The sequence below is a fragment of the Alosa pseudoharengus genome, unplaced genomic scaffold (genome assembly GCF_046254945.1).
Source record: "Alosa pseudoharengus isolate Yale_2024_CS ecotype anadromous, Long Island Sound unplaced genomic scaffold, YU_APseudo_1.1 YU_APseudo_1.1_scf_15, whole genome shotgun sequence".
NCBI classification, from domain to species: domain Eukaryota; kingdom Metazoa; phylum Chordata; class Actinopteri; order Clupeiformes; family Clupeidae; genus Alosa; species Alosa pseudoharengus.
Genome location: NW_027468620.1, coordinates 26,631,535 through 26,702,587, shown reverse-complemented (window position 1 = coordinate 26,702,587; position 71,053 = coordinate 26,631,535). Strand labels below are relative to the sequence as shown.

Here is a 71,053-nt window from a genome sequence, read left to right as displayed (position 1 = left end):
AATTGTGAAAAATGTAGATTGTGTAATTATCTTTAAATGGTTTAGACTATTAACAGACATATGTAAGTGTATTGTATAAAAAATGGTTTGTCTAATCCAAACCGTCTCTGAGTAACAGAACCAAATGCAAAAAGTGTTGCAACTGTCCCCGGTCTCCCCTATGTGGTCGTCACGTTATCTGTCATTGATTTTGGCTACAGCGTAAAACTTTATCTAGCTTCATCTAACTAGTTTATCAGGTGACCAGTCGGCAAAAATGCTTGTTTGGTGCTGAATGAGACATTTTACTGCACAACAAAATTATTACATGTTGGGCTTAGAGGGCAAACTGTAAGATTTTGCTTGATCTGTATGTTACCTGGCTGATGGGGCACGAGAGAAGCAGCCTGTCAGCGACCAAAGTATTAAGGTATTTTGCCTTGGTATGACCGATTGTCATTTTGTGGGCAATACTAAGGCAGAATACAGTAACTTCCGAAAAAGGGTCAAAGTCAAATTTGAGTTTGTAGATAGATTAATACAGGTATACACTACAAAATGTGAAATTTACAATATTATACCTATAACTCAATTGTCAGGACATTAATATAACATTTTTCTCAGTTTCACACTGGTGAGTTAAGGTCTTTTGCCTTAGTAGGGTAGAGTAAGCCTAGTGCTGCAACTTTGGACCACTGCAGTGGACCTTTCTAACCAGAAGGGGGAGCTGATACCTGTGCTGCTACTCCATCCTGTTGAGGTGGTGGTGAGATTGGCTAATCACAGGAAAACGATTCACAACCATCCATCACAGAATAGGAAAAACAGACAAAAGACAAAACACAGTGAGAAACCTTGCAGTGAAGGATTTGGACTACACAATGGTCAGAACTGCTATCTATGAGTGCATGATCACCCAGGCTGATCTTGTATTCAGTTTAGACATGATCTATCTCTGATGAGACACACAGCGTCGGCGTCATGAGTGGGCCAAAACTGGCCAATGTGCCCCCACCCCCACCCCACCCCCAACTGAGTTAAAAAAAAACATCTAAATATTACTACGGCTATGATTGAAATTAAATGTATATTGAACACTGATGTTGAACACTTAGCCTTCTCAAAATAAAGCATAGCCTAAATAACACGCACTGTGTGAACTACTGTTGATAGTGTTGTGATGAAGTGAGACTGTGCACACTCGGACACCGTTTCAGCGAGTGCCACCGACACATTTACCACCACTGCAGTCTCCAGCAATGTCAAATGAGCATAAATCTCGACAGTAGGGTTTGACACTGCTGTATTAAGAACTGCAGTAGCAGGTCTCTCACGATAGATCTGTGAAGATAATGGAAAATACAAGGTTTCTGGGTTTCTGACCGCAAGATGACCCAAGCTGTCAGATTAGGCTTACTGAGGCGCTGTGAATGCTTAAGATGATAAATAAATTACAAAAATCGTAGGCTAAATAAAGGCATAAATGGCATGTCGCATTTCCTATATTTCTAATATATTCCAACACCCCATAGAGGCTCGCGGTCCACTGGACGACAGTATGCATGAAGTGCATGGACAAGCTTCCCAAAGGGGAGAGCAGTGTGACGGAGTATCATCACTACAGTTGAGAATGTTGTGGTCAAGCTGCAGGATTAGTGCCCTGGAGATCACATATTTAAGTGGACATAACACAAACATATAGTTTTATTAACTACTAATTAAAATTATATGAGAGACCCAGAACTGTTCTGAAATTACTTTAATATGAAAATATTGCACAACCTTACAACAGACCTATAACAAAGAGAGAAATTAATATAATAAATAACATAAATAATACATTGATAACATGAAAAATATTCTGTTAAAACAGATACAAAGTAGGCCTACCCCCCCCCCCCCCCCTCCCAAAAAAAACCCCTGTCTGTTGTTCCTTTCATCTGAAGGGTTCCTTCCGTGGTTTCCCTGGAAGGATGGTTTTTGCATGTGTAACGGCAGCCAGCTGGTTCGTAGCTAAAACCCTGCATGCCCAATCTGCACCCTCCCGACAATCTCACGGTGCTTGAGCTGGTTAATGGCGCTGCTGACCTCGTGTGTCCGCCTGCCATTTTTGGCCTGTTCGGATGGGGACTTTGGCATTCCTCACAGATGGATCTGAAGATTCTCTCAGCTCCAAGACCAACCTGGCTTTCTCCTGCTTGTAGCCCAAGGAGATTGACTGGAATGGCAGCTGGAAAGGACTTGTCCCAAACAGGCTTAGGCCTACTTCCGAAAAACAGCGTGGGAGACCAAGCCATTTTCGATGGTAAGAGTTGGCTAGCCTATCCATCCTTTTGGTTTCCGAGGAGGGGATTTCGCACATTTTCAGCGTCCACATCACCCTCTGGTACAGTGTGAAGTTGCAGCACCACATCACCCTCTGGTGGTACAGTGTGAAGTTGCAGCACCACATCACCCTCTGGTACAGTGTGAAGTTGCAGCACCACATCACCCTCTGGTGGTACAGTGTGAAGTTGCAGCACCACATCACCCTCTGGTACAGTGTGAAGTTGCAGCACCACATCACCCTCTGGTGGTACAGTGTGAAGTTGCAGCACCACATCACCCTCTGGTGGTACAGTGTGAAGTTGCAGCACCACATCACCCTCTGGTGGTACAGTGTGAAGTTGCAGCACCACACTTTGTACTTTCCGGGGGAGCTGGCTCTGGTTGATCTTGGCCAGGCCATCTGAAAGCTGTTTTCGTGCCGCCTTGCCCGCATGCTTGTCTGAGAGCTCTGTGTCGTCATAGAGCTCTTCCTAAGAGCTTGTAGAGCTCCTCCTAAGCTCCGGATGGGCTGGCTGGCCAACAAGGGGATTTGTTCTCCACCAGCGACAAAGATGGTACTGTCGATTCTGGTGCCTTTCCGCAGAGAGAGGCTCCGTGACTTAGAGGGTTTGATTTTCATCCGAGCCCATGTCACTAGCTCGTCCAGCCTCTTGAGCAGTCTTTTTGTACATGGTGCCGTCTGTAGCAGGACTGTCATGTCGTCCATGTAACCTCTGAGTGATCTCTCCCCTGAAGGCAGCCTGACTCCCCAGACACACTGCCTAGCCCCGGAGAGGATGATCTCCAAGGCGGTTACAAAGACAATGGAGGAGATGGATACATTTGTATCTATCAACATATTGGATACATTTATATCGATCAACATATTTCCTTTCCTCACTTGTATGATGTGCATTTGGACCACAAAAGGACCCTAAGACTTTGTCTCACAGACAATACATCTGCTAACAGAATCTGGTTGCGTTTTTTGTCTGCTCTGGTGCATCGGACTTTCCTTCTTAAATGCACAGCTGAGATCGCTACTCCTGTATATCAGTGCAGTGTGCAGTGTGTTTTGCCCATAAACAGTGTCTTAGAAAGTAGGCCCTCGAGTGGACAACTTACCAGTTTTTTCGCAGGTAACCTCTGTAGGCTGATGCCTCTGTTGAAAGGAGTTCGATCTTCTCAATGCACAGGGGAGGCAAAGAAACATGAAAAAACTCTTGGATGGTTCTTTTAACAAAACTCTCTAACCAAAGGTTAGGGTTTTGTCTTTATTAAGTACAAATTAAGTACAAAAACATAAAAAATAAAATGCCTTCAAGCCTACGCCTCTGCTTCTGGATCTGCGATAAAAGAGAAGTTTCAAGGGGGGCTGTTCTCTTTTTATACCTTTTCGATGTATGTCTTTTTCTTACATTTGTTCCATTGTTGACATGAAATATGCCTCCAAGCAGTGAAGTGATAACAATGTTCACGTCAGCGGAGTCAGAAATAAACAACCAAGACTGGCCCTGCTTGCTCTGTTACGTATCTTTCTGTCCCTCCCAAACTGCGTTACAATTGTGGGTAACGCTTTAGAATAACATGTGCTTATTAGGTATTAACAGTGCATAAAAATCTGTTAACAATTCATTACTGTATGTTAACTGTTGTTATCCTTTAATAACATTAACTAACTGTTAACATGCACCTTTTAATTTACTTACAGTATAAGCATATTTGTTAACAGTTAACATGCAGCTTATAAGTGTTAACAAGCAGCTTGTTAATGCTTGTTAATGGTGTATAAAACAAAGAGATGGATAACTAATATGCTTATAAGACCTTTCTTACCTATTTGTAGTAAATTTTGCAGCCCCCCAATCTAAAACGAGGACCATGTAGCCTATAGCCACCCCCCCCCCCCCCCCCCCCTTTATGATCCACACTATACAAAGTAGGCCTACTTCCAATGTCCCTCTAGCTCTTGTTAAGTATGAACTTTTTTTCTAAGTATGAAGTTTAAATCTAAAACAAAACATTTTATATAAGCACACACACTTTATATTTCAAGCAAAAACATTTTAAGTTTTAAGCAAACATCATTTCTCTAAGTCTTAAGCTAGTAATTTGTTCCACACTGGACATCTATTATTGCAGCATTCACACATTTGTATTTGTTTTGGAGCAAGCTGGATTTAAGCAGTTATATGATCAGCAAATCTTTTATATGCACACTTCCACGGTTCACTTTTCCAGCCCCATCCTACAGTAAGTACCCAAAAGTAGAGCTGCTTCCAGCTAAGATGTCTGTAAGGTCTCTGATTGAGCCTTTTCTTTCTTCACACAACAGGCCAAAGCCCCCAGTATATCCTTAGCATCTCTCCTCATGAACACGTAGAGTATGGCATCAGCCAGGGGGCTCAATGACAGGAGAATATCAACCAGAAAACCAAAGTTCTGCATGTGGGTCTCATTGAGGAGTGCAGGTGAGATAGTGAGAGTCAGCATCAGGATGATGTAAGGCAGATAAAAGACTGTGTAACTGAAGATAACGAGAGCAAGGGTTCCTAGAATCTTTCTCTGTTCATGAGCTGGCACAGATTTGGAATTTGAAAGTGCCCTCCGAGTTCTCATTGAAAAACATACAACCAGTGGGTAAGGAAGGAGATAAAAAGCAATGACATTTGAAGTCAAGATTCCATGATCAACATTCCCACTGTAAATGGTCAGTGATATGATTAGAATTACCACGACAGCTGTCATCCATAATATAAAAGATACCCAAAGTGACATTTTCTTTGTGTGTCTGCAGCGATAATGGGATAAGCAATCATAACATATCTCTCTGCAGAAATAAACAACATAAAACAAATGCTTGCCATCAGACCAAGAGAATATACAGAAAACAGCACTAAATGCATTACGTTTAACATAGATATCATGTTCCAAATTGGTTTTGTACAGATCTGAAGCATATCAGATATGAGGAGGTTGATGACATAGACTGGAGCAATATGATCAGATTTGATCAGACAGAACAGCCTGTATATGGCTGCACATATAATGGGGAACGCAACACAAGAGATAGCCCACTGCACTACAATCATCCGAGAATGCAGGTAGCCGAGATCAGTGAAGTTGAAATATTCCAAAGATTGGTTGTAGATTCCCTCCATATTCAGTAACCTATGGCATTTATTAAACCTGTTAGATACAAAATATGTACACACATATACAGTATATGATATACACACATATATTGAACATTGAGAAATGGCATTGTTATTATATTGAAGCTAAAGCAGATACGATTAAATGTTAATGTTAGAAATCATGCCTCCAACCTGTGGTCCTTCTGTTTGCTCCTTGTTGGTAGGACAGATAGGAACTGCTAGAGGGTATTTGTAATGCTGTTTGAACAGGAACTCCTTCGCAATAAATAAGTTGGTTTAAAACCTCTTCCTCTTAACTCTCAGCCTTACCATGTTACATTGTATCGTCACGCTATTGCTTCAACTCACATATATGGGTAAAATGTTCCACTGGTATGTGGATGTGTGAATTTCCCAGATTTCAACATTTGTTTAGTAAAGTTACTAGCTTGTTCAGCTATTTTACTCTCATGATATCTTTAACAGCTACACAATTATTATTATTATTATTATTATTATTGTTGTTGTTGTTGTTATTATTGTCCGTAGAAGTAGTAGTATTAGTAGTAGCAGCAGCCCAGTAGAAGTAGTAGTAGTAGTAGTAGTAGTAGTAGTAGTAGTAGTAGCAGCCTCGTAGTAGTAGTCTATAATAGTAGGCCTAGTAGTAGTAGTGGTAGTAATATAGTAGAAGCAGCCCAATATTAGTATTAGCAGCCCAATAGAAGTAGTTTAGTAGCAGTAACAGCTTAGTAGTAGTATATTGTTGGTTTTTCTTTTCATACATTTTTAAGAGCTTTGCTGTATGTTGGTTGCACTTTGTAAATGTGTGAAGGTAGTTCAGTACACTGTGTTTGGAAAATAGGCTCCCACTGGATTTTCATGTGAAAATTGATTTTTTTTTTGCATATTTTGCTAATATAGAGTCTAAGGAACAAGATTTTTTTTGTCTTCAAATTTTCACGATCCATCTTTAGTGTTTTTATCTGTATGTTTTAAAATAAGCTATTATATCTAGTCCGAAAAGTGATTTTCTAATTTTTCTAATTTTTTGACAATTTATTCCACTTTTTGCCCACAAAACCCCCAGATAATGTAGAAAGGTTGTTGGTTCTAAAACAATATCCATAGGTTTCAAACTTTGAGTGTCTGAAAAGTGTAAAAACACCTCGTCTTGTTGCCTATATCAAAAACGATTTTTTTATCTATGCTTTTCTTGATGCCATTTTCTTGATGTCATTCTATTGTCTACCTTAAGAGAAATTTGTCTTGGAAATAATCTATAATAGTACAGGCAACACAGTACACCACTAGGTGTCATAGGCATGGGTAGTTAAGTAGCATTAAGCAAAATGAACAAACAAAAGAATATAAGTTACAAACAAACAAACAAACAGACAAACCACGGATGGCCCTCTCACAGCCTGAACTAATAAAAAAATAAAAAATAACTCAAGGGAAAACACTGGTCAGACACTAAACCGTGTGCATTTGCTCTCTTTAAAAGCAACGGGTTATCCACAGCCAACAGGCCGGGCGTGCGAGAGAAGGAATGAAGTCTTAGAATAAAGAGTAAAGCAACAACCACAAGCACCCATGCACCAAACAATTCAAATGACCGCCATTGTTCTCCCAAAATAAATAAAATAAAAATTAAAAATAAATAATGAAATAATTACATAATGTGCGCCTGACTTTAACTTTGTATGGTGCATTACCTAATGATGCTTATGCAGTAAAACATTTAGTCAAAACACCATGCCAAAACACCATGTCAAATTTACCTGTAGCCCTGAATCTTCCCTATCTGAACAACAACCTGGCTGGGGTTCCTCTATCACCTGATAAATAAAATATTGACGTCATGAGCAGTGACACAGCACGACTCAAATCTCGAGTAGGCTACTTTTAATATTACAACTAGCTAACACTTAAAATTCAATTAACCACTACGTCAACGGTTGGAAATTATGTTTTGCATTCATGTTCTAGCTCCAGAACGTCGAGCCCATAGAAATGCATTTGTTGTTTTCTCTGACAATGACGTCCATTTAATAGGCTATAGGCTACACTGTCAACTAAAGTTTTTGGCTCACTTGGCTGTCGATTCGAGGATGTCGGACAAGAAAAGGAAGGTGGAGGACATCAGACGCTATTTCAAGAAACAACGTGTAAATCATAATATTATGCGCTAGTTCAAGGCATATAAATGCCAGAAACTTTAGTTGACAGTGCTATGTGTATAGCCTGTTAAATGGACGTCGGAATCAACCAAATAAGAGCTAGGTCCTCCACTTTCCTTTTCTTGCCCGACATCCTCGAATCGACAGTGAGCCAAAAACTTCAAATCGACCGCATAGGCTACAGGGAGCTACCAATCAAAAAACAGATCTGTCTCAACACGTATTTTGGGAGGCGGTACCAAAGTGGGAAATTATTTAACCCTTTAAACGTAAACGCTACTGCATGAGGCGCTTTTTTTTTCGTTTCAACCTGAATACAGGGGACATTTCAGTCGTCATTTGAGATTGGTGTGGACACGTCCTTAAGTCCCCACGCAAATCTACGCCCCTGCCTTGTAGCATACCTATCTAATGCCAAGGCCTGAAGGGGACGGGGAAAACATTTACTTCTGCTACACTGGCAGAGAACTCATGTGAAACAGACTGTGGGAAGTGGAAGGGGTTTGAATGCTGTCCGGCACTATTATGAGTGGAACGGCGGAGGGATAGAACCGGATCAGGGTTCAGACCCAACTCCTCCAGGGGGTGCACGACTGGAAAATCTTCACCTGCTGCTATGCTTGGGTCCAGCTCTAGTTCTTCCAAAGTGTCTGTGCTAAATGGTGCCGCTGCTGGATGGCTGGTGCTGTTTGTGGGGGATTGGACATCTGGTACACCCTCCAAATGAGCCTGGGACAGTTGGTCAAGCCTAAAGTTAACGCCATCTTGGTCACTGTGATGCTAAGCACTAGTCCTGGTGTAGACTATGGCTACCCTCAACAGGTCTCCAACTGCAGGGTTACCGAGGCCTGGCTCCCTACCGATACCCCCATGAGGCTGTGGAGCAGCCAGTGCTGGTGGGCTGGATGAATCTTGACCGGTGGGAACAGGTTTAAGCTCGGAGCGATGCATGGTCTTAAGGGGGCCCTCTTCCCCATACGGCCTGATATTATAGTGTGTGCCAATTCCATCCAGACACTCCACAATTTCATACTTGGTGGACGCCCATGTATCCTGGATTTTGTGGCGACTGTGAAAATGGTTCTTGCAAAAGAGTGTACATGCACATTACATTTAGCAGACACTTCTTGACCAAAATGACTTATATATGTCAGCTATATTACAAGGGATCACATTGTCCCCGGAGCAACTTGGGGTTAAGTGCTTTGCTCAAGGGCATAACAGTGGAAGCCGGGAATTGAACCGACAACTTTCAGGCTATTGCATGCTAACCCAGCTCCTTAACCACTACACTACCACCGCCCACTAGAAAAAGACTAGAGTGCCAGGTGGTAATATGGGTACGGTGTCAGGACCACCATGCCTACGATATACCACAGCCTCTTCTAAGTGTCTTCTAGCACTAGCATAGACAGAAGTCAGGTACTCTTGATGTTGCACCATCCAATCAGTCGGTAGACTGTCCATGTGGTCACCTCCAGTATTTCCAAGTAGGTGGTCGACTGGTAACTGTGGCTTCTGACCGAACATCAGCTCGTATGGGGAGTGCTGTGTGGACTGGTGCACGGTGGTATTATAGGCGAACAGGAGCTGAGGGAGCAACTGGGGCCATGTACGCTTCTTTTCAGGGGGTAAGGTCCTGAGCAAGTCATGAAGTGTCCTGTTGAAACAATCATATTCAAACATATCATATATCCCCTCTGGATGATAAGCAGTGGTTCTACTCTTTGTTATGCTGTAGATATCACACAGGTGCTTCCAAAGCTCCCCCTCAAAGCTGCGCCCCTGATCGGAGTGGATTCTCCTTAGCACACCATACACATAGAACCATCTCTCAGTTAAAATCTCTCTGATCAGGGGTGGGAAAGGCCTGGGTAAACTTTGAAAAAACATCTGTGACTACCAGAACATTCTCTTGTCCTGTGTCAATGGCGATTATCTCCAAAGGCTTAGTTGCTAACAGGTTTCCCACGAAGGTTCTGGCTTGGGTTGTCTTGCTTTAGCAACCACACAGTGCACAGTGCTCACACAGTGCACCACTTTTGCACCTCATGCCACATCTGGGGCCAGTACCACCTCTGGTATAACAGATCTGTGGTCCTGTCCACCCCCAGATGGCCATGGTTGTTGTGCAGGCTAGTGAGCACTTAGACTTGCAACACCTTGGGCAGTAAAAGCTGCAGCACTGGATCCTTGGAAGGAGGAGCCTGGATCGCTCGGTACAAGGTCCCATCCACTTCCTGTATCTGGGACCACTGCTTTATCAGCTGCTGGTCTTCCCTTGGTTCACTCCACTTGCCTTAACGGGTAGGCGGTCGTCCCTGTCGCCAAAACCCCAGAAATCTGGAAATACAGGGATCAGTCCCTTGCAGGAGTTTCAGGTCTCTTTTGGTTCGATCAGGGATTGTGTCCACCATACAAGATTCTGTCACTTAAGAGTCTTGGATAGGTGCACTCGAGGCTTGCATGTCGACTATGGCAATTGGCAGGGGAACGTCCAGGCCGTGTGACACAGATCGCAAAGTGTTAGTGGGGCTTGTGAGAAGCCTAGAAAGGGCATCGGCATTGCGATTAGCTGTCCCTGGTCGATGTTTGATGTTGTAATCAAAGAGGACAAGCTGAGAAACTCAGCACTGTTCCAGAGCGCCCAGTTTCACTGACTGCAGGTATTGGAGGGGATTGTTGTCACTGTAAGGGGTGAACTTGTTGCCTAGGAGATACTAACAATTATTTTCTGTGATTGCCCACTTGACTGCATTGAGTTCGATTTTCATGGTATTATAATTTTACATGTTCTTCTCACTTGGCCGCAAGCCCCGGCTAGCAAAGGCTATTGGTCGCTGTAACCCATCCTTCTCCTGTGACAGAACTGCCCCCAATCCTGCATGGCTTGCATCCATCTCTAAGATAAAGGGACGACTGAAATCACCATAACCAAGGACTGCCGCTTGAACAAGCCGTTCTTTTAAGGCTCTGAATCCAGAAAAAGTTCTGAAGGCAAACCTGAACCTATACAAATACATTCAATGTTAACTATCCAATATTCAGATGTCTGTAATTGAAATATGCAAATTAGTGCATAATTAATGAGATATTGTTAAATTACATCCATAAACATATATTTTCAGAAAACTTGTAATGCAAAAACATATGGTCTCTACATAAATAATCAACTAGGAACGTTTCATAAGAATATCAAGGAGTTACATTTTTTACTCTATTCACCCGTTTTATGTTGCCTATGGAGGCCAGTTTTAGGCCGCAAATGCTAATTAGCAGGTTTAAAACTAAAAAATCAGCTAAGTAAATATGATATTCAGAATCAGCACCCAAAAATACCCTCTTTACCAGTATTTTCTCACATTTGACCCCCAAGTGATAGTAGTCCCAGTCTTGCATTATATAAATGATAGTATGCCTCTCTCTCAAAATAAAACTGATGTGCCTCTGGTCTGGGGACAGCTCCATCGTGCGGTCATACAGCGTGGATTAGCCTGCCTATTTCAATATCCACATCATGTCAGTGAATAGCATAGGCCTACTTTATTCCTCAAATCTTACAAATCCCGCGGAGGGACATGGTGTGAATTTATTTTTGTTGAGGTGAAAATGTATTTGTTGAGATTTATTGCACATTGATTTTGCGTTCCCTAGGCCTACTCTTCCGAGGGAACGCAAAACTTGCTCGGAAACGCAAAAATATGGAGTGAACACGAAACTAAAGGACCTCTAAAATAAATGTCCACCTTTAATAAATAATTCCCACGTGGCCCTGCGAGTGCGAGGACTTAGTAAAATAGTTTGCAAGCGATGGGCGACACCAACTTCGACGCTTTTCGGTCCCATCCACAACTCACTCCTCTGTTTTCATCCTAAACTGGTGACAATGTCCCCCCATTTTCAGCATAATATAACATGAACCCGTGCCCTCGCGCTGGAACAAACTCACGTGGACTGTATGCTGAGAGTCCACAGTAGGCTACGCGCGGAGAAGGAAGGAGGAGAGACGTATTTTGGCGAGTTCACCACAGCTCAGGAAATGAGTAGAACACTGCGCGAGGGCAAACCGACAGATCAGTCAAGTTACAGGCATAACGGGGACTTCCTCTTTTGGTGTAGTAGTGGATATGTAGCTTAACCCACCACCTTTTGAGATGGTCTGAAAACTCACCTGAGGACACAAGGTTTGTCTTTACTTTTAGTCTATTATAATTCGCATACATTTACGCATAGCCTACTCGCATATGAGACTAGTAAATTAGCCCTAATGAGTGAGTGTTCTGTTAGGCTATGACAAGCTCTAAACTGTTTATCCTTCAATGATTATTTTGTTTAGAATGTTAGTCAAACAGGTAAGTTTGGAGTGTTGTCTGTCTGAGACTAGTGTCTATTAAGCAACTTTTGAAAGCGTTGTTTCTAGTTTTTGTAGCAACTCGCAATATGCACCGCAAACCGCGGTGATGGCGCTTCGTCACTGTAGTTTCCACTTGGGCACGACATGCAAAGAGAAAGTGTGAGTCCTAGCAGTCCTAGCAGTTTCCCGGGAAACTCAGTGAGTAAACAGATACTACCATGGAAGGATGGCAAGAATAAGCTTATTTTTGACATGAGCCTTCACTCGTTAGGATAGCAGAAGGGGAGAGAGATTCTCAGCGTGCCTTTTTCTTTTGGTTTATCATCATGTGGCCATTGCCATGAAAAGGGGCACCCCTTTTTTTGAAGCTGACCATGCAAAACAGCCTATTTGGGTATTGTTACACTTTCAGTTGTGTCTATGTTTGTCTAGCCCCCTCCCAATAGCCTATCCAAATGAGTCAGGGGTGGTCAGCTTTGCAAAGTCTGTGTCCATACTTATGTCAGGATTTCTTTAATACACTCCGTTTGGCACCAGGCCACCTAAATTAAAAAAAAGTTCAGTTTTTAAACATTCTTCCATTTTTTACTGTGAGTTGGGCTTGCATGTAGCCTATGTAATGTTTGTCTTCTTTCAAAAAAATTCAGTAGGTCCTATTTAACACATCTGGTGGTTGTGATATGGTCCCTAGGAAAACGTTCCATTGTTTTATTGTGTTGCAATTTCTCTGTGTGGTCCAGAGCTAGTGCTGACATGAAATGAGCACTTTGCAAAGACACTAATTATGTAACTTCCTTCCTGGTGTACAGTTATATTTTTACACTTCCTAAAGTGACAGAAGAAATGAAGCACTACTGACACTAGTTCAGCACTGAATGCCTATAGATGCACATGGAGTTCTGTGTTAATATCTAGAATGTTTCACTAACCTGATGCTGTTGTCCTTAAAAAAAAACCCTGTTGGACTAGAGTGGAAACAATGTTATCAGCCTATGTAGAGTTATCAGGGGACACTGTTGTGTTGCAAAAAAAGAAAAAGAAAGGTTATCACACTTCCCTCCAGCGCACATATTTAGCCAGGCCCGGTATCTGCGTCAGAGTGGGCACGAGGCTATATTTAGACAGACAGCAGTGCTCAAATGTTTGTGTGTGTGTGTGTGCATTTGTGATGGGGACCGAGGAAGGAAACAAAGACGGTATAACAAATATTAGCATTGAATACATTATTTCAGACACAAAGGTGACCAAGTCATCATTTCTGATTCTTAGTGTTGTATACTGTAACATGGCCAGTCTGGAACATTTAGCAGCCTGCTAATAGCAGGTTCTTATATGCTGTCACGTGTTAATGTATGTTGTACTCATTTTAGTTCTGCCTACTCCACAGACTCCCTTGTGAGGATGCAGGGGGCCATTGCTCGTTTCTGTGTGGTGGTGGCAGCTGCCATCCTGAACCACCCCTTGCTCTTCCCCGACAACAGCACTGCGTTGGCCCCTGAACAGGAGAATGATCTGCTGGTTCGCATGAAGGAACACCAGGAGAGGCTGGAGGCTGAGCAGACTAGGTTGGAGCAAGAGCTCTCAGCAGACGCCCTCAGCGCTGACCTGGATGGCAGCTACAGCTGGTACTTCTGGAGCGCCCTCTCTCTCGTCATCTTCTTCACCATTGAGGTGTGCAGGCAGGAGGCAAGCCAAGTGGACGGCCAGGGCTCAGATGCACCCAGTGAGGATTTGGACGGTTGGTTTAGTGGAGGAGGGTCCAGAGACAGGGACTTGGTTTTAGAGAAGGGTGCCCTCGGAAGCCTCTGTGAGACATGCTTCCACGGGCCCACCCAGGAGAGTCGCAGGGTGCGTGAGTTTGTGGAGGGCTTCGCGGATGATCTACTGGAGGCTCTGAGAAGTGCAGGGGACCGCGAGGCTGACATGGAAGTGGAGGACTTTGTGGGAGTGGGAAGCGTGTTTGAGTCCTGGGGAGTCTGCAGGCCGTTCACATGTGACCTCATCGTGCCCTTTGCCCCGCCTGAACCCTATTGCTACCAGTTTCAACTGTGGTGCGGGCCATCGAGCGATCTGACACCGGACCTGTGGCAGGGCTGTGGTCAGATCCGTGTGGCCCGATTGGGTGAGGGTAGCGCTGACTGCCTGTGTGGGTCCACCAACCTAGGTGAAGACATGCTGTGCCTGGTCCATGCCAGGAACGACCCTCCCAAAGATGCTGACCACTGCCTAGAAGAACTCCTTTGCTCAAAAGGCACAACCTACCTGGCCAAAGACCAGGTCATGAAGTGGTTCCAGATCTCTGTGACCAAAGCGTGGGGGCGCATCTCACACAAGTATGAGTTTGAGCTCACTTTCCGAAACCTGGACTCCCCTGGAGCCCTAAAGATCCGTTTCAGGTCGGGAAAAGTTGTGCTGCTCAACCTAACCCCTGTGGTCCAGCTTGAGGACACAGACGCGTACTTCATCTCGCATTTCCCCACGGACGGCGAGAGCTCCTCGGACACGCACTGGCACCTCTCCTTCTCTGTGTACGAAAGAAATTTGCTCAAGCACCTGGCCAAGAGCCTTCCTGAGAGCTCCTGCCACATCCGGTGCCTGCAGGTTGCCTCGTTCCTCCACAAAAAGCAGACCAGCCTGACGGGCAGATGTGCTCTTACTAACTATCACCTGAAAACTGCACTGCTGCACTTGTTGCTTGCTAAACCCCCTTCTGCATGGGGACCTCAAAACCTGGACCAACGATTTGGAGATCTGTTGGGTTTACTCCAGAAAAGTATCCAGGAAAAGAGACTCAGTCATATCATCATCGGGAACTCTTCAGTTCCAGCCGAAATCAGAGTTCCTGAAATATTCCGGGCGGCAGAACCAGTCAATCTTTTCCGGCCACTGGTGCTGCAAAGGCAGCTGTACACAGGAGTGGTGGAGCATGTCCAAGAGATGGTCAGGAATGCTCCAGTTCTGATCCAGGAATACACTCCTCATGTTCCCAACGGAGATGTTCTCCGTGGGCCACACTCAGCTCGGCAGTCGTAGTGCGGCTCACCGCTAAAGAATGGACTGTAATCTGAGGTTCAGTGACTCGGTTGTAATTGCCTGACAAAATTACAGATTCCTATCACAGGAACTGTCGTGGCTGGGAAGGAACTGAATGAGCAGGGCTCTGGATTTTGTTTGGTGGTTGGTGTACTTTTTTTCCTGGAAAGCAGCTACTATCACCAAGACACCAATGACTTATTTCTCCTTCAGATTGCAGCAAAAAATACGAAGGCACTGATCACATTCTGTTCTGCTAACAGTGTAGGGTTTTTTATTGCACATTATTGCACATTACTTGAATGCTTTTCCCAAGGTCTCAAGGTCATTCTGTAAATATTGTGGCATTCCTTGTGGAAGAAGTAAATGGTTTTCACTGAACTCACTTAAAATTCCTCAGCATATCATTCAGGAAGACATGCCAATGGTACTTAGTCAGTTGTCACAAAGGTGGAGATAACATTTTAAGAAATGTGCCTACAGAACATGGTTTCGCTTTTGACCTTATGACTGTTCACAGTTGAACAGTTTCACAAAAGATTCGTTGCACTGCTTTAGAATAGGGACAGAGCTAGGAGTTGAAAACATTTGTATGTTTAGCCCAGAAAAGTTGTTATGGGGAAGGTGTCCAGGTGCTTGTTCATGTGTACACAGAATATAAGGGGTAATAGTACTTTGCTATTGCTATAGTCATTTGCTCCATTTAGAGAAACCTTATTATACGTATTTGAGACTTTCTTAGTTTTTATTTTTTAGGGTGCCAGAAGCCTGGCAACATATCATCAGTGAATCAGATTTCTAGGAAGTGTCAACACTAGCCCTGAACAAGAGTAGTAATTTAATAAAAGGTCACCAAATTTGCCTGCATATGTGTCAGTCACTGCACATCATGCTGTCTAAAGCAAAGGGAGGTCATTGTATTCCAATAAGCATGTCATTCGAAGAGATGTTTCAGGGCCTCTTCATGGGCTTGAGGCACAACTCACAGGGAAGTAACGTGAGTAAGTTAGTGCCACTTTATATCAGGTGTAGGGTACTTCAGTAAATAAAACATAATACGCTGTTGTTCTTGTGTAAGTATGATATTTTAATCCTATGTATATATTGTAATAATATTTTCTTACATAAGAAATACTTAATTTTCTAAATAGTAATCCAAAAACCACATAGTACCTAAGGATAGCAATCACCAACTAAGCCTTTTCACTCAACCTACTGAATATTAGTGTCATCACCGTTACTGGTCTGATGAAATGCTCAAAATGACATTCTAAAAACTTAATTTCATGAATGCTTGGTGTGTCAGCTTGCTTTGGAGTGTGTGGGCTGGTCACATGTTAAGTTAGTGTTAGCAGTCACATGTTAGTATTTCCTGTGTTCAAGTTCAGTGTTTATGGCAAGGAGAAGATATTGAGAATAGCTGAAAGGAGTCAGATGTCTATCAAAACAAAAGCAATGAAGTATCTTACCAATAGCTGCTCTTGAGTGTCAATGTCAACCCAAACCCAGGTTTGGCTTTAAATATTATATATATTTTTTTAAATAAGTCCACCATTTCCTTTTTTAAGTACATTTATTTTGTTACAACAATAATTTGGGTATTTGCTCTGTAATGAATATTTGTATTGTATTTGGGGGAACTGTTTCTGTTTACATAAATAAATGCACTGCTTTAACTTCAATGTTGTGGGCATACTTGTTCCTGAAAATCATTGTAGGTTCCATTGCTGATACATGTGTATTCTTCTGTAGAAACACATTTCAGTGTATGCTGTAAATAGAGTTGGTTGTATTTTCAATGAGCAAACACAGCATGACTTGAAATTCCATTCCCGGTTCTCACCCAGTGATGTCACCAATGACGCCCAGACTTTTTAAATAGTACAAAGTGGGTGGAGTTTGTCATGGTCAGAATTCTGAGGAAGTGTACCAAACATTTCCAACAGAGCATGGGAGATCCATCTGCTGGTGATACACAGTATTTCTCCTCTTTGCTGATGCTCATGATGGGTTCACTTCTGAATTCTTGCTTGAATTATTAACTCAATTGAATTGAAACAAGACTGTCTTTATTTACTAATAAAGGCAGCTGACAACAATTTGTAAAAAAGATTTAGTCACCAAATGTTAATTTATATCTCAAACCCTAAAGTGCTAAAATGAAAACACTGAAAAGACAGTTTTTCCTACATTAAAAAATAGAAAATAAACCATTTTGTTTTGATTACAAAAATCCTTATTGAAATTTCAGTAAGATTTGATCAGTGACTTCAGTCCCAGAACCTTTCCTCTTCACCCGTTTGCTTCAGTCAAATCAACATTAAAAAGGCTAGTCAAGGGCAGGCTGCCAGAAATCATCGATGTCTCCATCGCAGTCACCATGGAGCTCACAGCCCATAGTCATAATCTGGTTTGCCATCCGTGTAGGATTTGTAAAAGGCCTTGTAGGTGTCAGTGCTGAACATGGTGGCCTTGACAGTAGGGTCCCGCAGCATGAATTGGACCCATTTCTTGAATTCAGCATTGCCATCCAAACAACTGAAACAGATGATCATAACAACATCCTTATGGTTTGATCCGGACTGGGCACACAGGGTAAGAGGCAGCATATACAGTAATATTGTACAAACAACATATGTGATGAGGGAAATACTGTATGCATGCCACAATGCAAAGTATAAACTCAGAGTCAGAAACATTGTGAATCTGCCTGAATCGAGGCACTATATTTCATTCCTAATATTAACTATTCAAATGATTTTTGCTGAAATGTACTGGCATTACACGAGTGGTTTGTGAGTTGTGACATTTAAATGCCTGTGAACTCTGGCCGAATTCATTTCCTATCACTCAAGGAGACCAAGGACTTAAACTGTGAGTATGAACACGTACTGCGTCAACTCCATCATCTCCATCCTCTCAAACCAGGGCCACATCATGTAGTCGATCATCGTGACAGAATCTCCTCCAAAGAATTTGGTTTTCTTGTTGACCAGCACCTGAGAAAACACAAAGCACAACATCCACCCAGACAGGTGAAACAGGTGGAAAGAAAGGGTAACACTTTACTTGACAGTATCGACATAAGAGTGACATGACGCTGTCGTGAACACATGACACTGTCATGACACAAGAAACCTAACCCTAATCCTAACCTCTAACCCTAATCCTATAACCCCAACCCTAACCCTAACTCTAAACCTAACCCCAATCCTAACCTTAACTTGTTATGACAAAAAAGAGGTAGCTTCATTAGCCTATTTTTTTTATTATTATTATTATTTTCAATTTTGTAACTAAGGTTGACATAATTAGAAGCAAATTTCAAATTCAAAAGTACCTAGAGGTATTTGAATTACCGTAAATTAAATATAAGCCAATTCATCAAACTGATGTTCATTCGATGTTAATCCAGAACATATTTGATGGGGTTGTCATTGACAGATTATGGGTAACGCAGAAGTGTCCCGTTATTCGGAATTAACGGACAAGGTGGAGGCAAAGAACTCTCGGACACACAGCTCAAGGGAGCTTCCTCTGCCGAGTCCATTAATTTCGTACGGGATTAATTTCGTAACGGGACACCTTGAATGCCGTAGACATAGTCATGCCTTTATAGGATGCAAAGGAAACAAGCGGTTCCGTTTAAAAGAAGCCAACTTGTTCAGTTTGTTGTACATCTTTCTTTGGCCCTAACAGTGATAGCGGTGGACAGTTAGCTTGTTTACAGTTGATTCCCTTGTTGCCAAGCCTGCTTCCAGAATAGTCGTCCTACTATGGTTGTTATAGTTACCATTCATAAGCATTGATGGAACGGTGATTAAACTTTTTTTTAACCATATCTACTTCATAGGTGTCCCGTTATTTATAATTAACAGCCATCCACCAGCAAATCAGATCTGAGATTCTCTCCGGGTGATGAAGTGTGTCATAATGGAGCGGTGGTTGTCAAAATAAAGTTATTATGTCTCAAGCAAATCAGAATATCACAATGAACCAGTGAAGAACAGGACTCGTAGCAAGTACTCTGATGACTTGAATAAAAATTTGCGCATGAGTGTCCATCAGATCTGATCCATTAGTGTACCCCCTATGTCATGTACAAATCAACACACGGGAGGTTAACAAAAAACCGTACTCTATTAACATCTGTGGTGATGACGGCTTACCTCATTTAGTTTAGACAGCCTCTCCTTCAGCTCTGCTTCTAGGCTTGACACATCCTCGCCTTTCTTCTTGCCCATTGGGATCTTATAGAAGTACGGAGTGACCTGCAGAGGCACAACCATTTACATGCAGTATTCATTTTCAATAGCAGCCCAATCATTTTCACCATAACTGCTGAAATGAAGGTGAGAGCACCTAATGTAAAGGAATATCAGAAAAAAAAACATATGAATCACCCATTTCTATTTGAACACGGGCAACTGCAGCTCTAACTCCAGTCAGATAAAGCACATCAGGTGGGTGTGGGATAAAGTGCCGTGCTTGAAGTCAGTTATGCTGCTGTAAGCATACTCAACTCCAGCTAACCAATAATGGTGCTTCAGAGGAATGAAAATAAGGGGTGTATTTGATTGGCTGTTTAGTTGAAATATCAACAACCTTTTGCCATGATTGAGGATTGCACATGATGCACTGAAACACAGCCTCACTGAGCACAGGAATGTGTGAAGGCTAATGCTGTTTTGAGAGCGACAGAGAGTCTTGTGTGTTCTCCCCAGCAGATGACCTGCATTACCTTGGAGAAATGTTCCAGAAGCATCTTCTGCTGAGCCTTCTCAAATGGATCAGAAGGGAGCAGTTTCTTCTCTGCATACACCTCATCCAGATACTCGCATGTGATTGGTGACTCATAGATCACCTGACCATTCACAGTCTCCAGCGTTGGCACCTCTCCAAGAGGGTTCTTCTCCAAAAACCAATCAGGTTTGTCCTTCAGGTTAATGTTGACTGTCTCATGTCTGTGAAAGTAAGAAGGTGTAGTTTCAGTCATCAAAAGTATTAATGCAATATTACAGGAAATACTGATAAGATACTAACTGGTAATAATAACTATTCCTGTGCCTTTTGCTCATCTGGGATTTTCATTACTTTATTTAAAATAATACATTACAATGTTTCCAATCAATAACAATATTCATCATCATTCAGCCCTGCACACGCCCGGACTCGAACCCGCGAACTAGAGGTCTGCACTCCCGCGGTAGACCCGCGGATCCCGACGCAAAAGAGTGCGGCGCGGGACAACTTTTGAAAGCTCTTTGCGGGAGCGGGCGGGATGAGAGAGGTGCGTTCGCGGGACAAACCGATGTTTCACTGCACTCCCGCAAATTAAATATGTGCGTAAAATTAACTATGGAAATGATTAAAGTAGTGTTCAAACTACAGCGGGGAAAATAAGTATTGAACAAAACATTTTTTCAGTAAGTATACTTCCAGTGAGGCTATTTGCATGAAATTTTCACCAGACATTTGTATTAACTTAGGTAATCCACACATATAAAAAAAATCCAAACATTAATGTTCATAAGTAGAGTTATGAGTAAAAAAGTGGAATGGCACAGGGAAAAAGTATTGAACACGCTAAGAAAAAGCAGTACACAAAGGCAAGGAATGGCAAGGAACGAGCTGGAATCTATACATAGTTAGAGAGTAATTATCCCTCCTATCTGTGCAAATTAATGTAAGCTGGGTTAGTACATATTGATGAGCTATAAAAAGGTTTTTCATTACCAAGTTGTCACACAAGAAACATTTTATGATGGGTAAAAGCAAAGAGCTCTTCCAAGACCTTTGCAACATTATTGTTGCAAAACATATCAATGGAACTGGTTACAGATGCATTTCAAAACTTCAGAATCATCCAGTTAGCAGTATTGGAGCCATTATCTGCAAGTGGAAGGAACATCACTGCATCATCAATCGGCCATGCACAGGATCTCCTCACAAGATTTCTGACCAGGAAGTCAGAAGGATAGTCAGAAGTGTAGCCTAAGAGCCAAGGGCCACTCCAGAAAGACTTGGAGGCAGCAGGTTCAATTGTTACAGAGAAAAATCATAGGTAATGCACTCCACCGCCATGGCCTCTATGCACGCTCACCCCACATGACTCTTATTACTGAAGAAAAACATGTCGAAGCTCATTGAAAGTTTGCTACACAACATTTGGACAAGCCTATGAAATACTGAGAGAATGTATTCTGGTCAGGTGAGAGCACAATTTAACTCTTTGGATGTCATACTACACACCATATTTGGAGGAGAAATGGCACTGTGCATCACCCTAAAAATACCATACCAACAGTGAACTTTGGAGGAAGTTTGGAGGTGGAGGCATCACAGTGTGTGGGGCTGTTTTTCATCTCATGGTACTGGCAGACTTCATACAGTTGAAGAAATGATGAATGGAGCCATTTTTTTCTGGGAGAATCTTGCCATCCACCAGGACAATGAGGATGAGACATGGCTAGACCTTCCAGCAGGACAATGATCCAAAGCATTCAGCAAAGGAAACTCTCAATTGGTTTCAGAGAAAGGAAATCAAGGCCCTGACTTAAATCCAATTGAACAGTTTTGGAAGTTACCTAAAGATTAGGATTTACAAGGGGGACCCCTGGAATCTTCAATATTAAAAGACTATCTGTTTAAAAGAATGGGCCAAAATCACACCTGAATACTGCTACTGATTAGTTTCGTCATAGAGGAAATGCCTTGAAGCTCTCATTACAAATAAAGGGTTTTCCACAAAGTATTTAAGAAATTTCAGTAGGCGTGTTCAATACTTTTTTCCTGTGGCATTCCACTTTTTTACTCATAACTCTACTTAGGGACATTATGTGTGGATTACCTAAGTTAATACTAATGTCTGTAGAAAATCTCATACGAATAGCCTCACTGGAAGTATAGGCCTACTTACTGAAAAAAATTTTGACGTGTTCAATACTTATTTTCCCCGCTGTATAGTTCAGCTGGATGTTCTGTTAGGCAGCATTAAAAAACGGGGTTTAAGCATAACTGACGGATAGCAGGCCTATAGCCTATAGGCCTATTGTCATTTAGGTGGGTTCAATTTGTTCCTGCTGCTCATTGTCAAAACTCGAAATCGAAAGCATGACATAGGAAGAGGCACGAGACTAGGCCTACTTCAGTCGTCTTTCTCAGGTGTGTGTGCTACTTTCGTGAGACAGAAAGAAAAACTGAATAGGCTATCCCTCCTGCATGCGGGCTTTAGCGGGCGGGAGCGGGACTAAAAATGACACATTAATGCGGGAGCGGGACAGAATATTGCGGGAGCGGGCGGGCGCGGGACTGAAAAATCTTTCCCGCGCAGACCTCTACCGCGAACAGCAGCACCTCGCATCGGGAGGTGAGTGTGCTGACAGTTGAGCTAAAAGCCCAGGCTACTAGCTTGCATGCTAGCAGCACTCTTAGGTGTCGGGGAGTGAGGTTTACCAACGTTCCACAAGCACAACTAAGCTAGTTGGCATCCGTTACACCACTCACCCGCCTAAACCTCACTCCCGATCCGGGTCACGGCACCAATGTAGTGTTGTGTTGAACATGCGTGATTCAATGTTCCACACGCACAGCTAAGCTAGCTGGCTTCCGTTACATAACGTCGTCAGTCAATGAAATAAGATGTCTGTTAGATTTGTATAATGTGTGAAAAGGCTCTAAACCAGGCACAGATATCCACAGAACATCTCTGTAGTGATCAAAGTGCCTTCAGTGTTTCATGGTCCACTCAGCTTCCATGGCTGTGTCAGGTAAACTCACTTGATGCCCTTGGCATGGAGCACAAGCCTGGTCCTCTGGGCAAAAGGGCAGAATCTCATGCTGTACAGCCTGATGTGACCCTTGGGAACAGGACCAGGAGGAGAACTCCCTGTTGAAAAGGACACAGATCACTTTATGTGAACAAACAATTAGCTTCCACGTAATGCAACAAAAATGGGGCAAGCTCTGATATCAACGTAGTGAATGGGGTGGGGGGTCCCCACAACCCTTGCCATTCTTGAACATGTTAACTAAATGGTTGCTATTCGTACAGGAGACCATACCAGTTACTAGGCAAGGACATCAATAAAAGTTTCAACATGGATATTTAGGGTTTTAGTTTTAGTTTTAGTAATAAACACTATTTACACCTATTTAATGTGTATCTGAATGAGATAAAAGATGCACAGGTGAATGTAATAATGAGTGAGTACATGCATGCAAGCATACTGTAAAGATGACACAGCAGGAATTGCTGTTTTCACTGCTTTGCATAGTCACTGTGAGTAGGCATAAGGAGGAGGTGTGCCAGCCCTAGAGTCTCCACCCTTTTATTCTAGCACCCTGCTAACTACTCTTATACAATATGATTTTCACAGCCTACCATCTAACAGCGATTCAGCAGCAGGGAGGTAAAAAGCTGCGTCAAAAAGACGTCATTACAGAGTATTTACCATCGTTTTCGCGGCTGGGCTGCTGGTTTGAGAATGTCCCAATCAGAGTTCCCAGGTTCAGTTATTATAAGCAACTTGGGCTTGTTTTTCTGTGAAGTCACTTACAAATATTTTCCCCGTAAATCAAGACTGCACAAAATGATCCATTAATAACATAGTTTCTTTTGCTGGATCAATATAAGAGACTTGGGTATACATTTTGGGCCTGATTGCTTATTTCTCTACCAAAAAGTGGTAGCCTAACACTGGTCCCAATGTCGTTCAGTTTAATGATGCAGAACCATGAACATTCAATGACAATTGTATGGTAATATCACATCCCCTACTCAAATTCAAAACAAAAACACATAGAACGCCTAACCTTATTCCATGACCACTGATAAAATCACATTGCATAACTGAATGCATTCATTGCAACCACTGCAATGATTCTGATACAAGTCTACATTTAGTTTAGAATGAGGCAAGGACTCACCTTTCGCGAAGCATTTTTGAGTTGCTGCCATCGCTGTAAAGTTAGCTGTTAATTCTGTCCAAGGGTAGGGTTATCTGCAAATTAAATATTAAAATGTCGTGTCAGCCTACATTGAACATGAACTTGTCAATGCTAGCATACAGATAGGCTATTATCGTGGAAAAACTGTCTAACTATTGACTAATTAGCACTCTGGAACAAGGCATCCGAAGGAGACAATGCAGACAGGAGATCTCTGAAGAGACTGTTGATCTTTATTCATCTATATTCGTATTAAAGTGATAGTCCAGCCTAAACCAAATTCAGACCATCCATCAAAGCAATAGGGAGGAGATGTCATCAGCTGGCGCCCCCCGATGAAATCTGATTGAAAGATGGCCCTTGACCTTCGAGAAGTGCCCTCTCCTCACACCATTTTCAAAAGACACCTTTTGGCCAATCAGCATCTGACATGGTTACTAATATTGGTAGAAACCATCTTCATGCATAAAAATATATGCAAAACTGTATAGCTCTGGGTCTTTCTGGTTCTATCCAGTTGGGTGTAAGTAGGGCTTTCTTCATAGCAGACAATGCCCACCTGTTACTTGTCCTTGCTCTTATCCTTACCAGCTGACTTCATCCCCTCTCGACCATGTAATGACAGGCCTAGTGTCTACTCTACTGTATCCGCCAGCACCCCACTTCTTGACTGTTGGTCTGGTCTGTTCAAGATGTGTAATGACCTTGAAACGCCCCTAATAACTGCAGTAATAAAGCTTATAAAAACCATACATCCTTTAAGTGATAGAAAAACACCACACTACATTTATGCAACTATGCATATACGCCTATTTACAAATATCCCTCTAAAGATAATCCACACATTCAAACTTATTAGGCTACTTTATTTAATGTTTCATCACAACATGATATTTAGCCTACTCACCAGTCAGTCCTTGGCTTGCTCGAAAGTGTACCTGCGCATGGCTGCTTGGACTGGACTATATTCAATTTGTAGCCTACTTCCTTGGGCGGGCCTAACATGAATTTCACCAATGAAAATCAACTATTTTGTGGGAGGAAAACGAGGGTTGTCAAGGAGAACATTGAAGTGTCCAACAATGCAAAAGCAATTGTCTCTTTTTTGTTTTTTGTGCAGTTTGAGTCATGCATGAATGCAGGAATGTATGACACAATTGATGGAGTCGAGTAAAGGTGTATTAACACTAAAAGAGTAGACACCTCTACTCTACTCACCTCTCCTCTGCTGCTCATAAATTCTTGAATCAGCTTTGCTTTGCAATCTTCTCAACGCCGGTCATACATGTTGCTTAAGTGCACCTTTTCCTACTACACTTTTACCTTCCAGTTTCTGTGACTTGCCCAATTAAGGAGTCAATGATCAGCAGTCTTATCCATTATGGCTGTGGTGGAGAGTAGGCTTCTGAGTTAGACTGAGAGACACAGTGGCGGTCCTACAGAATCAGTGCCATTTGTGATTGAAGACCATAAGAAAAAATACATAATTTTTTATTCTATTTGATGTGACATGGTAATGTGTGTACTTTATAGAAAATATCCCCCCCCCATCTTAACATAAAGAGACCACTGCAAATTTGAATATGACCGTCAACTCATTTGAATGTCACTCAGCAACTGTAGTATGACATCAGAAAAATGTGCAGAGCTATACAGTAAAATTCAGTAAGTTTCAACTGAGAGGAATTTGTGAGTTCAGAATTTCAATTGATGGAACCAAGCCCACACTTCCTTCTGTATTTCCATGTACTAAGGAGTCACCGGAGTAGGGGGTCAATGTGATCCAAGACGTACTCAAATAAATACCACAGGATATTGTCATACAGGAATTGCTGATTTCACTTCAGTTCATAGTCATAGTCATTCATAGTCACTGTGAGTATGCAGAAAATTTGCCATCCCTATACCCTTATCTTCTGGCACCATGCTAACTACTCTAATAATCACTATGACTAACACAGTGCAATTGTACCAGATTGCCAGCCCAGATTCAGCAGCAAGGAGGTAAAAAGCTGAGTCAAAACATATATTTCCAGTTTTTCCAGTGGAGCCTAGGCTGCCTATAGAGGCCGCTTTTTTTCTTCTTCTTTACAGTTAAATTGTTTTGTGCTACACAATAGCATAAAGAACATACCTGAGAGACTGAATAGGCTAAATTAACAAGCAGCGAGTCCAACAACAAGCAAGTTACCGAAGCAAGTTCACCAAGCTCCCGATCTCATTCAAGAAGCCTAGAGCGCCCTCTTGCGGCTGTAGACGGTAATGTGTACTCCTTGGTTCATGTCAGTATGAATTAACATTTAAGAACACGTTCAATTTTATTTATTTTAATATACAAGTCGCAGGACCAGCCAAACTATATAACCTATATATATACACACACACACTACCGGTCAAAATGTTGGGGTCGCTTAGAAATTTCCACTCCATTATAGACAGAATACCAGCTGAGATCAGTTGCATTGTTTTTTTTAATCAGGGCAGCAGTTTTCAGATTGCGTTATGTGCTTACATAATTGTAGAAGGGTTCTCCAATGTTTTCTCCGTTAGCCTTTTAACATGATATCAGATTAGTTAATAGAATGTGCCTTTGGAACATTGGATGAATGGTTGCTGATCATGGGCGATGTAGAGAGAAAGATATTTGTATAATATGGGCCTGTTCTTTGGACTAAATTGTTATTGTAGGTTTGAGCATGGTGGGAACTTCCTGATCATAAGTGGCTCAGACAAAAACATCTTCCTTCTGGATGCCAGGCCGTCCAAAGGCTTTGAGGTCATCGGATAGTTTATCCACATAGAGATGTATTCATACACACAAACACAAACACACACACACAGATGGGGCGGTGGTAGTGTAGTGGTTAAGGAGTTGGGCTAGCGTGCAGTAGTCTGAAAGTTGTCGGTTCAATTCCCGGCTTCACCGTTGTGCCCTTGAGCAAGGCACTTAACCCCAAGTTGCTCTGGGGATAATGTGATCCCTTGTAATATAGCTGACATATGTAAGTCACTTTGGTCAAGAAGTGTCTGCTAAATGTAATGTAATAATAATGAAGATACACACACAATGGTGTTTTTTGCTGTGGTTACAGAAGCTGATGGGTTGGTGGTGTCCATCTCGGCTCTGAGCGTGAGTGAGAGGAATCTTGTGATGGTGGGGGTCGTGTGTGGAGGGGTGAGCAGATGCAGACAGGAGTGAAGGAGGGGAGGAGGGTCATGCTCTTCTCTCTGCCCAGCCAGGAGTCCTTAGCAGGTGGGAGGACGAGGAGAGAACATACAGTACCCTCCAGAATTATTGGAACCTCTGATAAAGCTGATTAAAATCAGGTATAAAAAATAATCTGTTGCCGATTTATTATAATCTCATAATCAAAAAAAAAAAAAAATAGGAAAAATCCAACCTTGAACAGAAGCAAATTTATGTTGAGAAAATGATAGATAGATAGATAGATAGATAGATAGATACTTTATTGATTCCCAAGGGGAAATTCAAGGAATACATATTTTTAACAAAAACATGTTGCTCACAATTATTGGCACCCCTACTTATAATACCTTCTTTAGCCTCCCTTTGCCAATAAAACAGATTGTTATATTCACCTATGACACCCCATAAACTTGGAGAATACAAAGCAAGAGATTTAAGACCGTTCGTCTTTACAAAATCTCCCCAATCTCTCCTCTTTGACTCACCCCACTATTTTTCTATGGAGTTTAGATCAGGGGACTGAGATGGCAATGGCCGAAGCTTGATTTTGTGTTCAGTAAACCATATTTGTTTTGATCGTTTTGGTTCATTGACCTGATGAATGATCCAATCATGGCCAACTTTTAGTGTATTGTCAGAGATTGACAAATTTCCTTTGAAAATGTTTAGGTTTTTCTTGGTGTTCATACCATGCACCTTAATTAGATTCCCAAGGCCTTTTGGAATAAAAACAGCCCCACAATAGCACAGCACCTCCACCATAATTCTCATTAGGTATGGGATTCTTTTCAGTAGTCATTGTTATATGCTAAACACACCTAACGTGTTTCTAGCCAAAGAGCACACTTTTTATTTCATCTGACAATAGACAGATGATAAGTGTGTTCCAGACAAAGTTACTGTACCATTTAGTAACTCCTGTCCTTTACATTGGTAATTAAATGACTGGACAGGCTGTTACCTATGCCCTAAATAAGCTATTAGCAATGAGGTCACTTTTGAAGATTTTTTTGGGGACTTGGTGACCCCAAGATGACACTGTTGTCTGTAACTCTCCAATAGTGGTTCTTATGGATTCTTTTGCTCCATGGACTCCATACTGTACGTGGGGGCAAGATAACCAAGGGTCTTTTTCCAAGCATATTTGTCACATTTCTAAATGATTAGAACCTTTTAATCAATTGTTTTTGTAAATATAGGCATTTTTAACAAAGTACCTAGTTGTCATAGACATTCTCTAACACTTTCTTTTTATTTAAATTTAATGTATTCTCTTGACTGACTAGAGGATTTAGCCTCTGTGTGACTATTTTCATACCATAGTAAAAAAGAAAGTCATGAACTACTTCTGAAAGTTCACAGGCACTCTGATTAACTTAAATAAATTGAAATTAGTTAGGAAAATGCTTCTGTTAGGTTTTGTATATAAGATTTTTCAGGGGTGCCAATAATTGTGAGCCACGTTTTTTAGTTAGAAATATTTATTTCTTTATGAGATTTTCCTTTTTCTCAAAAGATTCCCTTCAAGATTGGATTTTTCCTATTTTTTTTCCATTGTGAGATCACAATAAATCACCAACTGATTATTTTTTATACCGGTTTTAGTCAACTTTAGCAGAGGTGCCAATAATTCTGGAAGATACTGTAACACTGATACTGTGTGTGTGTGTGTGTGTGTGTGTGTACGCAGGGCCGGAGGAAGGCATGGGCAATCTGGGCAATTGCCCAGGGCGCCAAACTACCAGGGGCGCAACATGGCGAGCTATGGACTACAACATTGAAAACATGTTGATTATCAAAGAATGGCATAGACGGTTTATGCGGGAGCAGCAAGTAATTAATTTTCAGTGATATCGGTTAAATAAGTCATGAATGAGATGTTCAAAGTCTAGTGCTGCAGAATACAGAAAAGTGCACAGGTTGAAAAACTTTTCTCCAGTATATGATGAGGGCACTGATCTTCAGCCTGAATCGCCAGGTTGCTAATAGTGGAACTTAGCAGAGGGGGCGACAATGTAATAAGGTAAATCTGAATCTGAATCTTACATGTCACCAAATCAGGGGAGCAATGAGCTCATTTCCCTGCAATAAGACGGTCCTATCGCGGGGATACCATCATGTTTAAATGCACACCTAACAGACGGCATCATATTCCATAGGTAGTCCGATTTCTGTAAAATAGTCTGTAATAATAATAATAATATGTTTATATTAGGTGAAAGCCTAACTGCTTATTTGTAGGCCATCATTGTTCCGTGAGGCCTGGTCGCAATTGTCCCGCAACATTTTATTATTTTTCTGTGCGGTCCAGTAGCGTTGGAAAGTACATAGTAAATAGTACAAAGTGGGTGGAGTTTGTCATGGTCAGAATTCTGAGGAAGTGTACCAAACTGTTCCATCAACAGAGCATGGGAGATGGTGATATACAGTATTTCTCCTCTTTGCTGATGCTCATGATGGGTTCACTTCTGAATTCTTGCCTGAATGAATAACTCAATTGAATTGAAACAAGACTGTCTTTATTTACTAATAAAGGCAGCTGACAACAATTTGTAAAAAAGATCTAGTCACGAAATGTTAATTTATATCTCAAACCCTAAAGTGCTAAAATGAAAACACCAAAAAGACAGTTTTTCCTACATTAAAAAAATAGAAAATAAACCATTTTGTTTTAATTACAAAAGTCCTTATTGAAATTTCAGTAAGATCAGTGACTTCAGTCCCAGAACCTTTCCTCTTCACCCGTTTGCTTCAGTCAAATCAACATTAAAAAGACTAGTCAAGGTCAGGCTGCCAGAAATCATCGATGTCTCCATCGCAGTCACCATGGAGCTCACAGCCCATAGTCATAATCTGGTTTGCCATCCATGTAGGATTTGTAAAAGGCCTTGTAGGTGTCAGTGCTGAACATGGTGGCCTTGACAGTAGGGTCCTGCAGCATGAATTGGACCCATTTCTTGAATTCAGCATTGCCATCCAAACAACTGAAACAGATGATCATAACAACTCCTTATGGTTTGATCTCAACTGGGCACACAGGGTAAGAGGCAGCATATACATTGTACAAAAAACAAATGTGATGAGAGAAATATGCATGCCACAACACAAAGTATCCACAATCGAGGCACTATATTTCATTCCTAATATTAACTATTCAAATGATTTTTGCTGAAATGGACTGGCATTACACGAGTGGTTTGTGAGTTGTGACATTTATATGCCCGTGAACTCTGGCCGAATTCATTTCCTATCACTCAAGGAGACCAAGGACTTAAACTGTGAGTGTGAACACGTACTGCGTCAACTCCATCATCTCCATCCTCTCAAACCAGGGCCACATCATGTAGTCGATCATCGAGACAGAATCTCCTCCAAAGAATTTGGTTTTCTTGTTGACCAATACCTGAGAAAACACAAAGCACAACATCCACCCAGACAGGTGAAACAGGTGGAAAGAAAGCATTCATTATGACAGTGAATACTGCACTCTAGCAAAATGAAATGCATATGCAAGTATACACTAGTCTAGCTATGCTGTAAGAGTTGTACATTTCCATTGCTCAATTAATGCAATCCAGTTCTCATGCAAGAAAAAGTTTCAAAACCAGTCTCACTTCCTCAAAATGTAACTGGAAGCCATTGAAGCTACATGACGATAGTTGTTGTTTTCTGGAGTTTCCTTGCTGAGTGTTCAACGTTGGAAGATTGAACTTTGAGCCAACAACTAGTGGTTGTATTGCTTTTCAGTTTCAAGTGATCTTGAGACACCCAGAGCAGTGTTTCCCAAAGTGTGGGCTGTAAAGGTATTGCAGGTGGGCCACGAGAATAGCCGACATTAGCCTCATTAGCCCCATTTTTAATTTATTTTAAATTTTGTAACTAAGATTGATATAATTAGAAGCGAATGCTTATACATTTCAAATTCAAAAGTACCTAGAGGTATTTGAATGAAATTAAATTAAATATAAGCCTATTCATCAAACTGACGTTAATTTGATGTTAATCCAGAAAATTTTTGATGGGGTTGTCATTGACAGACTATAGGTAACGCTAAACTAAGCTATAGCACGCAAAGGTGACAAGCGGTTCTGTTTAAAAAGAAGCTGACTTGTTCAGTTTGTTGTACATCTTTCTATGGCCCGAACAGTGATAGCGGTGGACAGTTAGCTTATTTACAGTTGATTCCCTTGTTGCCAAGCCTGCTTCCAACCTCCTACTATGGTTGTTATAGTTACCATTCATAAGCATTGATGGATCGGTGATTAAACTTTTTTCTACCATATCTACTTTATAGGTGTCCCGTTATTTATAATGAACAGCCATCCACCAGCCAATCAGATCTGAGATTCTCTCCGGGTGATAAAGTGTGTAATAATGGAGCGGTGGTTGTCAAAATAAAGTTATTATGTCTCAAGCAAATCAGAATATCACAGTGAACCAGTGAAGAACAGGACTCGTTGCAAGTACTCTAATGACTATGAATAAAAGTTTGCGCATGAGTGTCCATCAGATCTGATCCATTAGTGTACCCCCTATGTCATGTACAAATCAACACACGGGAGGTTAACACAAAACCGTATTCTATTAACATCTGTGGTGATGACTGCTTACCTCATTTAGTTTAGACAGCCTCTCCTTCAGCTCTGCTTCTAGGCTTGACACATCCTCACCGTTCTTCTTGCCCATTGGGATCTTATAGAAGTACGGAGTGACCTGCGAGGCACAACCATTTACATGCAGTATTCTTTTTCAATAGCAGCCCAATCATTTTCACTATAACTGCTGAAATGAAGGTGAGAGCACCTAATGTAAAGGAATATCAGAAAAAAAAAACATATGAATCACCCATTTGTATTTGAACACGGGCAACTGCAGCTCTAACTCCAGTCAGATAAAGCACATCAGGTGGGTGTGGGATAAAGTGCCATGTTTGAAGTCAGTTATGCTGCTGTAAGCATACTCAACTCCAGCTAACCAATAATGGTGCTTCAGAGGAATGAAAATAAGGGGTGTATTTGATTGGCTGTTTAGTTGAAATATCAACAACCTTTTGCCATGATTGAGGATTGCACATGATGCACTGAAACAGCCTCACTGAGCACAGGAATGTGTGAAGGCTAATGCTGTTATGAAAGTGAGAGAGTCTTGTGTGTTCTCCCCAGCAGATGACCTGCATTACCTTGGAGAAATGTTCCAGAAGCATCTTCTGCTGAGCCTTCTCAAATGGATCAGAAGGGAGCAATTTCTTCTCTGCATACACCTCATCCAGATACTCGCATGTGATTGGTGACTCATAGATCACTTGACCATTCACAGTCTCCAGCGTTGGCACAAGTCCAAGAGGGTTCTTCTCCAAAAACCAATCAGGTTTGTCCTTCAGGTTAATGTTGACTGTCTCATGTCTGTGAAAGTAAAAAGGTGAAACATGTAGTTTCAGTCATCCAAAGTATCCCATTAAAATTGACCATATTCATGCAAATTTACAGGACACACTGATAAGATACTAATTGGTAATAATAACTATTCCTGAGCCTTTTGTTCATCTGGGATTTTCATTACCATTTCAAATAATACATTACAATGTTTCCAATCAATAACAATATGCATCATTCTTTGTTTTAGATATATGACAACATTGGTCTTTTAATGCACACACACCACGTCGAATAAAGAGTAGGTTTCTAAGACAGAAACCATCATTGCAACGGAGTAAGATTTGGTGGAATAAAGCAGCCTGTTACAATAAACAAACTACAGTGCATTTTCAAGAAAACGCTAAATATGGCTGAAGGCCGACAGTTGAGCTAAAAGCCCAGGCTACTAGCTCGCATGCCAGCAGCACTCTTGAGGTGTCAGGGAGTGAGGTTTACCAACGTTGCACAAGCACAACTAAGCTAGCTGGCATCCGTTACACTCACCCGCCTAAACCTCACTACCGATCTGGGTCACGGCACCAATGTAACCTGTGTCGTGTTGAACCTGCGTGATTCAACGTTCCACACACACAGCTAAGCTAGCTGGCTTCCGTTACATAACGTCGTCAGTCAATGAAATAAGATGTCTGTTAGATTTGTATAATATGTGAAAAGGCTCTAAACCAGGCACAGATATCCACAGAACATCTCTGTAGTGATCAAAGTGCCTTCAGTGTTTCATGGTCCACTCAGCTTCCATGGCTGTGTCAGGTAAACTCACTTGATGCCCTTGGCATGGAGCACAAGCCTGGTCCTCTGGGCAAAAGGGCAGAATCTCATGCTGTACAGCCTGATGTGACCCTTGGGAACAGGACCAGGAGGAGAACTCCCTGTTGAAAAGGACACAGATCACTTTATGTGAACAAACAATTAGCTTCCACACAATGCTACAAAAATGGGGCAAGGGTTCACTCTGATATCAACGTAGTGAATGGGGTGGGTGGTCCCCACAACCCTTGCCATTCTTGAACATGTTAACTGAATGGTTGCTATTTGTACAGGAGACCATACCAGTTACAGTACTAGGCAAGGACATCAATAACAGTTTCAAAATTAATGTTTAGGGTTTTAGTTTAGGGCTAGTTTTAGTAATAAACACACAGTGGTAGCCTATTTAATGTGTATCTGAATGAGATAAAAGATGCACAGGTAAATGTAATACTGAGTACAGGCATGCAAGTATTATGCCAAGATGACACAGCAGGAATTGCTGCTTTCACGTCAGAATGCATAGTCACTGTAAGTAGGCATAAGGAGGAGGTGTGCCAGCCCTAGAGTCTCCACCCTACTCTTATATACACTATGATTTCCACAGTGCAATTGTAACAGCGATTCAGCAGCAGGGAGGTAAAAAGCTGCGTCAAAAAGACGTCATTACAGTATTTACCAGACATTCAATGACAATTTTATGGTAAGATCACATCCCCCTACTCAAATTCAAAACAAAACCACATAGAACGCCTAACCTTATTCAATGACCTCAGATGAAATCACATTGCGTAACTGAATGCATTCATTGCAACCACAATGATTCTGATACGAGTCAGTCTACATTTAATTTAGAATGAGGCAACGTAGGACTCACCTTTCGCGAAGGATTTTTGAGTTGCTGCCATCGTTGTGGTAACAAGGGTAGGGTGGGTTATCTGCAAATTAAATATTGTAACGTCGTGTCAGCCTACATTGAATATGAACTTGTAAATGCTAGCATACAGATCCACAGATCCACACATTCAAACCTAAGGCTACCTACTTTATTTAGCCAACTCACCAGTCAGAATAACTCAGTCCTTGGCTCGCACGAAAGTATACCTGCGAAATATGGCTGCTTGGGCTGGACTATATTCAATTTGTAACCTACTTCCTTGGGCGGGCCTAAGATGAATTTCACCAATGAAAATCATCTATTTTGAGGGAGGAAAACGAGGGTTGTCAAAGAGAACACTGAAGCGTCCAACCATAATACCTCCATGCGTCCAACAATAGTTTTGTGCGTTTTTGATAATATCATAGCAATAGCATAATATCATATCATTGAGTCATGCATAAACGCAGGAATGTACGACACCGTTGAAGGAGTCGAGTAAAGGTGTATTAGCACTACATAAAAAGAGTAGACAATCATGTTCATAAGAATTTATGATAGGCCTGTGTGTGTTTACACCAATGCAAACTTGTCATACCATACTTTTCCCTTCCAGTCAACTTTCAAAAAGGCTTCAATACAGTAGCTGACTCTGCAAACAGCCAGCCAGCACTTTCTGTGACTTGCCCAATTAAGGAGGGTCAATGATCAGCAGTCTTTCCCATGATTATGGTTGTGGTGGAGAGTTGGCTTCTGAGTTAGACAGAGAGACACGGTGTTCCGAATCATTTCATTATTTTTTATTCTATTTGATGTGACATAATGTGTGTACTAGAACATACCCCCCCCCCCCCATCTTAACATAAATATTAAAATGAAGCCAACAAAGAAAATGCAAAAATAGAGCCTTTTGTGTAATTTTTCCATTTTGTGTAGTCATTCTAAATCAGAACCTGACACACAACCCAAACCGTCTACAAGAAACCTCAGAAATGCAGACTTTTATTGTCAGTATGCATTTTGGGTAACCAAAAGTCCTATGAGGAGTTTCCATAAGGCATTACAAAACGCATGAGCATACCTTGGCAAATAATGGTCTAAAATACTGATTTTTCATTTTATATTGATCTAATTTTGCACACAGCTTCGCAAGACCTGGTGCTAGGGCTCAATTGGGTTTCTAAAATCATATCAAGTGAGGGCTGAAATGTAGTCAGTTCAGAGATGCTTGTTATCTCGCAGAAAGAAAAAAAACAATATTCTAGGCTCTGTAACTGTAAGTTAGTACTTTTGTCTCTCTAGTATCTCTGTATTCTTTTTGTCTCTCTTTATACTGTGTGGAATTGTCCATCTACAGTCTCTCCAACAATTCACTATCCTGACTAGAAACATTTGCAATTTGCAAGCAATCTTCTAATCTTCTAAAAAATCTAATTCACCAGAGATAGGTGGATTAACTCTCAATTCACATAAGGTATAATGCAATTTAAGTTGATGGATAGTTTTAATCTAGGTTTTTTTTTCTGTAAATGACCTTACATTTTGATACCATGGCTGTTCAGAACGCTTCGCTTGATTAAGACGGTCCATTTTTTCCACAGTGGAAACATGTAAGCATGCAGATTTGCATTTTCTTTAGCTGAATACTCATGAATGTGCTGAAAGATGGAACTGAATAGAAACCCTGCTTTTTGACCTGATTGGTGTGGCTTGCCTCCTTTGGGACAGTTGCTAATATGTTATATGCCCACTTGTAGGATGCTGTGAAGCACTCAGACACTAAAAAAATCTGTTGTGTCTCACACCAACTACTACATACATGCATGACGTGTACGTAAGTCTAATGTGTACAGTAGCACAGGCTGACAGTCTCTGATAGATAAGCCTGCTGTTCTTCCAGCCATGGAGGAGAACCAGGAGGCCGAGGCAGAGCAGCGCTACCAGGAGATCTTGGAGCGCAAGCGTCTGGTGGAGCTGGCCAAGGAGCAGGCCCAGGACGTGGCAGTGCTGCGCGCAGAGGTGGAGAGGATGAGGATGAAGACCTTCCCCGCACTTGGCCAGTTCAAGCACAGCTGAGGCTCGACCACTGGGACACTGAGACTGCTCAGACCTGTGGTTTTTATATGACTGAGTTTATTCATATAAATATTTCACATATCCTAAAAAGTGTGTGAGGGCATTTATTTTTAGTACTTGTGCACTTTGAAATGTCTTTTTTTGTTTGTTCTGTTCAGACTTCTCTGAAATCATCCTCTGTGCGGTCATAGTGCAGCAGGTGGTCCTCCAGGCCGAATTGGTCCATGAGCTGGCCAAGGCTGGCTTTGCGACCGTCCGTAGGCAGGGCTGTCTGCAGCTCATACAGGGCCGCCTGCGCACAGTGACGCCACTTCACGATCAGTGTACGCAGCTGTGACAGATCGTTCTGGAGGAAGAAATGAGGACCTTTACTGTTACATCCAATGAAAAGTTGGAGTGTTAAGAGTTCACTTCAAGGTTAAGGGCACATTGATTAGGTCTACTATACACAGCTAAGGGAACAGTACATCTCTGTGTAGTTAAAACGTCCATTCCATTTGTCCCTAATCCAAATCTTCAACTAACGTTATACTAATTTCTCTTGAGCGTAAAATATAAACTGCTTCCACCGCGGACGTGAAAGTAATTGTAGGTGGATGTAATTACTTGACAAAAACACAGCAGACTTCGGCAGTATTCCAGATATCCAAGATTCAGGCTTTACTTTACAATAACGCGCATCAAGGGAGAATACTAGTGATGGGCAAATGAAGCTTTGGTGAAGCACTGAACCACTTTGAACAGTTGATTCGAAAATGGGTTCATTACTCGAAGCTTCAGTAACAGCGACCTCTCCTGGTGAAAAGCCAAGACTGCATCTAAATTATCCCGGCTAGATAGTGGACAGGAAGCTTTACTAGTGAAATAAATCTAGTGCACGCACCTAACCACCCCATCCCCCCACATACGTAGTGCACATGAATACGAATGGGATATCATTCTTTTTACAAATAAAGATTGATCAGGAGCGATCAGAATAAAGTTTTCCCATGTCTCTCTTATTGTAATAAAAATAAATCAATACGAACAAACTATGCTTGTCACAGTAGAGGCTACGAACCAAACGCAGTTGCAGTGGCAGCACGATTGGTTCGCGAGGCGGTGGTGCTGCAAACCACTCAGGTGATACATTCAGAGAATGAAGCAGTTTCTGCTTCGAACGTCATACGTCACGTGATTTTTCCGTACCAAAGCAACCTTCGGAGCAGTGGTTCAAATGGAATTGTAGTTAATGGTTTGAAGCACGTATCGAAGCTTCAGTGTCAGACTGCCATCACTAGAGAATACATCTTTCAGCTCGGAAGCTTCAACTTTAATTCTAACTCCCACCGGAGGAGTCTGGCCTTTTATGCTCAATTTGCAAGGGTGTGGTTCAAGAGGATGTCATAGGTACAATGTCCTGTGATTGGCCATCTCTTCCCGCTGTTTCCGTCAGCCACACCCAGACACACCTACACACACCCACTTAGTATCCAACATACTAGGCAGGCTCCTCAGGTAGAAATGTTATACAGGATGTTCTAAACATTTTTACACTTAATTCATTGTACTCCTTGTACTGAAACTATAAAAATGATACCAAACATAAATACATTTACAGTTAATAACACAAACATAGAATTCAGCTAAAGTTTAACCCAGGTTCTTTGTCTACCCGAAGGTAGAACAAAGGGGCTTGTGGAACAGGCAAAAGGTGCCCAGTGGGGAGCATTTCACACCTACATATGCATTGAATACATCAAAGCAAGAAAGACAGAATACACTTTCAATGTAAATGGAGCTAAGTCTCCAGCTAGTCTGGAGCAAGAAAAGGTCATACAAATAATTCCCATCAGACGTGTCTGGTAAATAACCAGCATACCCTATGTTGATAACTTGCCTGTTTTGTCAACAAGGTGACGTTTTGAAATGTACAAAAACAAAAAGTCTTCACCCATTACATTGATATATTACATATCTAGTCAAGTGTGCTACTGTTACCCTTTTCCGGTACATTTTGACCATCTGGAGCCTCCGCAGTGTCTCTGCCTTCTCTTTCACCTCCCGCCTCAGAGCGTCTCGCAGCTGAAGAATGTCTGTCTGAGGGAATTGTGTAGAATCCGCATGCGGCCCTGGAGTTTGCTTGATTGGCCGTTCGCAAGACAATTTTTCATTGTGGTTCAAGTCCATTTCCTTCTGTCCTTTCACCAGTTTTAGCTGTGTACTGCCGTTTGTTGTTGTGGATGCGGGAGAGTCGTCCTCTTCGTCCACATTGAGTCTTTTAGCCACTGCAAGAGGTGATGCGAAAGAGCGACGGCTTCTCTTCAGTTTCTGCCTCAGGGAAGAGCTCATAGTCTGGGCCAGGTACATTATTCAGACAGTTAGTAAAAAAAAAGTAATGCCACATAGACACATGTTTTCATTGCCATTATTATCCTAATGTTAGAATACGTTTATGATTTCTTTTAGAGATACAATCCAGCAGAAACAAAAATAACCACCAACCAACCAATCTAGTGCTAACTAGTTCAGCCATTCGTTTTTTTACAGCCTTTTCACCTACCCTTATCTCAGAAGATGGTTGTGGACTAACGTTAGCATCGACATCATTGCTCGGAGTGTGCAACACAGACAGTGTTTTTTGTGCTTTCGGTGTCGTGTCCATTATGTTAACATTGCTTGAAAATTAACACCAAGCGTTGCGATTCTACTCAGAGCTGCAAATTCAAGGTTGGTGCGAAAACATTAAATGTCACTTCCGCCTCTGCCAGGAACTGCGAAACAGAGGCATTTTGGGAGATTGAGTACTGGAAAAGTAGATGCAGTTTACGAAATGAATTATGTGTCACGATAATTTCATTACGTGGACGAAATGCATAAAAGAATCACGAAATCTGTTTTGTGACATTCTAAAACATTACTACATTTTGTGAGTCAGCAGTTTGCGGAATGTATTAGCCAGTGGGTCCCATTTAGAAGTGGCACTTCATTCGCGCCTCCCGTTATTCACAGAAATGCGTGAAATGTAGGCCTATTGCAACTTTTCGCCATGAGGTGGCAGCTTAAGTCCGCTGTAGCATCTTTTTCTATGACTCTGACACAGTCCTAACCAGTAGGTGGAGGTAGCCAAGTACCTACCTAAGCGCATACCATCCACGTCATTGGCGTGCGTGTGACAACCTACTCTTTGATTTTATAAAAAAAAATGAATGTTAAATGTTTCAAATCTATTATGCGGCTTGCCCTTTTGACCTACCCATGTCAAAACCCATCTGGTGAACTCGGATTACTGCTCTATATAGTACACTCATTTTTTTAATTAAGGCATTAAGATCCATTTCCAAAAGATGATTTTTTTTTATTCCTCTTTTTAGTCAACTCTTCTTCCTCTTCTTATAGGCACTGTATAATTTACAATGCACTGATAGCTGCCACCCCATGTTACTTTAACAATATGTAAATGTATAATTTCACAAAAGATAGATTTTAAGCATGACAAGCATTATGGTCTCACATGTCAACGTGAGCACTGGCAACGTGTCTTGAGCTCCCTGTTTTTAAATGGTTGGCCTTGCTTGAAAACATACTGTATGAGAATTTTACTAGGATAACTGGCTTCCAGTTCAGGTAACCCTACTGCAATACGTTCTCACACTGCAACTAAGTATTATTTTACTCGGAGTAGGCTTTGAGCAAGACAAGCATTAAGGTCTTACATGCAGGGGCGTCGGATTGGGGGCAAAACCACTACTAATTATAGGGGCCCAAGGGGAGAGGGGGCCCTTGAAAAGTCTGGAATATATTTTATTTTACCTGGGTTGAGGAACATGGGGGCCCATCAGGACTGCCAATGCAGGGGCCCAGGATCCTGTGCTACACCCCTGCTTATGCCGCAGACTTGAGCACTGTCAAAGTGTCTAGTGCCCCCTTGTGGCAATTTGCAAATGGTTGGCCTTGTGTTAGACGGCCTATTTTATACAGTCTATGACATACTGTATGTGATATTTATTTGGATGACAGACTAGTTCAGCTTTTATGACATAAGCTTAGTCTATAGGCCACAGTGTTTGTGAAAATGCTGAGTTATGAGTTTCAAAAGGAGAATAAATGTTTTTCAACAGCAACTGCTTGATGGCGAGAGCAACTCTTCAGCAATGCACAGAGAGAGAGGGAGAGAGAGAGAGAGGTATGTGTTGTTTAATTTAGCTCTGATCATGTTGATTAAGTAGACTCTTGAGTAGATTTCAAATCCAATCAAAATGCAAAGTTCAATTCAGTTTTAGCATGTGAAATAAGTCTAACTTTCTGTCTAATATGGAAGTAAGCCCATCTAAGAAAGAATTACGATGTTGAACATCCTATCACCATGCAATATTTGTACCTTATAACGGTCACTGGCAGGAACAACAACAAAGCTTTTTAAGAAAGTTTGGGTCTAATCTTATTAGTGATATATTCTGCTAAAATTAGAGAGCAAGTTGGTCTCTATGCATTTCAGTCACAAACACAAACAAAACATACATATTATTGGGAAAATATACATAAAACATTTTCTGCTGCTGATGATATTTTACAAAATGTGCATATGTGTGTGATAATGTGATATCATTAGTCAATAGGGATGAAATATCTATTGTTTGTGTTTAATTTTCTGGGAAAATTGTGGCTGACTAAAACGATGGCTGTGATCAATGTGGTATAGTGGTGTATGCCATTTTGACCAGGCTGGGCTTACCTCACGGTGGAACGCAAGTAATGGTACCCTGAGGATCCACCTGTTCCCATCTTACTGCCAATCATCCTGTGCACCATGCACATGTGGTGGTCTGGAAGATGGAGGCATTCATAGTCACTTTCATAGTCACTAACAATAATGCATAATGTTGTGTCCATAACAATGATATGAACATAATAAGAAACTGAGTAAAAATATAATCATTTCAGTCTGTATAGATTGGTTCTTTCACTAATACAACTTGCTGCTGTGCTGTCGGGTTTGATACTGGACGTTTTCAGTTGGAGTGTTGTTTGGGCTGTGGTAACAATCATGACTAGTGTTTGGTCTTTGAGGGCTCCTATCTGAGCTATCTCGTGGTATGAGAAAGAGATATATGTAAGAATACAACAGAGTATAGATCCACAGATATGTACTTAAACACATAAACTGCACAGATGCTAAAAAGTATTTTAAGAAATCAAATAAAATGGGTCATTAATTTCTTCACTGAGATAGCAAACTCTAGCTTCTGTTGTCAGGATTAATCCAACACACACTGACTCATCTGAGACACCTACATCTCCATTTGGACATGAGGGAGTCAATGTCCATCAGTGAGGTCAGCAGCTGGAACGGCACCTGGAAGCGAGGTTCCTCTCTGTCAGAACAGACCACAGGTGAGTGTCGAGCAGGTGGACATTGAACAGGTGAACTGAGTCGACACATTAAACTTGAGAAAATGAGGGGTGAGAGGATAGATGATCAAAACTGTGAGAGGTGAATGGACAGGTGGACAGCGTGTGAGAGAACATCTCACCTGTAGAAGTAGATCATGAGAGCGCCCTGCAAAGCTTTATATGAGAGGCGTCGCTCACCTAAGGACAGTAAAGACAGTATAAAGCAAATGCATGGGATCTTGACATTTTATTTGGATCATCAGCTTGTTGGGATTTTTGTAAGGATGTGACTGTTTAGAACATTTAAAAAGAACATGGAGATAAAACTGGATTGAAGTACTGGTCAACAAGACATTGAGTGGTGTTCAATTCTTACAGAGTGAGTAGCTAAACTTTGACTTAGGCATGGTGTGTTTGTGTGTGTGCGTGTCTGTGTCTGTATGCGATGATCATCCTCACCTTTACTCATCAGGTCATCATGTCTTTGCTCATCAAACAGGGATGTAAACAGGACTCTCTGCTTTATGATATCCTTCATCTGTTCATCTTTGTCCTCTGACTCTGGTCTCATCTGTCCAATTAAATTATATATGCCACTGTTTCCATGGCCCTTTTGTCTGATTACACAGTCTGACTGAATGTAACTCAATGAATGAATGAATGAATGAATGACTATCCCAAATGTTGCAGCACTGCAGATCATTGTTGACAGCATAATCATGATTTGAATCCATGATTACCACAGATGTCTGAGCAGACTTGATATATGAGTTTCAGGAGGTGATAAACAAACCTCTAGTTTCTCTCTCTCCCTCTTCAGTCCCTCAGTGATGTTGGCATCCAGTTTCCCCCAGAAGTTGAATCCTTTCTCCTCAAGGCCTGGGGTACATTCCAGCCATTGCTGCAGCACACAGAGAGCAGGATATACGTTTCATACACCATAGCCTCAGGCAATACCTGATACTGGAGAACATACATCAAGCTTCCATGTGTATCACTATATCCATATTACTATATTACTAAACACAAGGAAACCTTATTAATGTAGCATACTGTATGGTGTGTTGCCATGGAAAATGTCCTATAGTGGCCTGTATAGCAACAGGTTTCCTGTATCGTGTGTTCTATGTTTACAATAAATTCTATGCCTGTGTATAAACGACACCCAAAAACACACAAATGTTCCTGTGTGATGTGATGTGTATGGTGGCGCTTCACAGGTCATCACCTCCACCACCCGGAGCAGCGTGGGCTCCTGCTCAGAGCGGAGCAGCAGCTCGCTGTCTTGGCCATAGAAGTTGTCCCGGTAGTGCTGCCGGTTGTAGGGAACCCGCCAGTCATTGGGAACGCCAAACTTGTTCTCCAGGAGACGGAACTGTAGGCTCTGGAAGCCAGAGGCTGGAGACAGGTACTCCCTGGTTTAGGGCCCACACATGTACACACACACACATGTACACACACACACACACACGCCAATTTAAGTATATGTTACAGATGCATGCACCTAAATTCATATTGCTATAAAGACACAAATTTCAGAATGAAAATATTGGAATGTGGTCATAAACTAGCTTACATAACTTGGCAAACAAACAAATAAATAATGAAAGATTATCATCTGCTGACCTGAAGTCAAAGAAGTCCAAAGCAGTCATAGTCTCTAGAATAGCAAACTGGTCGACCAGGAGTTTAAAGATTGTGATTATCCTGTGGGTACGTGTGGTCACCTTCAACATGTTACGTCCATTTCGCACCTGAAGTCAAGTGAAACATTAGAACATGGTACTCCAATAACTAAAGTATCCACTGTTATCCATTATAACATTTATAAATGTTTAGTAGTATTTATTTTAAATCTTATAAGGGCCTTCACTTTCAAAAACAAAAACTCAATTTGTTGAAAAACTTTCTAAATGATTAATGACTGGTGGTAATTAAGGCATTATCTAGAAATATTTGTCCAACTTAGCCACTGCAATGCACACACACCCACAATGCACACAGACTTTTTTAAAAGATATCCCTCACTGAGTCCAGCTCCCACAAGATCTGCTTAAACCACAACTCATACGCTTCACCCAAGAAAAGAGGAGTAGGCTAAGCAGTTAAACATGATGACCCTTAACCCTATACTGGCATAACAGGATTTTCTGTTGTTGATTGATTGCAAGGCACATTAAGAAAAAATTGTTCGCTGCACACTCTAGGCCTATCTCTTAATTATTTTATTTCATTCCAACGTTTCGGCCTGTCATGACAAAGGCTGAAAGGCCGAAACGTTGGAATTAACCCTTTCATGCACACATTATGAAAAAAATTGTCTAGATTTTTTTAATATTGATTTTATTACTCTATATGAGCCTAAAACTGAAAAGCATTTTGAATTTTTTAAAAATATGATTTTATATAGAAGTTATTTTACTGTCCACATATGTGGACAGTGCGCAACAATGGGGTAAAAAATAATAAAGAGTAATGACAGAAAATATGGACCATTATGTGACTTTAATGCAAAAAACAACAGTTTTTTCAAGTACATCATAACAGTAATGATTTTAATGGCATAGAAGGATATTCTAAAGATGTTATGCAACATTACAAAGAGTTAAAATTTTAAATAGAGTTATTTATAATAGTATTTGATCATTTTTTGAACATATTTTGTAACAGATAACATATAAAATGATTTAAAAATATTTTGTCCAGTTAAAAAAAGTAGATTTTACAATCATATCATGTTGGTTATGTTATTAACTGCAGAAAAATATTTTTTTTACCATGTCAATTAGAAGATAATGTTTACAAACATCTCGAAAGATTTGAAAAATGTTTTAAGTTTCAAAAACTGATTGATTTTACAATCATTTCTGTAATGTTATGAACAGCATATTACTTTTTTAGCATGTAACATATTTTTTTTGTGTGTGTACTGTGTGTGTGTACTGTATGTCTGTGTGTATGTGTGTGTGTGTGTACTGTGTGTGTGTGTGTGTGTACTGTATGTGTGTGTGTACTGTATGTCTGTGTGTATTGTATGTGTGTGTGTGTGTTTGTGTGTATGTACTGTATGTGTGTGTGTGTGTACTGTATGTGTGTGTGTGTGTGTACTGTGTGTGTGTGTGTGTACTGTATGTGTGTGTGTGTACTGTATGTGTGTGTGTATGTGTGTACTGTATGTGTGTGTGTGTGTGTGTTTGTGTACTGTATGTGTGTCTGTATGTGTGTGTGTGTGTGTGTTTGTGTGTGTGTGTACTGTATGTGTGTGTGTATGTGTACTGTATGTGTGTGTGTGTGTGTACTGTGTGTGTGTGTGTTTGTGTGTGTGTGTACTGTATGTGTGTGTATGTGTGTGTGTGTGTGTGTATGTGTGTGTGTGTGTGTGTGCACTGTATGTGTGTGTGTACTGTGTGTGTATGTGTGTGTACTGTATGTGTGTGTGTGTGTACTGTATGTGTGTGTGTGTATGTGTGTGTGTGTGTGTGTGTACACACCACTTAGTCACCACCTAATGTCTTAATATATTACTCTTTGCAAAACATGCACACCATTCATTGGTCTCTATATATTTCTGTAATGTTGTCATTATAGGCAGTTCACATAATGTATAACATGTAGTTAGGTCATTATTTATCTTTACCAAATGTTTGTTTCTTTGTAATTTAAAGTAGTTAAATTCATATTTAAACAATACAAATAAAAAAACTTCCTAGTTACAAAATCAGATTTTTGGTCATTTAACTCCTCTGTTGCACAACGTCCACATACGTGGACAGTTGGTTTTTAGTGTCTATAAACTATATTTTACATCATATTTCATTTCTAAACACATAGAGTTGTTCAACACACTCTCCTGTACACCATAATATTTTTTTTCACCTGATTTTGCCTTCTTGAGTAGAAACTTTTTACAGATATGCCTGGAGGATTCAGCACATGGCCATTACTGTCAGCCATGTTGAATTGATGATGTCATCAAGCAGTCAATATTCCAAATATAAGATGATACATATTGTTAATATATTGCAATGGATCTATTAAAACTGCCCTCAAGTGGATTGGATTATATCAACATGATAAACAAATAGAAATCAGAGTTAAAGTTACTGTCCACAGATGTGGACATTGCGCATGAAAGGGTTAAATAAAATATTTTATTTTTGTCATTTTCCTTAGTAAAAAGATATATTCTTTGCTTTCTTCTTGACTCGGGGATTAACGTCATGTAGGCTATGCCAACCTTTTCAGCATGAGGACATGTAAAACCACGCAGCGACACAAACGTAAACAACGGGAGGAGAGAGATGCACATTTTATCTAGTCATTATTTTGAGTTTGTGTCAGCTAAACATGACAACATTAAGGTACATTGTACATTCTGTGCTGGCGACAAAGTGCTGTCTAGCTAGACATCCCAAGTCTACCGAAGTTTTGAGAGTCTCCCACATATTGATATCCTGACGCCCGCAAATTACATAAAATCTCCCGGAACCTAGAGCGAACAAGCCAGACCGGACTTCAAATCGCGTGTGCATCTGAGTTTAACCCGCACACAACGGAGAGGGAGAGAGAGCAGTGGTGCGTGTGTGCCTGCAAGCCATCCAAGACAGAGAACATCCTGGTCTGTTTTGCTAAATCAACCAATCAGTTTTCAGTGTAGGTGGGCTTATATCTCTTTTCTCCCGAACTTAATTAATCAGTTCAGTTAGTGTAACTAGGAACAGGAGCGTCATGCCACAGTCAATGCCCCTCAAAAAGGAACACTTAAAGGAGAATTCCGGTGTGATTTTGACCTAAAGTGTTTTGAAACATGATACCAGTGTGAACGTATGTCTCATAGCCCATCTCGGCTTGTCCCCTGCACTCCGAAATCTGGCGCTAGTTAGCCGATGCTACCAACAAGGCGGTCAATGGTGGTGCCTCGGCATCGGCATAGCCATGCAAATAAATCACAGTTTTACACCATTTACGAGGCTCAATGTATCTCCACACTTCATTGGTAGACATCCGAGGGCCCTGACATTTAAAACGAGACATTGAGAACTTTGAAAAAGCACTGGTAGTTTACTTACAAGACGATTTATACAGATAGTATCTTCACGAAGTTTAGCGTTTGCAGCCATCTTGAATTTAGTCACGATAAGTCGAGCGACGAGTAAGAATGAACAGGTATGATAAGGGATCAGATTCCAAAAATAATTCTGTATGCATGGATTACAGTTTCTTCCAGTAGCAGCAACTGGAATCCATGCATTTCCACTGAATTATTTTTGCTTAAATATTGCTGTGTAGCCTAGGCCTAACTGATTCAAAACATAGCCTTATCAGATAATATGATGGCTAGACCTGTAGGCTAGGCTATGCCAACAAAATAAGAGTTTTGATGAATAATCGCCTATGTTTGACTAGTGTTTCATTGCGCAAAAGAGCTGAAGCATTCAGCTACTTGTGTGGTGTTTTGTTAATTGTGTGTAATAAACTATTTTGAAAAACTAGCCGAGCATTGGCTAGGCCTATACTGCCTATGCCAAAATAGCAGCAGAACACGGTCGGATAACTCGATGGGCGCACAGGTGTTGCTCGAGGCAATGACGCGCGTGTGGAATCTTCTTTAAAAATGGCAACAGAATTTGACAGTTGAGTCAACGTTACTACAGGAGGTGAGTGCAACATTTTGACAGCCCTATCTCAAGCTTTTTTAATGTTGACGTTTGTCCGAAACTATACCTTAAATGATACATATCCTATTAAATGGAAACGAGACGTTTTAACCATAACCTCATTATAGGCTATAGCAGTGTTTCCCAAAGTCTGGGTCGCGACCCACGGGTGGGTCGCAGGAGATTTTATTTGGGTCGCCAGCACAATTTATGTTGTGTTATAGGCCTAACTGATACCATTTGTCATTTGATACCAGGAAAGCTAACAGTTCTATTAGGATGTAGATTGTTAACTACCACAGTCACGGTTTTGTCATAAAAGCTCATGAAACTGGCGCATGAAACTGGGGGACGAACGCATCGCAGAGGGGGTACCAGCATGGATATCTACCTCTCAAAATGAAACCGTTCTATGGGGCGCCTGCCATGTACCTCGCAGTTGCAAACTGCAAGGGACATGAATCCGCCTATTTGCACGAACATTAATAGATACCAGTTCCTCAACTTTACCGATTAAAATCTAGTGACCGTGCTGTCAACTAAAGCAGACATCCATAGACCGGACATAAGGCCATTCAATTTGCATACAGTTTCGATTGCAGATGCAATCTTTAAAGTTAATAGCAACCTCCTCATTCTTATTTCTGATTTAAAATGCACAACAGTGCATTATATTAGTCTACAATTTAAATGGGCATTTTAAACACTATTCCTCTCGTTTTCTACCTCGCTAACTCCAAAGTAAAGGCGCATTCTTCTGGCTATTGCGCAAACGCCTCTGTTCTGATATGACGACTATACAATATAATACAACAATACAATATAACGACTTGAGTTATTTGCTGTTTACATTGGAATTGACGTCCACAGTGTTATGGACCCATTTGTCTGCAACGCAACGTAGCCTACAACATTTTTTTTTAGAAATACAGGAACAGCTTACTATGCTGACGAATGACGACTGCGCAACATGCGAGAATTTCCCCTACTCTCGGATGCGCATTAAAACATATTGTAACGTTTAATGCACACGACACCAACGTTGTTCAATGGCAGCTTTATTGGCTCACGAACAAGGGCAGGGACTCAGACACAGATTACAATACACACAGGGCAGGTCAAGGAAACACACATACTACACCAACAGGGGAGGTCCAGCCCCCCACACGAAAAGGAACACACATGAGGGATAACTAAAAAGGGAAACAGGTTACGATAAAAACACCAACTTTACACTTCTAACTTAGGGGAATAACGACATAAACCCCCCGATTGTTCACCCTCGTGTCCCAGCATGCCCTTCGCTGGAGAACGCTAACACAGTCTTTATGCGCCGACGCTACATAGCTTCCCCAACAAGCCGTTGCCGTCCTCGGCAACGACCACGAGGTAGCCACATGCTAGCGTCGGCGCGCGTCGCCCGCCACTCAGTCCAGTGCGACAGTACCGCCAACTCACGTGGGGTGCACGCGCCTCAGGAGCTCACTCAACGGGGCGCCACGCTGCTAGCAATCCAGTTCGGGCGTGCTAGCAGCCACGTGGCCGACCCGCTCGTCACCAGCTCCCTCTCAGCAGCCGCCCTCAGGCTGCACTTTCCGCGGCGTGTCACCACGGCACTCCTCCTCTCCAGACGGGGCCCTAGGTGGCCTTACAACCGTCGACACTGTACCAAGCACCGGGGTTCGAGGGGGGCCAGATGAAGCTGCGCCAACGCCCCTCCGCTCCGTCGAGTCGCCAACCGGGACAGACAGGCACCGACTCCACAGCAACCGGACCGCGCTGAGCTCTCCCGCTGCAGCTACCGTCTTCGGCATCCCTCCTCGTGTTGCCATCTCGCAGAGCCGTACTGCTCTGTTCCCGGCCCGTTCCACTCCTTCGCGGCCTCGGCGAAGGCACGACCCCCGAGATGGTCGTGCTATCGAACTCCACACAACGAACTTTTTTCAAAAGGCGCCGGCCAACAGGCCAACTAGAACGGGCGCCCACACAGCACGGTGCCTCTCACACGCACCCAAAAGTTAAAACACACAAAAACAGTCACACTCTAGAGGGCCTTTCCGACGAAGCTGCCCCACCGTCGTGAGTTCGCTGCCCTCAGCGGCTCCGCCAACCGTCCATCGTCTAGGAACCTCTTCCTCGCCGCACTCCCTCGGCTCTGCTCACGCGTCGCGACTCGCCGTGGAGTCAGCGCCCAGGCCAGCGTCGTCTTCTCCGCGAACGCTTCTTCAGGCCCCTCTTCCGGCAAGAACTTCTCCCATGGCCGCAGGCAGCTCCAGACGATAGCTCCTCTCCTCCGTCGGCTGTAGCGATAAAAGGCCCCGAGCTTTTTAGTAGCCCTTACAAGGGCTCTCCCTGGATCCTCTTGCGTGGGCCTCCACCCAGTGGTATGGTCTTCCGCTCCCCGCTTCTCTCGCTGGGCGGAGGCCATGTTCGAAAGTCGCTTCTGACACCAATTTAACGTTTAATGCACACGACACCAACATTGTTCAATGGCAGCTTTATTGGCTCACGAATGAGGGCAGGGACTCAGACACAGATTACAATACACACAGGGCAGGTCAAGGAAACACACATACTACACCAACAGGGGAGGTCCAGCCCCCCACACGAAAAGGAACACACATGAGGGATAACTAAAAAGGGAAACAGGTTACGATAAAAACACCAACTTTACACTTCTAACTTAGGGGAATAACGACATAAACCCCCCGATTGTTCACCCTCGTGTCCCATCATGCCCTTCGCTGGAGAACGCTAACACAGTCTTTATGCGCCGACGCTACAGTATCTTTTCAGTAGTCATTTCCAACTTTTCACGCTGATGGTGCTCAAAATGCAACAAAACCGTGTTCAAAGCAGGGATCCTATAGCAATGTATGGTTGGGGGAGGCGGAGGCATAGAAAACTTGGAGAACCTGTGGCCTAAAACAATATTGGTGGTTGCAGGGTATTTGACGTGAAATGGGTCGCGATGGTCTGTCATTTTTAAAAAGTGGGTCGCCAGAAAAAAAGTTTGGGAAACACTGGGCTATAGCATAGCCTACAACTAAAGGTTAGGTCAACGTGTCATCGTTAGTGAACGTTAACCTTAACTTTTTGTTTAACATAACGTTAATGTTAGAGCTTAGCCTTATTTAGCCTACCGTTAGTTTGTTAAGTTATAAGATCGCATTATGCCTTGTACTATGCTTAAGCTGAATGTTAGCCAAATATTCTGTCTATTTTACTCCTTGAGCACAGACTTTTCAACTTCCCGTGTTTCCAACTCTCCTGAAATGAAAGCTAACATTAATGGAGGAAGTCCTGACGTTCATACTGCTGCACACAGATTAGAAGCTATAGGCTACAGTTCCTAGATGCTATTTGATTCAATTTCTATGTGGTAAGTGTATAGCATGAGGTACATTCATGCAAAACAACAACCAGTCATTTAAAATATAGGCTAATGCTACTCCATCTCTATGTTTAATTTCAAAGGTATCCAGTACCATGACATTTGTGCTGCTGCTGTATCTAAGCACCCTTTCCTCCGGGATCGCACAGGACCAGGATATGCATGCATGTAGATTATTAAAGTCATAAACATACAGGTAGGCCTAGTGGCTGTAGTGAGGGTCCTTTTTTAGTGCACCTAACAAATAGGGATAATGGGATGGGATATTCCTGTCAGGGGTATTCAGGTTGTTGTAGTCTGCGCACTTACAGATGCAATTGAATCATGTATGCCTACTATGACACTTCACTACTGTTGGTATGTTGCTTAACACCTGTATAAACTAGGCCATTGCATTTGAATTTTCCTTTAGGCTAATTGGTGTATATAACCTTTCATATTATAGTTGGTTGGGAATGCTAAAAACAAATCAAGAAGGAGAGAATCCCACCGAGCCTTCCTTAAATTGGATACCATCGAGCAAAGCATGGGAAAAGACAAAATTCATCACAGGCAAGTCACCTTTTCCTCACAAAGCAAAATGCATCTGTATCTCAAGCAGAAGCTTTCAGAATTACACTTCACTGTGATCCTTATTGATGTTTACTTTGATTCCAGGACAAAACTCAATCCAATGTGAGGGAAACCACACTTATTTTTATTTTTTTTTCTATTCACACAGATGCCTGCTACCCAGGATGCAAACACTGTAGTTCAGGTATGGTGTGTGTGTGCGTGTACATATGTTCACTGATGATCTTTTTACACTGACAGGTTGTAGATGTTCTCGGTGATGAAAGCGGATCCAAATCCAATGTAAGTTTTCAGATGATGATTAAACACCATATATTACTACTTATTACATTTCTTTAACCAAATTGACCTTTACTTTAAATTGAATGTAACACTTACAGGACAATGAGACAAAAATGAAGGAGGAGTGTTGAAAAGTAAACCCTGATCTAAATACGATTGAAAACAGAATGAGGAGAACAATCAGTGACAGAGTGGCATTTATTCAACGTCAGTCCACACAGGAAATCCTTACCGAATACCCAGCTTTACACCACATTTGAACTGTGAGTTAACATTTGGCATTTAGTTCACTGCAAATAATTTTTCAGATGTTCTTCTGCCAAGCAAACATGTCATTTGTTCTCATCTTTTTAAAGGTTTTCTCTGAAATTCAGCACCTGCATAACATTGACCTAAGTACCAATCTGCACTAAATCAGGCCTGTGAGGAAACAACCTACAAATACAAAGGTATTAAGAAGTTTTATTTACACTTCATGTAATTACTGCTATAAAACTGTATGAATTACAAGTATGTTATTACTGCTATAAGACTTATCCAGTGTATTGTTCAAATTCAGGACTCTTTGCAGCAGAGCGGCCATATCTGTTTGGGGACAATCCTGACAGGCTCATACGTTGTGGATAAGGTAAGAGTACCAGTCATTTGACACTGTTAGAAACTTCCCCTGCCAATGGGCTTGAATATCACCAATCACTATTCTAAATACTGTTATTCTGCACATTTCAGATATCAAAGACACCCGCACCTACCCTATGCATGAGGCAACCCCTTCGAGGAAGACACCACCATTACACTTTGCATGGACGGACAAGACGTCGTAACACCAGAAGATGTGTTGATGGGCATTGGAGCATTGCTAGCAGTTTATTTAATTTTCAATATGGAATACCCGAAGGTCGTGAACAAGACAAGTGTTTTACAGTCTATGTGTGATATTAAGACAAAAGAAAAAATCCCCATTGCCGTATTTCGGATGTCAAATTTCATACTCTAAATTAAATACTGTAGTTCAATCAATCATTTATTGACTTTCATTTAGATCAGGAAGTTAAAATTGTGCTGTTGTTAATAGCATTGTTTAATAGATGTTTTCATTCATGCCTTCATCTATGTAGCCTGTGTATTATTTGTTTATTTATATATTTATTTATGTATCTATCTGTCCATCCTTTCATGTACAGTATTCCTAATATTTTGCCATTGACATGCTTTGACACTTTTGATTAAATTCTTGCTTAAATACATCTGTTGTTTCATGTACATTTATCCCACATTATAATAATTAAACTAATAATAACAATAAAGGTTAATACATTCTAATAATAATAATAATAATAAAGGTTACTAATAATGAAGGTTCTGTAATGAACTTAAAAAGGTTCCTCAAGCAACCTTTGAAAAGGTTCTTCGAAGAACCTTTTGAGGTTCCCCCACAGTTTCAAATTGAAGAACCCCTAAAAGTTCCTCCAGGATCTTATAATTTTTACATTGTACATGAAAAGGCCAAACTACCAAAATCTACATATTTTAGCCTACTATCACAATTTCTATCAATAGGCCTTCCTTATTTGGTGTACTGACTAGACATTATTGAACAAACATCTGAATTTCAGTTTCTAAGTAGGTTAGGTTGGGATGTCTGCTATACATTGTTGGCATTACTGTTAAAATGCACTTCCAGTATAGTGAGTATTGGCAAAACCAGTTATCATTTTTATGTTGAGGCGGTGGGGGTGTTGTGCTGAAAGTAACTAATAAAGTAACTTGTAATCTAACTTAGTTACTTTTAAAATCAAGTAATCAGTAAAGTAACTAAGTTACTTTTTAAAGGAGTAATCAGTAATCAGATTACTTTTTCAAGGTAACACTGTTTGATATACAACAAATAAAATGACAAACTGCGAATTTGTAGGCCTATTGATAAAAAGCAAGGGATGCTGCAGCGCCCTTAGCACCCACCTTGCCACGCCCTTGGGGTCAGACCCCTCACAGTACTTACACGTCTCTCTTCTGGAAGTACGGGCTGGACAGGGTCACACAGACAGTGGTCTCTCTCTCAATCTCTGTATCACCCTCTTACTTACACTTTCTTTCCTTTATCTCTCTCTCTCTATCCCTCTCTCGTTCCTTCTCTGTCTACACCTCACTCTTTTTATCTCTCTCTATGAGTCTGTCTCTCCCTTCTTCCCACTCAAATGAACTCTCTCCCTTGATTCTTGTCAAGTCTAACTTATGCATGCAAACTGTGCATTTTATAGGGTTCCCTCTTCTGTCCTTTCTGTCATCACTGATTACATCCCTGTTGGTTACATCCCTGGCTCTGGAATGTGTAAAAACAATACAGTGTGTACCTTGTTTGTGCCCTGCTGACAGTAGCACTCGGATAATCTGGAGTCATGTCAAGACAATTGGCTCTGCCCCTCAAACACACGGCAAAAAACCTACAATATCCACATTTCAAACATATTTTAAAGCAGGAGTGAATCCTTAATTTTAGGGCAGCCGTGGCCTACTGGTTAGCGCTTCGGACTTGTAACCGGAGGGTTGTAACGATATACGATTCGAAACCGAAATAGCGACATTCATATCCACGATACTGTGTCGCGGTGTGAAAAGGCAGAATCGTGACACACCCTTTCCAGTGTTTCACGCAGTGCAGCTTACGCGGCCGCAAAAGCAACCCACATCTCCCGCTTTACTTATCGGTAGCCTACGTTGTCCAAAAACATAAATAAATAAATAATAATTTCATACCTCTTCTTGCTTTCATTGTAGACTATGTGTGCAACTTTACCAAACAGTAGTAAACCCCCTCTCCTTGCCCCGCTCTCTCCCGCGCTCCCTCCCTCTCACGGTACCGATCCACTTGCACGACACTTCATTTTGTCGTGTCGCATAGATGTCGCGCTGCCTCCCCACGTTCAGTCGTGTGTGGGCGTTTTGTTTAAAATGTCAGTTATCAGCTCATACTCAGTTCGTTTTAACGTATCTTAAGTGTTTTCCACAAATGGACCACAATTTTAGGCATGTACTTAACAGTATACAACACATTAATAGCCTAAACAAACTATGCAAGCCATTTGGAAATCTTGTTTTATTTAAACTACTCAATGCAATCTCAAATCCTTACCAGAAACACCAAGAGTCAATATATTCATCCAAATCCTAGTTTCGTTTGTTTTATGGACTACTAGGTGGTCGTGGAAGAGATCGTTAAAACATTATTTGTCTTGTAAGCGGAGCCAAAGTTTCACAGGCACCGTTGTGGTAGAACAAAGAACCTACAAACTCGTCCTTTCATTGGAGAGTCGCCAAAGATTGTTAAAGGAACACGCCACCCAAAATCAGTAGTGATATATGTTCTTACCGTAACTTTCACGAGTTGAGTCGTACCTCTCCCGCGTCGGTAGGTGCACTCAAACGCTCTGTCGCGCGGCGCGAATGTGTTAGCATGTTGCTATGCTAGCGGGCTCTGCCGTGGCCGTAGAGAGAGGCACATAGCAGTATTCAAACACCTCCACGTTTTACCTACTTAAATACAGTTGCACGAGTAGTTGATGAAAAATGTTAGGGCACACAACATGAAACGTGACGATTTTCCAAGCGAATAAACATGAGAACTACAATGTGTGGCGTAATAGCACTTCGGAGTACTTCGACCTAGCGTGGTAATATTATTAACACCTAATTGTAGATCCTATCCACCACAGAGTTTAGAATCCATGCTGGATCGACCCTCAGCCTCTCCCTCCCCTCTGAGCGAGAGAGGCACACACACTAGAGATGCGCTGATGGGCTATTATTTCAACCATAACTGCATAGCAAAACTTATCATCCATCAGCCATCCATCAGCACCAAAGTTTGTTGACCAATTTTCAAAACTGCACCTGGTTGTTTTAATGTAGGCTATATGGGTGATGCAGCGCTGCTGACGTGAGGCTAGAAAGCCCTTGCCTGTTCTAGAAAGACTGATCTAATGCAGCAAATATATTAAAAGGCAAAAGTCGTACATTGGCTAGGCCTATCCCCAGAATATCAGCAGCAAACTCAGTCTCTGTCGCGCAAAACAGTCTCCAAATAAAACGCACATCGGCCTGTTGCCTATTCTGCCAGCTTGTGACAATATATCGTCCAAAATGCTTGATTGCATTGCATTCTCCACATTTTTAGCTACATTTTCATGTACCACACCAGCATTTTTGTTCAGTGAATCTTTTGTAAATTGCTTTACAATTACCGTCGGGCCTATAGGCCTATTGCCTGGCTTGCCTCAGCTTCGGTCACGTCCTTTTACAATTTTATCATTGTAATAAAAAACGCAATTTGCCACATAATTTCAGCATGCTCCTGGCCTACTAATTAATGCCTATTGTACTTTATTTTTTGCAAAAAGAATGAAATCCTTGATAAAATAACAAGTCATTCACATTATAGGCTACTTTACACACTGTTATGTCAGGTTGACTGACAAGCCTGTTCTGAAGACTCCCATTCATTTTGACTGCACGAGCGCGTCTTTTTCAGACAGACATCGCAATTCATTTTATAGCAGGCCATCGGACAAATATGACGCCTCGATATTAAAGAAACTCCGACTCCATTCATTCTGAAAGTCCACCGCACAACAATGCAACGTGCATGTTCACATTTTTAGTAACAACCGCCAAACTTGCTTGCTTGCCTTACACATCTAAGTTTTCCGACTATTTTTCTTACCTTTTTCCGCTGTGGATGTTAGTGAGTTTGTAGAAGTTTTAGCTCTTACGTTCTGAACATCTCGCACTGCCATCGCCCAATGTCATTTCTTAGTCATATCACTCTGTCTCTCTTTTAAATGCCTATTCCCTGAATGGTAGGCTACAATTATGTGTTTTATATATAGGCTAATATCTAAACAAAATAACCCAGGCAGTCTCATCTAGGATATAACACAGGTTGAAGTTGGTTCTATTTAGGGAGGTGAACATCTGTAGATGACTCAGAAATGACATCAGAAGACAAGGAGTGAATATGGCAAGAGGCAAGCCGAAGTCTGCTGACAAGGGCCCGACGGTAATTGTAAAGCAATTTACAAAAGATTCACTGAACAAAAATGCTGATGTGGTACCTGAAAATGTAGCTAAAAATGTGGAGAATGCAATGCAATCAAGCATTTTGGACAATATAGTGTCACAAGCTGGCAGAATAAGCAACAGGCCGATGTGCGTTTTATTTGGAGACTGTTTTGCGCGACAGAGACTGAGTTTGCTGCTGATATTCTGGGGATAGGCCTAGCCAATGTACGACTTTTGCCTTTTAATATATTTGCTGCATTAGATCAGTCTTTCTAGAACAGGCAAGGGCTTTCTAGCCTCACGTCAGCAGCGCTGCATCACCCATATAGCCTATTTTAAAACAACCACCGGATGGTGGGTAGGTGCAGTTTTGAAAATTGGTCAACAAACTTTGGTGCTGATGGATGGCTGATGGATGATAAGTTTTGCTATGCAGTTATGGTTGAAATAATAGCCCATCAGCGCATCTCTAGTGTGTGTGCCTCTCTCGCTCAGAGGGGAGGGAGTAGCTGAGGGTCGATCCAGCATGGATTCTAAACTCTGTGGTGGATAGGATCTACAATTAGGTGTTAATAATATTACCACGCTAGGTCGAAGTACTCCCAAGTGCTATTGCGCCACACATTGTAGTTCTCATGTTTATTCGCTTGGAAAATCGTCACGTTTCATGTTGTGTGCCCTAACATTTTTCATCAACTACTCGTGCAACTGTATTTAAGTAGGTAAAACGTGGAGGTGTTTGAATACTGCTATGTGCCTCTCTCTACGGCCACGGCAGAGCCCGCTAGCATAGCAACATGCTAACACATTCGCGCCGCGCGACAGAGCGTTTGAGTGCACCTACCGACGCGGGAGAGGTACGACTCAACTTGTGAAAGTTACGGTAAGAACATATATCACTACTGATTTTGGGTGGCGTGTTCCTTTAAGGCGGAGCAAGATACTTCGTTGTAGTTCATGTCTATGGGCACGAAATGGGGATCGAATCCTGTCTGCATAAAGAGGCGTGTCGATGACGTATTGATGAGCGTACGTTGCAACCGGCCAACAGCAGCGGCATAAATAACCGGCGCACACCTGATATAAAGTCGATTTCCTCCAGACTGGAATGCTCAAAAATGCTAAAAATGCACCTGAAATGTTCAGAAGGGTTAGAGGATCATGAAAACGTGCCTAAAATTCACATTCTTAAAGGACAATTCCGGCGCAAAATGAACCTAGGGGTTAATAACACATGTGTACCGAGTTCGACCGTTCGCTGGGATTTGTTTTCATGCTAGTCGAATGTGACCAGTTTTATTGCAAACCGCTTATTAGCGTTTAACGCTAGCCTTCGGGGCACACGTACAGTAGAAAGAAATCGCTATTTCTATACCACTAACAAGGCTCAAAATAGCACCACACTTACACAGTAGCATAATGAGGGTCTCTACATGTAAACCGAAGCATTGAGAACTTTGTAAGTGTACAGGCAGTTTATTAAAAAGAAACACATTACCGTTGACGTCTGGTTTACATACAGGCAGGCGCTCTGGGATGTGAAGTGAATCTCGGGTGAAACGTTGTTGCAGAACGACTGTGCAAAAGACAAGCACTGAACGCAACAGGAGACATAAGAGATGGCAGGTTATTTGAACGAATTTGAAGACATCGAGGATGAACCCTTATTGGACGTCCTTATCTTTTCGAGTCGGAATACCAACGAAGAGCTGCGGGAGCTCCGTGAAAGGGCTATGAGAGAGAGAGCTAGAAGCTACTGTAGTAGTGGTGGGCGATACTGCAAAATTTGGTATCGATCCGATACCAAATACATATAGGGTCCGTATTGCCGATACCGATACCAATACGATACTTTTTACTTAAAAAAATACTTTTGTGTAGGGGAGAGCATTTCATTATTTCTGAGGTGAATGAATGATCAATTCTTTAGGCAATATTTTTTTATTAATGTATTGAAGTGCACAAAATTATTAGTTATTAGGCACTGTAGAATGAATACAAACCAAATTGTACAGCCTTTTTAAAAAAATTTTTTTAAATAAATAAAGAATAACAAAAATCTTTCCCTTTTTTCTGGTTTTAAAATCAAATGAAATAAAGTGCACACAATTATTACTGAAGAACAAACAAAGAACTAAAATACCTGTGCAATTACATTCCCTGAGCCCCCCTTCTGGGCCCTGTCCCCTGTTGAAGTCAGAGGTTTTTATTGAGAAACAACAACATATTTACATTTTTCCCTTTTATGGCACTTCTTCTATCACTCACTAGCTGCCCAGCCTTTGAAAAGATCCTTTCTGATGGAACTGATGAGGCAATGACTCCCAGGTGTTTCCTTGCTAGCTTGCTTAGAGAGGGGAATGTTGCCTCATTCTTTTTCCACCAAAGAAGTGGGTCTTGATCCCTTGGAACTGGCTTCTCTTCTGTGTAGCGGCGCATTTCAATTCCAATTCAAATTCCATCCATATCCCACCTTTTGCAGCAGTCCCTGCAGGGGAGCATGAGGTAGTCACAGGAGCCATTGATGAGGCAGAGCTGGTGGCAGAGCTTGAGCTTGGTTCTGGAGGGGCTGACATTGAAGGGGCCGAGGTCTGGTTGATCAACTGCATTTCAGTAATGAGTCGCGCTTTCACAGGTTCAACATTTGCCATATCACGGAACCCAAGGTTTTTAAATCTTATGTCCAGGTAGGTGCTAACAGCAAGACCATAACAGGTTTCAAAACCTCTGAAACGACGCTGACATTGTGCTGACAGCTCAGCAGCTAGCGTGTTACCCTGGCGTTCATTAGATGCAGTTGATTTCAAAAGGAGTGATACCAGGGGAATCACCTTTGAACCTGAAACATGTTTTTCAGATGATATTTCTCTGGTGATTTCCTCAAATGGTCTCAGGGCATCAATGGATAGACTTATCAATGACCAATCTTCCTCGCTTAGGCACAGTGAGCTCTTTCCAAGCAGACAGAGCACAGTGGTCACCACATCCTTCTGCTCATGCAGTCTCTCAAACATGTAGAACACTGAATTCCACCTCGTTTCCACTGATTGAATCAATTTATGCTCTGGAAAATTCTGTTGTTCTTGAATTTCTTTGAGCCTCTCTGCTGCTCTTGTGCTGTGGTGAAAGAAGGTTACTATATCACTACATCTGCGTTGGATGTCCAGGAGACCAGGGAGAGCCTTAATGGAGTCTTTCACCACTAAATTTAAGGTGTGTGGAAAGCATGGATAATGTTTCCACCCTGCCCTGTGCACAGGAGCAACCATATTGGCACCATTATCTGTGATTACGGCCTGAATTTTGTCTGATATACCCCATTCATCAGTGATTCTTTTCAATTCTGAACAAATGTTGTCAGCGGTGTGTTGTCCTGAAAAACGACAGGTCTCCAAGACATATGCTTGCATTTGCCAGTTTTCATCAATAATATGGCATGAGACAGTTAAGTAAGCCTCTGTGGTTCGTGATGTCCACATGTCTGTTGTAAGTACAGCACTGTTTGTAACATCCAGAGATTGTTTCACTTTTGAGCGGCACTGTTCATACAATTCTGGTATTTTCCCCACCGTTAAACTTTTCCTACTTGGAATCTTGTAGCGTGGCTCGAGGGTATGAACAAAATCCCTAAAACCCTCATCCTCAACTATAGAGACAGGTTGCAAGTCCTTTGCGATCATTTTGGTAAGCTTCAGAGTAATATCCACAGCTCTTGGGGAATCACCTAGGTGAAATAATAAAATGTCTCGTTTAATGTATGTCAATAATTTAGCCTAAGGGACCGTTCGTTATTTATAAACGGGGTCACCGGAGGAAAATAGGGGAGGGTCATGTCTTTTTATTCTTTGTTGAGGGGAGGGTCACCTAACTTTTTTTGTCTAGGAGGGGGAGTCACCCATCTTTTGTAGTAATGAAAACAGCAAAAAATCAAAGTGGCTTGTTTGATTGTTGATTTCTGTCGCCATATAACGTTCTCTTTCGTTCCATAGCTCTGTCAATATTGAACAATGAAAATAAGGGAGATTTCCCGGGTTTCTCACGCAAAATACGGAAAATGTCAACATCCGTCCCCATTAACGTTGGAAGGGTTGGAGCAACAAAGTAGCCTACTTTATTCACGCCTAACAGCCTATATCCATTTGGTCAACTTTATCCAGCCCTAAAAAAGCTAACTTTGGTTTACTTGTAGTTTACCGTGTAGCCTAGCCTAACTTTAAACAGTGTGCATGCTTATAAAGCATACTTGTGCTTCATTCATCCACACATCCAGCTCCTAACGTTTTGACAAGCATTTCTACCAATCGTGCTCTCACAACAACCACGTCGTTAACTTAAATAGGCCTACTGTAGGTTAACATCACTCTGAGTTCGCATTCAAGCAAGCAAACGATTATTTGAATACATCTGTTTCTCTGGAAGGGCAAGGGGTAACAACAGGACAACACAGAGACAGGCCAGAATGCAGGACTAATGTTATGAGAGTATTACAGTAATATGGGATATTCTACGGGGAAATATTAAAACGGCAAGACAGCGGGGAAAAGTTAAAATGATAGGCCTAAACCCGGAAAAAGTTGGCATTTTTCGGTCCCTGTGATTATTTGTGAAATTGTGCAAACGGTCTTTTCAAGTCATTTAAGAAGGAAGGAGTGTAGCAAGCTCCCAAATTGACGCTCGTCTGAGAAATTGAGTTTTGGATAATGTTCAGCTTTGGCAGCTTTACAATGACTGAGGAAGCCTAGAGACGAGTCCATAGCAACAAGTTCATGTGTTGAATTTGTTATTACCCAGTGTGCTTTGTTGAATGGTCTCAATGTTTTATTGTTTTATTTCATGTGAATACTTACTAGAGGAGTAAATTATTTCAAGTAGGCTAATGCAGTTGCAGGAAGTGTGCATTTAGTTCCCATGCTTATTGTGTTTCCACAACAATGTTAGTGAGTAAAGCTACAGAAATGGCCACCATCTTGGTGAAGTGTGATGTGTAAGATCAGAAAGCAGAGGATGAGTTTAGAACGATTGTTTAAGTCGATGTGTTTTCATAGCGCTCCATAGCATAGCGCTAGGTTTCGACGATTGGCCGGGGAGGGTTATGTCTTTTTTTGAAAAGACTGCTGGAGGGTCGTTGAAAATTTTCTTGCAGGCAGGGGAGGGTCATGCAACTTTTGATTGAAGCACTCAAAATCCCTCCGGTGACCCCGTTTATAAATAACGAACGGTCCCTAAATATAGCAGGTCACAAGAGCAAAAAATACTATGTTTATAGATAACATGTTTCAATGGGCTGCATATATTATTTGAATGTGTGATCTATACTAGGCCTACAACAAAATGTGTGTGATTGCTCAACATTCATGTTTATTTTCTAGTTTATCAATATATGCGGTAATGATGGATGTTTGACTAGATGGAAGCAATCAGGAGTGCATGATAGCCTATATGCAAGCATATGGACGAGCCAGTTGTTATCTTAGACAACAGCTCAATATAGGTGTTTGCCATGCTAGACAATGGACATTATATTAGCACACCGTTAGGCTGTAGGCCTAAATAACAAGTGCACACAAGTTGCACAAGTGTATTCTAATGTTAGAGGGGGCGCGTGGGATAAGTGAATACAGCCCAGGTCTAAATTAATAAAAATTCGTCAGGTTGCTCTCAGCTTCGCGATGTCTTATTCTTGAGCAATCACACTAACTAATGCAGAAGACGCGATATGACATGACTAACATAATATTAGCCTACTCTTACAAGCTACCTGGGTATTCTCTGCCTCTCTGAAATGACTCTCCCAACGAACTCTGTCTCTGTGCCGGGGGTCTGGAAGTGGATTGATTTCCCGCCTCATTTCTTCTTTTTTGTAGATCAGCATTTTCCTTGTCGTGTGTTTTTAAGTGTTTGTACAGGTTTGTAGTGTTGCCACAGTATCGAATGCTCTTTCTACATGTATCACACGTTGCAGTATTATCATTTAGTGCCGTAAAATAGCTCCACACAACACTTCTCTTCCTCTCGGCCATCCTGATCTCTCATTCAATGTGCTATCAGTCTCGCTGCTCCTCTGCGCGTTGTGTCAGTGAGTCACGTGACGACACAACAACGAATCACAGCAGAGGAGCAGGAGGGAGCAATGTGGGCCAAGATGTGAAAGCGGCGTTTGCTCAGGAAGGTGGAAGACACAAGCAAAGTATAGTGAACGTAGAGGAGAGATATCTAAATTAAAATATCGATTCAATTACAGTTGTATCGATCAAATACCAATACCAGCGTTGGTATCGATACTATCGATATTTAGATCGATCCGCCCACCCCTATACTGTAGTCAATACACACAGGCGGCGGCAATCCATACCAGAGGGACCAGATGGATCCACTAAGTAAGTAGCCTACACTATACAAGTTATGTTACATCGGAGCTATTATTTCTGATAGGCCTATATTGAGCAAATTACGTTTGATTTTAGTTCACATCGCCTGCCTGTATATGTGAACCAGACGTGAACGGTAATGTGTTTCTTTTTAATAAACTGCCTGTAACGTTACACTTACAAAGTTCTTAATGCTTCGGTTCACATGTAGAGACCCTCATTATACTACTGTGTAAGTGTGGTGCTATTTTGAGCCTTGTTAGTGGTATAGAAATAGCGATTTCTTTCTACTGTACGTGTGCCCCGAAGGCTAGCGTTAAACGCTAATAAGCGGTTTGCAATAAAACTGGTCACATTCGACTAGCATGAAAACAAATCCCAGCGAACGGTCGAACTCGGTACACATGTGTTATTAACCCCTAGGTTCATTTTGCGCCGGAATTGTCCTTTAACTCTATAGAACCAAGACCTTAGCATATGTGGTAAAATTCTGAGCTATGACCATAGACTTCAATGGAGCAGTCGCTGCCTCTGCTCTGCATAAAGGGGGATTTTGGCCCCCCCTCGTGCGATCCGGGTTCCCGGAAGTTGCTCCTGATGAAATATCTTGCTCCGCCTTAACAATGTTTGGAGTCGCCTCGCGTTCAACGAATTCATTTGCATAAAGCTGGGCATCGGCCAGCTTTTTGACGCGCGATATTTTTTCAAATGCAGCGCTGCCTTCCTGGAATACTTTGCGGGCGCGTTAAAGTCGCTTGACGTCACCCATATGACTAGAGTGGAATGCGACACGACAAAAAGAAGTGTCGTGCAAGTGGATCGGTACCGTCACTCTCCCTCCCTCTCCTGCTCACACACGCGACTTAAATAAAACATTCACAATCGTGAAAGCAAGGACGCATAGAAGACGACTAGCTAAATTACTATTAAATCCGCTTAGCATCATTAGCATGCTGCACATATTTGTTTAAAACTCTTGCATTGAAGTTCACTGATCATCTCAATACCAACGTTTCCCAAAAGGGCCTGTCCCAAGGAGAACAAGTATTACCTTGAAACTTAAACACACATGGGAAAACTGAACAGTCCAATCAGTAGACTATGATCGGCTAAGCTAGCCAACTTTGTTTACAATATTTCCAGGCTTCAACCAGACAGCTGAATTAAAGAGGTAGAGTTGTAATAAAAAATAGTAGGCCTAGGCTATAGGCTAATCTGCATAGTGTGCTGTCATAAATATCAGTCATTCAGAAAAATATTTTTATATCAGGATATAAAATAATAGATATATTATATTGTAATCCTCTGGTGTTCTAAGGGAGGCTATTAAAAATGTTATTTAATAAAATGTCTAGCGAAAAGAAAAATCGAGATTCGTATCGAACCGTGGGTCAAAAATCGTGATACAAACCGAATCGTGAGGTTGGTGTATCGTTACAGCCCTACCGACCAGTAGGAAGCGGCTGAAGTGCCCTTGAGCAAGGCACCTAACCCTTCACTGCTCCCCGAACGCGGCTGTTGTAGCAGGCAGCTCACTGTGCCGAGATTAGTGTGTGCTTCACCTCACTGTGTGTTCACTGTGTGCGGACTGTGTTTCACTAATTCACGGATTGGGATAAATGCAGTTCTACCAGAAAGACTCAGTAGACAGAATAGAATCAGTTAACAATTTAATGAGTAATGGAACGGCTTGGATACAAGCATGATAGAGTCCTGAATAGGTAACAGTCTTTGGCGTAGGCCCCGTCTCGGATCCGTCCAGCGATGAGCGGATCTCGTCTCCTGCCGATGGATGAAGGCAGGGGCGGGGAGCCTACCCCCCACGACGAGACGGGGACCAACTGGTGGCGGTGGCTGAAGGAAGATGATGTGGCAGGCAGACCATGCCCGCTTGACGTGGACTGCTGGCAGAGGTGGCTGGAGGGGAGGTGGAGGGGACGTCAAAGTCGGCGTACTGAGAAGCAGAAGCAGTGTTAGGTGGTACATATTTAAAGAGCCCACTGAATTCCTATAGGCTAGCGCTGATTGAATGAGTGAATGATCAGATTGCAGGGCTTTCCCGAAAGTAGGCAGCTAAGATTGGCTCCGTGTAAGCATGGGAGGAGTAAGGCTACACTACGAGTCTTCCTAGTAGAACTTTCGCTGAAGCTATCATTTCTACCAGAAAGACTCAGTAGACAGAATAGAATCAGTTAACAATTTAATGAGTAATGGAACGGCTTGGATACAAGCATGATAGAGTCCTGAATAGGTAACAGTCTTTGGCGTAGGCCCCGTCTCGGATCCGTCCAGCAATGAGCGGATCTCGTCTCCTGCCGATGGATGAAGGCAGGGGCGGGGAGCCTACCCCCAAAAGGATGAGTGATGACCGCCAGGGCGGTGACTCAGTAATCTGGTTCTGAGAGGAGCAGAGACATTAGTATACATACAAGATGAATTAAACGGCATGACTGGGCCGGGGTAAAGACGTTGTGCCAGGACGCCGACAGAATTTTAAGGTAGCAAGGTGTTAACCATAAACCTAGGGTTGTAGTGGGGCCCGCAGCATGCTTTCGCTTTAGTGGGATTTAGAAGCTTGACGAGCTGGGCAACCAGCGTCTAGGGCAACCTAGACCAATGCGGCGGCCGGGCAACCGGCGTCCAGTGACTAGCGAGCTAGTACACCGTGACGAGCCAGGCCACCGGCATCCAGAGCAACCTGGACTTTAGTGCTTATGCGAGCTGGGCAACCAGCGTCTAGGGCAACCTAGACCACGAGACGTGCCGGGCTACCGGCGTCCAAGGCAACCTGGACCATTAGCTGGGCAACCAGCGTCTAGGGCAACCTAGACCAACGTGACAGCCGGGCGACCGGCATCCAGGGCCACCTGGACCGAACTGGGCAACCAGCGTCTAGGGCAACCTAGACGAGCGTCACGAGCCGGGCAACCGGCGTACGGCGCGACCTGAACCATGAGCTGGGCAACCAGCGTCTAGGGCAACCTAGACAGATGTGACGGCCGGGCAACCGGCATCCAGGGCCACCTGGACCGAACTGGGCAACCAGCGTCTAGGGCAACCTAGACGAGCGTCACAAGCCGGGCAACCGGCGTCCAAGGCAACCTGGACAGTGAGCTGGGTAACCAGCGTCTAGGGCAACCTAGACCAAGTGATGGCCGGGCAACCGGCATCCTGGGCAACCAGTGTCTAGGGCAACCTAGACGAGCATCACGAGCCGGGCAACCTGCGAGTATTGACCTGAACCATAAGCGTCGAACGAGCTGGGCAACCAGTGAAAAGGGCAACATGCCCATGGCTGAGACTAAATCACCACGAGCTACCGGCATGCTGGGCCCCAGTACGTTACAGCGATTAGTGCAGGCAAATGCCAGAATTTCACCACCGCCACCAGAATTTGAGAAGGTATAGAGGTACCTGAGTTAGCGTGAGAGAGCAATTTCTGAGCATCGAAAACATCATGAGGCGTTAGTCTGATGTATGATGTGTAGGCGTCGGATGACCACCTTCCTAGCGTTTTGATGGATGACGTGGACAGCCCTTTTTGGGCGGCAGTCGTGGCTGCGCCAATGCGGAATGAGTGTGAAGTGAACCTCTTTGGAGAGAGGTTACATTTGAGCAGCACGTTGGCCTGACCGTCTGGTGTGATAAATAGGGGGAAAACCGGTGAAGTGTGTGTGAAGTGTGTGAAGCATTACTTTAAGGTAATGAACCATGGAAGCGAACGGGCATAATGCATTGTTTATTTTTGCACTTGAAATAGTAGTGTCACAACCAGAAGTATCGGTTTTAGAATATTTCAGACAAATGGTGAAATAGGTGGGAAAAAAGGAAAGATCAGAGAGAGAGAGATTACGCGTGGGGTCGTACAGAGTGCATGATGCGCATGGCGAAATTGAGATGACCCAAGAGAGAGAGGAGGTCTCGCTTGGTCACCGTGCCCACAGAGAGAAATGAGGCAAATACTTTGCGAATCCTAGCTAATTTTCCCCCCGGGAGAGAGGCCCGTCTTGCAACCGAGTCGAGGATAATGCCCAGAAATTCGAGAGAGTGTACAGGGCCCAGGGTCTTTTCCGCCGACAGAGGGACACTGAGTTCCGAGAACACAGCGCAAAGGATGTCCAGGCCTTAACTAGACCCCGCAGGGAAATCAATTAGCAGGAAATCGTCCAGGAGGTGGAGGACGAACGGGAGACGGCAGACGTTGAGCAAAATCCAGCACAGCGCTTCCGACAGACAATTGAAAATGTGGGGACTACTCCTGCAGCCGAACGTGAGCCGCACGGCGAAATAAAAGTTGGACTGCCACTTAACGCAGAACAACGGCCAATCAGCGGGATGAATCGGCATCACCTTGAACGCGTCTGTGATGTCGGCCTTAGCCAGGAGAGCGCCCCTGCCGGCGATTTTAATAAGGCAAATGGCATTGTCGACGGAAGTGTAGTGGAGCGAAAACGGTTCGAGGGGAATCATTTCATTAACGCTGGACCAGACGTCGGAGTGAGGCGAGGACATGTCAAAAATCAGCCTTTTCTTACCGGAGTATTTCCGAGTGGCCACGCCGAGGGAATTAACGCGGAAGGGGCAGAAAGGAGGGACAGAGAAAGGGCCGAGAACATAGCCTTTATTAAGTTCCTTGGACAGGAGTTCAGACACAACAGAAGGTTCGGCCAGGGCAGACTGCAGGTTCCTAGCCACGTACGAGTCAGAGAGGGGGGACAGGACAGGACACCAACCCTAAACCCCTGAGAGAGACCAGTGAGCAAAAAATCAACAAACACAGTCAGGATGGGCAGAGAGATAATAGGACAAAACGGATACATTAATAGGCGTTGACGGGTGAGACGCTAGAATTTCTTTGCAGAAACCACCTTTCCTCCCCGCGGCGGCCTTACGCGACGGGGGCAGACGGACTTTGGATGAGGGTTCTTGCACTGGCTACAGACATGGGAGAAAAGACAGTTAGTATGGGAGCAGACGCCCTCGTTAAAATTGTTGCAGATAGCGAGCCCGTTAAAGTAGGAAACAGGCCGCCCCTGCCGATCGAGAGGAGCCCTTACGCCGTCACCCTGGGCAGTGGCCGGAGCGGATGGTGTGCTGAAGACTGTCCGAGGACACAGACTGGCCGAGTGGCCGTGGGAGCTACAAATATTGCAGCTGAGCGATCGCTGACCGCTGAAGTGCCTGACCAGCAGCTCCGTATCGACGACGGACCAGTCTAGACGGCAATTGTAGAGGGAAATGTAGGAGGCAGACTTTGCGGAGAACGAGTTATGATATTGGTAGAACAGGGTACCCCCATAACGCTGATTAAAATCGGCCATCATAGCGAGATACGTGTCCAGTTCCAGGTGGCGATCGGGGAAGGCACTGCAGAGGACATCACGGTACATGCCGAAGGCAATCACGAAGTCACAGAATGACAGGCTCTTTGAAAGCCTCGGATCGGAATTTTTGAGAATGACGTTACCGCAGTCGACGAGCTGACGGTCGACTGCGGGAAACGGCAACAACAAGGAAGCGAGATTAACGTCTTTAGCTTGAATGATGTTTTGCCTGAGTTGCGGAGAGATGGAGACCGCAGAGGGAGCAACGAAGCCCATACCCAGCGGAGGAGCAGGGAGAGCCGATGCCAGGTTGAAGATAGGCATAGCCGGAACGCCGAGGGAAACAGCGGCAGACGCTGCAGGCGGAATAGCTGCGCTGCAGCTCGGGGCCAGGAGGGAGGCCGGCCACTGGAGAGAGGCGAGAGCTGGAGGCGCCGCGGGAGGCGAGGAAGACGGAGCCGGGCGCCGGGACTCCAGCGACTGAATCCTGGAATCGATGGCCCTCACCGAAGCAGCGAGGGAGAGAACAGCATCCAGGATGGGCTGAGGCGTGGCCGGAGCGACCAGGGCGGGGGTAGCCGGGGCAGGAGCGGCCGGGGGCCGAGCGGCAGGTGGCCGCCCACGCGGCGCCGGGGCGACGGGCCTGGCCTTGGCACGGCGTTTCCTCGGAGGCCGCTCAGGCTCCTCCGGGTCGGCCGCGGGTTCGGCGGCAGGAGCGGGACCCGACGGACCAGCCACGACGGGGACAGCGGGACTGCCGATGGCGTTGTGTGCGAGAAGCACGAGGTCACCCTTCCGCAGGCCGGCGTCGAAGGGAATCCCCGCCTCCGTCAACGCCGCCGCGATATCAACAGCGGAGAAACGGGCCCAGTCGGACTTGGCCTGGATCGACCTGACGCTCCTCCTGGGCTGGGTTGGAGGAACGACATCCGAGTCGGACGACTCGATTTGGAGCAGAGGAGAACCGATAGACATGGTCCGCGAGTTCAGCCCCTAGATTGGCAAGGTAAGGTTGAAACTTTCGTAATTTGTTCAGAGCAACAAAGACGACTGCAATGGGACGTCAAAGTCGGCGTACTGAGAAGCAGAAGCAGTGTTAGGTGGTACATATTTAAAGAGCCCACTGAATTCCTATAGGCTAGCGCTGATTGAATGAGTGAATGATCAGATTGCAGGGCTTTCCCGAAAGTAGGCAGCTAAGATTGGCTCCGTGTAAGCATGGGAGGAGTGAGGCTACATTACGAGTCTTCCTAGTAGAACTTTCGCTGAAGCTATCATAGACCAAATTTCCCTCACAGGATCAAAAGAGTATACTTATACTTACTTATACAAATGTGATAGGCCTGGATTGGCAGGCCATTTTAGTCTGCAACTATGGAGCCATAATACTATATGTGCAAAATGCAGTTTTGCATTGGCTTTGGCAGTTTGGCAATTTGAGTACACAACAATGTCTGCACTGTTTCAAATTATTGATGTGCGCAAAAAGCTCCGCTACACCAGCTTGGCCCCACCCACCTAGATCTTGATTCAGGGAGATCTAGTCTGGGACACCATAGTTTATAACCGCTTCCCTCAGACAAGAAAAATGTCAGGCCAATCAGCGACGAGAGCGGAAGACGAAACTGAAACTTATTGTGATAAACAAAAGCAGTAACACTTAAATATTAGATGCATTAGATTTTGTGGCACCATAAATTATGACTAATGCCGCAACTTGATGCTGTGAATAATAAATAATGCCCCAAACAAGACTACTCCTGGAAGTTGACATATTTGGATGCAGAACGTATTTATTTAGCCATGTGACCCTGATGAAAACAACTAAACAGCTGAGTTGTCTTAGCTTGAGTGAACTGTGAAAAAGGAGCTCTCTCCTCTTCCCCTATAACAACCTTTTGAATTTTAATTTGGATGGTTAAATGACCTGTTCCGGTGAAAATGGTGACTTTCCCCGCTGCGCCTATAGTGTCCCCAGGCAGAAAACCAACCGTGCAACATTGAGACTACCGTCCCGGAAAGAGAAGTGAGAAACAAGAAACTCGCTTTAAATCGTGTTTCTTACCTTGTAACATCCACATAGTTCTGCCAAACTTATGCTAACCGTTCGCTAGCTTGTAAACAAATCCATGTGCTTTATCGTTACCTTTTCACACAGTTTGAAATAGCATAATGCGCAATTTCTCCAGCAGAGGGGGAAATCCTGCCAAGTTTCCCTTTAAGGAATTTGAATATTCTCTGCAGGTCGGTCTGGAAAGGGGCTCACTGACATCTATTTCCATCACCAAAAACCCAGAAAGGAGTCTTCTTTGGAAGTGAATAAACAAGTGAATTTAGATATTTCACAATAAAGCTATTTTTGCTGCACTTCTAAAATGATTTGGTAAGACTTTAAAGCACACATTTAAATTTGATTTCACTGCTTTTGACGACCCTGGAAGTCATAAAATGGGGAAGTTCAGAAACAGGTGTCAATGGGATCCTTTCCAGACGGAGCTGCAGAGCACATTCAAATTAGATAACAGGTTCATCTGGGTTCACCCAGGCTAGAGTTGTCTTTAATCTGAATTTAAAGTGTAATTCCAGCGAAAATTGACCCAAGGGTGTTTTTCTGCATTAAAACACATCAAATAAGCCGTGGAGACAGTATTTTTCGTTGATCAGCCACTACAGAGCTTATTACAGTCTTCTGTAATAAACTTCGGGTTTGTTAACTACGTTGTTGGTGCTTCATTTTATGTG

The 71,053-nt window shown here is 42.6% G+C and overlaps 5 protein-coding genes, 1 long non-coding RNA gene and 1 pseudogene across 7 annotated transcripts; 2 read left to right on the top strand and 5 right to left on the bottom strand.

The window, feature by feature from the left end:
- Positions 1-4,293: 4,293 nt before the first annotated feature.
- Positions 4,294-5,684, bottom strand: LOC143123937 (uncharacterized). The gene is made up of 3 exons (XM_076285198.1): positions 5,616-5,684; positions 5,049-5,457; positions 4,294-5,016 (listed from the first exon to the last, which is right to left on the bottom strand). The coding sequence occupies exons 2-3, from the start codon at positions 5,445-5,447 to the stop codon at positions 4,570-4,572; spliced, it is 846 nt and encodes a 281-aa protein (XP_076141313.1). The 5' UTR covers positions 5,448-5,457; positions 5,616-5,684; the 3' UTR covers positions 4,294-4,569.
- Positions 5,685-11,676: 5,992 nt separating this feature from the next.
- itprip (inositol 1,4,5-trisphosphate receptor interacting protein) lies at positions 11,677-16,055 on the top strand. The gene is made up of 2 exons (XM_076286063.1): positions 11,677-11,787; positions 13,345-16,055. Exon 2 carries the CDS (start codon positions 13,359-13,361, stop codon positions 14,988-14,990), a length of 1,632 nt encoding a protein of 543 aa, XP_076142178.1. The 5' UTR covers positions 11,677-11,787; positions 13,345-13,358; the 3' UTR covers positions 14,991-16,055.
- Positions 16,056-17,037: 982 nt separating this feature from the next.
- On the bottom strand, positions 17,038-24,930 carry LOC143124490 (glutathione S-transferase omega-1-like). Its single transcript, XM_076286064.1, has 7 exons — positions 24,847-24,930; positions 23,919-23,992; positions 22,770-22,878; positions 19,732-19,954; positions 19,160-19,261; positions 17,883-17,989; positions 17,038-17,528 (listed from the first exon to the last, which is right to left on the bottom strand). Exons 2-7 carry the CDS (start codon positions 23,947-23,949, stop codon positions 17,378-17,380), a joined length of 723 nt encoding a protein of 240 aa, XP_076142179.1. The 5' UTR covers positions 23,950-23,992; positions 24,847-24,930; the 3' UTR covers positions 17,038-17,377.
- A 4,714-nt stretch (positions 24,931-29,644) lies between these two features.
- Positions 29,645-34,468, bottom strand: LOC143124488 (glutathione S-transferase omega-1-like). The gene is made up of 7 exons (XM_076286062.1): positions 34,393-34,468; positions 34,207-34,267; positions 33,343-33,451; positions 32,327-32,549; positions 31,759-31,860; positions 30,444-30,550; positions 29,645-30,131 (listed from the first exon to the last, which is right to left on the bottom strand). Exons 2-7 carry the CDS (start codon positions 34,235-34,237, stop codon positions 29,981-29,983), a joined length of 723 nt encoding a protein of 240 aa, XP_076142177.1. The 5' UTR covers positions 34,238-34,267; positions 34,393-34,468; the 3' UTR covers positions 29,645-29,980.
- A 1,854-nt stretch (positions 34,469-36,322) lies between these two features.
- Positions 36,323-38,985, bottom strand: LOC143123826 (swi5-dependent recombination DNA repair protein 1 homolog). Its single transcript, XM_076285110.1, has 3 exons — positions 38,825-38,985; positions 38,263-38,616; positions 36,323-36,628 (listed from the first exon to the last, which is right to left on the bottom strand). The coding sequence occupies exons 1-3, from the start codon at positions 38,924-38,926 to the stop codon at positions 36,437-36,439; spliced, it is 648 nt and encodes a 215-aa protein (XP_076141225.1). The 5' UTR covers positions 38,927-38,985; the 3' UTR covers positions 36,323-36,436.
- Positions 38,986-40,591: 1,606 nt separating this feature from the next.
- Positions 40,592-45,778, bottom strand: LOC143123936 (tryptophan 2,3-dioxygenase A-like; annotated as a pseudogene).
- A 5,679-nt stretch (positions 45,779-51,457) lies between these two features.
- Positions 51,458-52,773, top strand: LOC143123825 (uncharacterized). 2 transcript variants are annotated; one of them, XR_012986912.1, is made up of 5 exons: positions 51,458-51,561; positions 51,660-51,824; positions 51,918-52,010; positions 52,121-52,189; positions 52,291-52,773. It is a non-coding gene; the product is annotated as an uncharacterized LOC143123825 (long non-coding RNA). The 2 variants fall into 2 exon arrangements; XR_012986911.1 differs by lacking the exon at positions 52,291-52,773 and having other exon boundaries at positions 51,459-51,561; positions 52,121-52,240.
- The last annotated feature ends 18,280 nt before the right edge of the window (positions 52,774-71,053 follow it).

Excerpts from the sequence above, each read along its gene's own strand:
- LOC143123937 (XM_076285198.1), bottom strand. The coding sequence starts at position 5,447 with ATGGAGGGAATCTACAACCAATCTTTGGAATATTTCAACTTCACTGAT. Across the intron at positions 5,017-5,048 it reads GAAAATGTCACTTTGGGTAT|ATTCTAATCATATCACTGAC; the intron begins CTTTTATATTAT and ends GCTGTCGTGGTA.
- itprip (XM_076286063.1), top strand. The coding sequence starts at position 13,359 with ATGCAGGGGGCCATTGCTCGTTTCTGTGTGGTGGTGGCAGCTGCCATC.
- LOC143124490 (XM_076286064.1), bottom strand. The coding sequence starts at position 23,949 with ATGGCAGCAACTCAAAAATGCTTCGCGAAAG. Across the intron at positions 19,955-22,769 it reads CTCCATGCCAAGGGCATCAA|ACATGAGACAGTCAACATTA; the intron begins GTGAGTTTACCT and ends TTACTTTCACAG. Across the intron at positions 17,529-17,882 it reads GAGATGATGGAGTTGACGCA|TTGTTTGGATGGCAATGCTG; the intron begins GTACGTGTTCAT and ends CATCTGTTTCAG.
- LOC143124488 (XM_076286062.1), bottom strand. The coding sequence starts at position 34,237 with ATGGCAGCAACTCAAAAATCCTTCGCGAAAG. Across the intron at positions 33,452-34,206 it reads TCAAAAATCCTTCGCGAAAG|GGAGTTCTCCTCCTGGTCCT; the intron begins GTGAGTCCTACG and ends CCTTTTCAACAG. Across the intron at positions 30,551-31,758 it reads GGCTGTCTAAACTAAATGAG|GTATTGGTCAACAAGAAAAC; the intron begins GTAAGCAGTCAT and ends GTGTTTTCTCAG.
- LOC143123826 (XM_076285110.1), bottom strand. The coding sequence starts at position 38,926 with ATGGACACGACACCGAAAGCACAAAAAACACTGTCTGTGTTGCACACT. Across the intron at positions 38,617-38,824 it reads AACCATCTTCTGAGATAAGG|ACTATGAGCTCTTCCCTGAG; the intron begins GTAGGTGAAAAG and ends TACCTGGCCCAG. Across the intron at positions 36,629-38,262 it reads TCAAAATGTACCGGAAAAGG|AACGATCTGTCACAGCTGCG; the intron begins GTAACAGTAGCA and ends TTCTTCCTCCAG.